Genomic DNA, 68,219 nt, shown 5'->3' with positions numbered 1-68,219 from the left:
CACCATTAACATTCAATTCATAGACATATCGTGGCTTATCATGATGTTACCATAGTTTAACATTCTTAATTATATACACATGTACATACATTAAGCCTGCGGGTGGCTGTATTTATATCGGGGTGACGTAAGGTCGTAAACCCCCGGTCATGTTATGGAATAGCATAAGAGTAATATCTCACCTTGGAGGAATTTACGATTTAAGGCGAGTACGTATGAGAGAAAATACCAATGGATCATGCTTCTCATCATTGATCTCATAAGAACATTATATAAAGGGTCGCTAGTAGTCTTTATTGCGTTCATAGCGTATTTCTTATCCAATATCGTACTCATGGACGTAAACATTTCATCTCAAGGAACATAAAAGATCCGGGAAGGAAAAGGGAAATCGTATATAAGATTCATGCCTTAGAAGGAAGGGTAATGCCTCACATACCTTTTGTCGTTAACTACTTTATATCTTGCTCGTCCCCCTTTGATGTCCTCGTCTTTACCTTCAAGAGAGTTCGTATCGTCGTTAGCTAGGCAATTATAAAACCATGCCTCTTAAGGCTAAAGAAAATTGGGCAGCGTTTCCTTTGTTTATACTACTTTCCGCCATATTCCATATCAACTCCCAACACTCTTAACAACCATCACAATATCACTAATAACAATCGTCACTCATTCCCGTGATTTGCATTTCATAATTTCACTTAAATTCTCCATATTCATGACTAAGGTTTATTATCACATTCATTCACTTGTAATACTTATTCCATGCTCCAAATATCATTTATAACATACTCACAATCTCCACATAATCATTTCCGTGATTCATCGCAACTACTATTCAACAATGACATTATTTCCATTTATGACCCATTTTCTTTGCTCTTTCATAATCTAAGTGTTTCATCTTAATAATACTTCAATCAACATCTAAAGTTCATGAAACTTACCTCAAATGGTAGAGGAATAAACCTTGAATGATGATACGCCTTCTAGCACAAAACCCTATTTCTTCTCTCTTGGAATTCCTTGCCTTTGGTAGCTTTAATGGAGTTTCTTAAGCTTGCTTCTCCTCAAATCTTGTTATTGATCCTTGATCTCCTTAGTTTTCTTGTGAATGAAATGTTTGGAAGTTTCTAGAGGTGTGGAGAGGTTGAAGTCGTGGTTGAGAATGAGTAAAATGAAGTGGACTTAACATTTAAAGGCTTGGGATGTTGGTAGGCGGGACTTCCACGGACAGCTTCACGGTCCGTGGAACCTTTGTCGGCCGTGGAACCGGTCGTGGTTCACGACCAGCCAGCCACACTTCGTCGGCTGTTCCACGGACACAGCCACGGGTCGTGGAACATTATGCTGTCCGTGGAACATGGTCGTGGAACTCACAGTTCCACCGGAATGGTTCCCGTCGTTTCGTTTGACCTCTAATCCTTATGGAACCTTCTTAGCACTTGTTTATCATTTCATTATGAATCTCGGGGGTGTCGTAACTCTTCTCCACAACATTCTTAAGGCATCATTAACTCAATACTCCTAGTTTGCGTCCAATATACTAACTTATAACTCGATTCCCTTAACTACTTTCTTGCTTCAACTCGGATGCCTTTGGAATCTTAATTAGGACTATCAATTTGTACTTCCTGCTTATCCAACTTCGTATACGTTCTGTCCTTCGCGAGCCTACTCGCTTATATACTAAGGGGAATTTTCCGAGGTGTAACAAAAAGATTGAGGCTGTGAAGACTTGGCCAAGGCCTACAACGCCTACAGAAGTCCGTAGTTTTCTGGGATTGGCAGGCTATTATAGAAGATTTGTGGAAAGGTTTTCCTCTATTTCAGCACCATTAATGAAGCTAACTCAGAAGTCAGCAAAATTCCAGTGGACTGATGATTGTGAATGCAGTTTCTAGGAATTGAAGGATAGATTAACTTCAGCCCCAGTCCTGACACTCCCCGAAGGGCTAGATGGTTATGTTGTGTATTGTGATGCCTCTGGTGTTGGGTTAGGCTGTGCGTTGATACAATAAGGTAAAGCCATTGCCAATGGTTCAAGGCAGTTGCAAAAACATGAGAAGAATTACCCGACCATGACATGGAATTGGCTGCAGTTATCCATGCGCTAAAAATGTGGAGACATTACTTGTACGGTGTACATGTTGATATCCATACAGATCACAAGCGTCTCCAATATATTTTCAAACAGAAGGAGCTGAATCTTCGGTAGAGGCGGTGGTTAGAATTATTAAAGGATTATGATGTGAGTATTTTATATCATCCTAGAAAGGCGAATGTGGTAGCGGATGCACTTAGCCGCAAATCAATGGGAAGTCTATGTGAGGTCCCTTCGGAGAAGAAAGAATTAATTCGTGAGCTCCACCAGCTAGCCAGCCTCGGAGTTCGTCTAATTGATTCAGGCGATGCAAGAATTGGCATTCACAACCCAGCTGTTTCATCCTTAGATATGGAGGTGAGGGAGCGCCAATATGAAGATCCCCAGTTGAGTCATTATAGAGATACATTTCCAGAGAAAGAAAAGTCACCATTTGAAGTTTCTGCGGATGGAGTTCTTAGGTACCGACACAGGCTATGTGTTCCAAATGTTGCAGGATTACGTCGTCAGATTCTAGAAGAAGCTTATTATTCTCAAAATGCCATTCACTCAGGAGCGATAAAAATGTATCACGATCTCAAGTTAATATATTAGTGGGATGGAATGAAGAAAGACATAGCAGAATTTGTAGCTCAATGTCCAAATTGCCAACAAGTGAAAATCGAGCATCAAAAACCAGGAGGATTATTACAAGCGATGGAAATTCCAGCCTGGAAATGGGAAGTGATTAACATGGATTTCATTGTAGGTTTGCCTCGTTCTCAGCAAAAATATGACTCCATATGGGTGATTGTTGATAGACTCACGAAATCAGCTCATTTTCTTCCAGTTAGAATCACATATTCAGCAGAAGATTATGCAAGGTTATATCTTAAGGAGACAGTGTGACTTCATAGTGTCCCGATATCTATTATCACAGATAGAGGAGCACAATTTACTGCTAAATTCTAGAAGTCCTTTCAAGAAGGTTTGGGTACTCAGGTAAGGCTTAGCACAACGTTTCATCCACAAATCACGATGGATAGGCTGAAAGAACTATTCAGACCTTGAAAGATATGTTACGGGCATGTGTGCTAGATTTCGGTGGTAGTTGGGATGACCACTTACCTCTTATTGAGTTTGCATACAACAATAGTTATCATTCCAGTATTCAGATAGCCCCTTATGAAGCTCTATATGGAAGAAAGTGTAGATCCCCAATTGGGTGGTTTGAAGTAGGAGAGGTACAACTAATAGGTCTGGAGTTGATTCAACAAGCAATGGAAAAGATCAAGGTTATTCGAGATCGATTATTGACAGCCTAAAGTCACCAGAAATCTTATGCGGACAACCGTCGGCGAGACTTAGAATTCTAACCTGATGATTGGGTATTCTTAAAGGTATCACCGATGAAAGGCGTGGTGAGACTTGGTAAGAAGGGAAAATTAAGTCCTCGATACATTGGACCTTATAAGATTGTCCGCAAGATAGGCCAAGTAGCTTATGAACTGGACTTACCTCCGCAACTTGAATCATCCACCGGTTTTTTTTTTTTTTTTTTTTTTTTTTTTCTCGTATCAATGCTTCGTAAATGTGTTGGAGATCTAACTAGAATCATTCTAGTAGATGACGTTCAAGTTACGAAAAAGTTGACTTATGAGGAGGTACCTATTGCCATACTAGATAGGCAAGTACGAAAACTAAGAAATAAAGAGGTAGCCTCAGTTAAGGTCTTGTGATGAAACAATAATCGAAAGGAAATGACTTGGGAAGCAGAAGAAAACATAAGGTCCAAATATTCGCAATATTTTCCACCCCCGGGAGAGATCCAAGATGAGACATCAATATTATAAGGTATGTATGCTTTCTTTTTATGCTTTTGGTCGTATGTGGCCATAATTTCTTGCTATTGTGTTGTAGCCCTGTGAGGTGTTGTTATTGTGGGCTGTTATGACAGGTCGGTAGCGCCATATTACAGGGGAAACCTTGGCAAAATTTCTGTAGAATTCCCGAGAACTTAACATTCGAGGACGAATGTTTTTAAAGGGGAAAAAGTGTTACACCTCGGAAAATTTCATGTCGTCATGTGGTGGATAGACTAACACAGGGTGAGATGAATACGATGTCCCTACAAGTATGAAAGGTTACATAATGGTTCTAATTAAGATTCCAAAGACGTTTGAAGCAAGAGAAAGAAAGTTCGTTGAAGAATACTAAGTATAAGTCATGTTTTGAAAGGGGTTGCAAGTACCGAGCTAATGTTGATCTAATGATGTCTTGAGGAAAATTTATAACGCTCCTTAAGTTGTTAATGAAGTACTAAACAACTGCTAAGAAGGTTCCATAAGGATTGGAGATCAAACGAAATGATGAAAATAATTTCAGAAAAGTGGAGTTATACGACCACTTATACGGTTCGTATAACTTTATACGGTCCGTATAAGGGTCCGTATAACCCAACAGAAAAGATGTTTTCTCTGATGGTGAAATACAGACACTTATACGGACCGTATAATGTTAATATGGACCGTACAAGGGTCCGTATAAGTCCCGACGGGCCAAATAATTTCCAAGTATAAATACATGTTCCCACTTTTAATTTTTCATTCTTCCCACTTCTCCACTTCGCTCAAGACCTCTAGAAGGTTATAAATATTTCACTATCATAAATCCAAGGCAACTCAAGGATCAACATCATTAATCCAAGGAAATCAAGTGCAAGGAAGCTCGTTGGGGTTGATAGACGTCAAGAATTTCTTTGGAAGAGGAACTAGGGTTTTTTTCAAGTGAAACATTTCTATGCAAAACCCATTCCTACGCAATCAAAGGTGAGTTTTATGATCATTTCATGTTATTTAGAATATTGGAGAGTTGAAAGACTTAGATTATGGTAGAAGGTAGAATATGGAGCTCAAATGCGAAATAATGGTATTCTTGAATAATAGTAGACATGAACCATAATTCTTGAGAGGTTATGAGTATAATCTTGCTATAAATGGTATTAAGAATATTGGAGAAGCATTATATAAGGATGAATGTGGTGTTGTATTATGGCCATGGTTATGGATGACCTTGAGAGGAATTGTTGGAATTGGATAATGCCGAACTTGACAAAGTTATTGATTATGATGTTATGAATGTTCTTAATGATGTTGGGAGTTGTTATATTATATGGAGAAAGTTGTAGAAACAAAGGAGATGCTGCCCAATTTTCATTAGCTTTAGCTTAAACTTAAGTATGTTTCCGATTATCTATTTCTAGTAAGAATTCTCTTAAATGTAGAATCGTGAACATCGGAGGAAAGCGTTTAATTGATAAAGTTAGAGAGACATCAAGGTATGTAAGGCTAGTTCCTTCTTTTTCTAAGGCATGATCCTTACAATATGACTTCCCTATATTTCCCTGATACTCTTATATTTCGGAAACTATGAGCCTATGTTTATAAGAGCTTCTCATGATTTAAAGGTAAGAGATATGTCACGGATATGATAATGATGATGATGAATCTAAGCCTAGAGATACCCAAGCTTATGTTATGATAGTTCTTGTGAAGCTAACGATTCCTTGATGCTATTCATTGTTGCTAAACTCACCTTATAATGTTAGTTCCTTCAAAGTGAGGCATGATGATTATGACTACTCCATAATGAAATCGGGGGTTCTCGACCTTACGTCGCCCTGATAGAGTTGTAGTATCTAATTGATTCCTAATGCATGCTTTATGATAAGTATATGATGATGAGATTACACCGTGCCTAGATGGCCGGACATGACACCGCTAAGGCGGGCGGCTTATGATTATACCGTGCCTAGTTGGCCCGACATGACACCGCTAAGGCGGGCTGCTTATGCTTACACCGTGCCTATAGGGCCGGATATGACACCACTAGTGGGCGGCGTGCGATAGTTACCCGGATGCGGGTTAACGATGATGGTATATTTGATATGCATAACATGAGTTTTCCTTTAAAAGCTAAACTGGTTGTATCTTCACCTCATGTTTCATTATTTCTATATTATGCTAGTATTATTCATACCTTACATACTCAGTAAAATTTTTCGTACTGACGTTCTTTTCTTTTTGGGCGCTGTGTTCATGCCCGCAGTAGTGACGAGAGACGGTGCGGCACCCGCAGTGAGCTTATCTTATCGGGCCGGATTTCACAGAGCATCGCCTTACCCGCAGGTGCTACTTATGGTCATGCTATTTTGTGTATATATTTTGGATATGACGGGGTCCTGTCCCGTCCTTATGTCATAGTACTCTTGTAGAGGCTCGTAAATACGGATACGTGGGTAGTTGATGTCTTATGGATATCTCGGTGTGTATGTTGTATATCATTTTTGTATCCATGAGGGCTATATATATATATATATATATATATATATATATATATATATATATATATATATTATGTGTGCATATGTTGCCTTCAAGATTGTGTATGTTCAGGTTGGGTATGATGACTATCATAATGAGTGGTGCTCGGTAGTCAGCTCTGGGTACCGTCATGGCCCCCTAGTCGGGTCGTGCTGCAAGTGAAGGGGCGCTCCTGAGAATTTGCTGATAAAACACCTACGGATCTGATTCGTTTCCTTGCCCACCTGTAGGCATGAGCGCAGCATCCACAAACAAAAGGACGTCCTTACAAATAATGTACTAAGTATATAAGGCATGAATAGTAACATGATAGAAGCATGAAGAATAGCGTAAAATAAAAGAATCGTTTATACCTCATAATACCTTTTAAGACATTTGTCATGCTTACTTAAACTTTTCTAGAAAACATTTCATATATCCACATACATACCTATACAATATCGGTACCCGGCCATAGTAAGGCTCGGTAATATCGGTACCCGGCCATAATAGGACTCGGTAATATCGGTACCTGGCCGTAATAGGACTCGGTAACGTCCGTACCCAACTGCAGTGGTGCGCATGCATTACATCTCGTACCCGGCCACATAGGCTCGGTGTCACACATGACTATATATATACATATATAAGAGTACATAAATAAAAGCACATCATCATCATAATTATCATTATCACTATATCTTTCCTTAGAGGATCAACTATCTTAGGATGAGATAAATAGTGTCATGAGAGAATTAAGAACTATGAAGTTGGATAGCATTAGAAATGGAATTATCATCATCCCTATATCTCACCTCGAAGGAACAAGTATTATGAGGTGATATCAACAATAATGGATAAAATCAAGAAACTCATGAAACAAACTCCATAATCTCATAATAACATCAAATCCATAAGCTTTGGAATCTCTAGAAATAGGATCATCTTCATCCTTATTATCATCTTAGAAAAAATCTATCTTTAGCATCATAAGAACTTTGAGAATCATGAACTTCTAGCTTTTTGGAAATAAGGATATTACGGAAGTCATGTACGGGTTTATAAGAAAAGAACCATGCCTTTAGAAAGAAAGAGATTAGCCTTAACATACCCTTTCAGTCGCCTTAACATTAACTACTTAAAGCTTATCCTCCCAAGCTCGTAAATCTACATTCAAGAGAATTCATACTAATTTTAGGCTTATCGTCACATGCTTGTCTTAAGCCTTCAAACTAAATCCTTTTAGAATCTGCCGAAATTCAGGCAACATCTCCCCTGTTTATATCCCTAGCCCGAAATCACAATACCAACAAAACAAAAACAATAGAAACACCAATATCAACAACATCATCATCAACATCAATATGCTCAATAAAATATCCCACACGATGTTTCCCCAATTTCTCAACCAATCACTAGACTTTACGAAGCTTTAACAACTAAATTTCCATGATATAATTCATAATATCCATAGTAAATAATATCCTTACCTCAATCAAGGTTGGAAAAACTTGGAATCTTATTTATCTTTGGTGGCCTCCTTTGATTCGTCAAGATTCGTTGTTTAGAACAAGAACTACAAGACCTTATATGCTTCCCGAGCCTAAATCCCGGGGTTTCACTTGATTTGGGCTAAAAATTTTATGGAGGAAGTTGGGAGAATGTTCTAGGGGATTAGTTAAGGTTTGGGGAGGTGGTTGAATGAAAATAAGGGGTAAATCCCCTTTTTATATTGCTCTAGGGTCGGTTTGCACCGACCTAAAACTTTTCGCGCGCTGTAGCGCGCGTGTCGCGCACTGTAGCTGCGCATTTCTGCTCTGCTAGCCTGACTTGTAACGTCCATAATTCTCTATTCCTACGTCGTATCGATAAGCGATTTGTTGCGTTGGAAACTAGACTTCATGAAATTCAATTTAGGCTTTTTCTTTACTTCAAAATTCCTCATATACTAAAAGATATTCTTTCCCCAATTTGGCTCATACTTTGTTGTTCAAAGTAACGCTCATTTTTTTTCCAAAGTCATACTAACGCAACTCCTTCCACTTAATTCCTTATAGGACCTTCCGGAATTCCTCATATGCATACTTTACTCATAAAATATACTTAATAATGCTTCATCCCTTATACTCCAAAGTTGTTTTACTTAGCCATAGTTCAACATACTTACGCTCAAATTTGATAAGTGCTTCTCACAAGTACGAGGTGTAATAGATAAATACGGTTATGAGGGCCACTCGAACTAGATTCTCCCCCTCTGCCTCTACCGTGACCTGCGAACCTTGCCCCACAGGGCGTACAAATGATAAAAAACCAGCTGCAAATCCTGTGGGCTAGACCCTACCTCTGCCAGCCATCGATGGACAATCACGCATCATATGCCCGCTTCTGACCATAGGCATAGCAAACATTTAAAACTAGGCGGCACTGTCCCGAATGCGGCCTACCACATTGATTGTACCGTGGTAAGGGTGGTCTCCTCTGATTGGAATCACCTCTGTACTGGGAATAAATAGGGTGATCAAATCTCTTGCCTGCAAATCGAGGAGGTGCACTAGCTGTCGATTGGCCTGAATGCCTGGAATACTGCTACCTCGAACCCCCTATGTACTCACTAATAGCGCCAGAAGATCCGGCCCTCTTACTATAACCTGTATCATAATCACGCTCGCCCCTTTGCGGCAGCTGCTGTTCTTCCAGATTCTGGGCATGGGCCTGAATACGAGAAATATCCATTCCTTCCTGAAGTGAGGCAGTCAAGCACTCCTTAATCAAATGTGGCCCCAAACCACTCACAAATCGGTGTACGCGGTCCCCCATATTGGCTACCATGGCCGGAGCATACCTAGCCAAAGAATTAAATCGAAGGCTATACTCTTAAGCACTCATACTCCCCTGTCTGAGATTCAAGAGCTTGTCAGCTCTGGCCCATCGAACCTCTGGCGGTAAATAATGTCGGAGGAAGGCATCTACGAACTCTTGCTATACCGGGGGAGGTGTATTTACCCCTCTAGAAGATATCCAGGTGTTGTACCAATGAACAAACCACATCTCGCAATCTATAGGAGGCTAACTCTACCGACTCAACATCAGAAGCATGTATCCGCAATGTCCTCAGCATCCTATGGGAGAATAGTGATAACTGGTAACCTGTGACATATGAAACCATACAATATGCCATGCATGAGAAAATCATCTTTCATATGCAAGTAAATATACATAATATATATATATATATATATAAATATAACATACCCAACCCTAGTGGGACTCGGTGTGAAGTGTACCTGACCCTTTCGACACTTGGTGTGAAACTTACCCGGCCTTTTCAGGACTCGGTGTGTATATCATCATCCTCCTCACGTTCGGGAAAACATCATTATATCATAACGTACCCGGCCCTAAAGGGACTCGGTGTAAATACCCAGCTGATCAGTGGTTGCACATTTACGTGCCGTACCCGGTCGACTATAGAGCGACTTGGTGGAGTAAAATAGTGCATATATATATAAATGCATCAGGGGTCAAAGAAGTGACATTGGGCCTTTTGGAGTGATGTAAGGTCGTTATACCTCCGAATATATTATGGGACACATATCGAGGACAAAGAATGGCTCGAATGATAATACTCACATTAACATCATGAGGATCTTTCATAAAGTATACGGATGGTTTAATAGGAGTCAATGAATGACTTAGCTGGGGACGTTTGCTTAATTTCATAAAATATTAGAAATTCCGTAAAAATAGAGATTTTCGAAAAAAAATAATATGCATCTTTTCATAAAATATATGTACTTCTCATAAAATACGTATTTTTCATTATATATATCGTAAAATGTAGGAAATTCGAAATAGACTCGAATGGATTAAAAATGCATGCTAGGGGTTCTATTGATTAGTGCCAAGGATAACAATAGCGAAAACCTTACATACCTTTATCTTCGAAAACGTGACCCGGAGGAATTCCCTATTCCCATGCTGGTCCTTCTCTCGCACCTAAATGGAAATATACGACTTGGGTTAGTCTTCTGTCAGCTTGCATGCAAAGTATTCTAGGTGTTATATCTAATTCTTTCGGAGTTATGGAAATTCGGGCAGCATTTCCTCTGTTTATACTTCAATCCCAGGATTATAACAACAACCCAACACCAACAATCATAATCCAAACTCATTCCCATACTAATTTGTCAAAAAATATCCATTATAATCCATCATCAATACCCATTATAGATTTATTTCGTATTTCCACTAATTCGACTAAACACGAGCTAAATCTAGCAATACCGATTTATGAATTTATGTAAACTTTTGATAATGGAGAAAGAATCTTACCTTAAATGGGTTGCATGCGTAAGACACCACCCAGGTTCAAGGTTCTCGCTCTTATCCAAGATGATATGACAATGAAAATTGAAAACTACAAAGCAATACGTACTTTTTGAGCCTAAGTTGAAGTTGGAACCCACCAAATTGGGCTAAGGTTGGTGTGGAGGCTTGAAGGAGTGTTGGAGAGGTATCTAGAGACTTGAAGGTGGTGAGAATGGGTGAAAAATGAGTAAAAAAAAACAAGTTTGGGGCTATTTATAGGGCTGTGGGTCGGGGTCACTTAATGGGCTTTTAAGTGGGCTTCTAGGATTTTCGCGCAAGTTCGTAGGCTCCTAGCAGTCCATTTTAAAATGCCCATAACTCCCTACTCCGATGTCATATTGACGAACGGTTTGTTGCGTTGGAAACTAGACTTGATGAACTTCAATATGAGTAGCTTATTCACTCCATAACTCCTTATATGCCAGGAGATATACCTCGCTCAATTTGGATAAAAAAATCCTGTTCGAAATTTGTCTAGTTTTTCCCAAAGCTTTGACAACTTACTTTCTCCTACCCGCTTGACCCTAGAACCTTTAGCTATTCTCTTATTACTTGTTAGAAGTCTTTCTTAGCCTTATAAGAGTTCCATGGCCTCTCCAGGCTCGTGTTTGTTTAGTAACGGTACTAACGATATGAAACTCTTTCAAGGTGTAACACCAGTTTGTCATGACTTATATCCCGCGTATGCTCACGACGTCAACCCTCCATAAGCTCCTTCTCCGAAAATACGCCATAAGTACGGAACGTCCTTAGCTCCTGGGAGGGCTAGGTTTAACACTACCGTCCATGTCTGCAACAACAAGTCATTGTTTAAAACCTATGAGAATGCAGAGAATGGCCAAGAATTTCTGATGGGAAACTACAATCCTGGCAAATTGATGGGAAAAAGAAGCGTTGAAATAGACTTTACTTTTGGAATGAAGTTGCTGTTGCTTAATGTTTTACATGTACCAGAAATAAGAAAAGATCTTGTTTCTGCTAGTCTGGTTTGTAAGAAAGGGTTTAAGGTTGTGTTAGAGCCTGATAAGATAATTCTGTCCAAAAGTGGACTATTTGTGGGAAAGGGATATGCTTGTGATGGCATGTTTAAACTTAGTATCTATGAGAATAAAGTGAATGCTTCTGTTTATACTGTTGAGTTGTCCTTATCATGATGGCATGATAGATTTGCATATGTTAGCTTTAGATCTTTGAAATATATCCGAACATGGTTTAATTTCATACAAACACAATGATGAAAAACATTTGAAATCTTTATATCTACTCAACTCGGCTTGCACGTATATCTACTCAACTTACATCGCATACACAATGTCGGGTCTCGTACTAGTCATAGTGTACATCAAGGTTAGCATACTCATGTTGAGCAATTAGCCTTCCGCCATTTCTTTCCAATTTAAATTATGGATCATGAAACAGAATAAAAATCAAAATGATTGAATTTCTTTAACACTTTCTCAATATAATGAGATTGTGTTAAGGCTAAACCCCCACCATATTTGATAATTCTTATACCAAGAATGACATTCGATTGTTCTTTGTTGGATAACTGAGCAGATAGAAATCTTTTGGTGGTCCCGACCTGTTCTATGTCGGTCCCAAAGATGAATATGTCATCTACAGACAAGCAAATGAAAATCCCTTTTCCTTTTTAAAATTTTGAGTAAACGCACTTGCCTAATTCATTGATTATTAAACCATTAGATAAAATTACTTCATCAATTTTTTATGCCATTGCAGGGGCTTTCCTTAGCCCATATAATAATTTTACAAATTTGCAAACTTTTGTCTCGTCTTTTAACTACAACCCCCTCAGGTTGTCTCATATAGACTTCCTCGTCCAATTTACCATTCAAAAACGCAATTTAGACATCCATTTGGTGAATTACTAGATTGTAAATTGAGGCTATTCTAGCCACGGGGGCATAAGTATCAAGTAGTCAACACTGTGCTTTTGGGTGAAACCCCTAACTACAAAGCAAGCCTTGTATTTTCCACGGTACCATCTACTTTTAAATTCTTCTTGAAGAACCATTTACCATCTATGGGTTTGCAACCAGGTCGAAGGTCTGTTAGGATCCAAGTATTATTTTTCATAATGGAATCTATCTCATTTTGGATAGTCTCCTTCCATAACGGTCCATTCAGAGATTGCATGGCCTCACTAAATGTAGTGGGATTATTTTCCATATTATAACAATAAGGAATTTAATTTTCAATTTTAACAGTTGAACCTTCTACTAAATAAATGTAGAAGTTATCTATATATGTCTTTTCTTTTCTAACTCTCTTACTCCCATTTAAAAAAAAAAAAAAAAAAAAAAAAAAAAAAAACTCTCTTACTTCTTTTTACTTAAACAATGTCATTTTGATTTCCATTATCTTTAGAGATTGATGATTGTGAAGTAGAAGAATTTGAATCACTTGGAACAATATCATTTGGTCTAGGAATTGATACAATTCGAGTTTCATAAAAAAATATATCTCTTGATTCAAGGACGATATTATTCGAGTACGAATCATTTGGTTCAATGACCAAAAACCTTAGGCTTTGCTATTTTCAGCATATCCTATAAAGATGCATTTAATTCCTCTTTCACTCAACTTTTTTCTTTTAGGCTCCGGGACTTTAATTATAGTCCAACATCCCCAAACTTTGAGATGACCCAAATTTTGTTGTCATTTGTTTCAAAGTTCATATGGGGTTGTTGAATTTCTTTTACTAGGAACACTACTAAGAATATAACATGCCGTTAACATGACTTCACCCCAATAACTGGTGACTAGGCCTGAGTTAGATAATAAACAATTAACCATTTCCGTTAAGACCGGAAATACTTCCGTTCGGCTACACCATTTTATCATGGTGTATATGGTTCCATTACTTGGTGCACAATACCGGTGCTTTGGAAAAATCTGAGATTATAATATTCCCCTCCCCTATCGGTCTTTAGACAATTAACGGAACATTGACATTGCAATTCAAGTCTTGTAAATTTTAAACTTTTCCAGTGCTTCATCTTTAGAATATACAAGATAAATTTTGCAAAATTTAGAGAAGTTATCAATGAATGTAATAACATATTTATTTCCTCCAATTATTAGAGTATAAGTCACTATGTATTAATTCCAGCAACTTAGTACTTCTCTCAATACTTGAAAAGGATTTCCTTGTGATCCTTGTTAACATGCAAGTTTTACATTTTTCACTATCCAAATTCATTATCAAGCCACATTTAGACATATCCCTCATTCTATGAAAATGAACATGTCCTAAACGTGACTGTTATAATTAAAAATTAGAGTCAAGCATGTAAACAGAACTTCATTAGTTAATGAATGCAGAATGTTCTAGTAACAAAATTATCATTTATCTGAATTTCAAAATATACTAGCACCTTTCAAGCATAAATATCCATCAAAATAAAAGAATTCCTGTATATATATCATCACACAACTTCAAAGTAAAACTCACATGATATTTATCCAACATAGTTCTAAGGTGATAATTTTTTTTGGTGCGGAATAACAGTTTTTCATAAGCATATCAAATATGTTATTCCTATACTTATTCGTAATGCATTTCATGATCATCACAAGTGAGTCATCTACCCCTAATATTTATGAAATTAAATTTCACAAAAATCATAAAGTAGTCTCTTCTTTTTGCAAAAAGAAAAGTACTTTTTCTTCTTTTTGCAGAAAGAAAGGTAGAAATTCATAAATAAATAATGAGTGAAGTTAAGAAAGTAGAACCCGATTTTTGCTGTTTTCATCTTGATTCACTAGTTGCTTTTGATTTGATCCCTTTTATCGTAGGAAAGTCAATTTGTTGTTGCCTTAAGTATAGAAGTTCAAAGGACAACGCCTTTTATCATGCCTTTTACTGCTACGCTCTTACAAATCTTGGGTTGACAAAGATAATTTTCTTGATGTGACAAATATTGGTGGTGAAGTTCATCAATGAAAAAGACATGATTTTTTTTATTTTGTCATCCCAGTAGAAAGATGACAAATGAAAAAGAGAGCAAAACCATCAAGTATACAATCAAATTTTCTTTTCATGTTATAGCTTTAGCAGAACAAAAAAACCATTCTAATTGGAGTCGTTCAATTTGATACATGTATGCATGTCTAATGAAGTAACGAGCACCTTTGACGCAGCAAATTATGGCATCACTTTGCTTAGCAATCATTGCAAATACACACATATTTGTTCTTCACCTCTTGCGTGATCTATGCTCTTTAAAAGAGTGCGAACGAGCAAAACTTCAAGGGATCATATATGAAGTAAATGCCTTAAATAATTCTCTTTGATTGTTGGAAATTTTGTGTTTATGGTGAAAAATCTGGATATGCTCCAAGCCGTATACCTTACTTGGATTACTTTCCAATGAGAATTATTTGTCTCTTACAATACTCTCTCGGAGATGGAATGAAGAAAAGCCAAGAAATAATGAAACAAGTCTCTGAACATAGAAGAATTAATGTTGCAGTCACTAAACTTAAGCAGTTTTTCTTACGGAAGAATGTTGGTAGTTGGAATATTTCTTACAATTCAAATATTCTTAGGTGTTCCTCTATTTATAGAGGATGTCTTTAACCCTTGAATGAAACGACATAACCTTTAGGGAAGAGATGCATTGTTTCAGGAAGAGATATACTCTTTCAGAAAGAAAAATATTTTTTACTTTTTGTAGAAAAAAAATACTTTTTCTTTTTGCCTATTCCTTTTATTTTCTCTTGAAAGTTCCAACAATACTGAGAATAATATAGGATTGACCTCACTAACTAACTTCACTAACTCTACTCATGTCTTAAACATTGTAGGCGTGGAGATCACAGACTCTTAATGGGATTGGGTGTAATCCCTCGAATCTCGGGGCGAGGGTCACTGTTATGCATACTCTTTTTTTTAGACGTTTCTGTATTGATTTTCTTTGGTTGATTATTGACTTGAGTTGTCGTGTGCCTGATTAATACATACTTAGAGATTCATGGATTTGAGGATTAAAGACTTTCTCTTAGGCTGTGACTCGAGGTTATAGAGATCTATTATTGGTTGTACTGGTGTTTGTGGTTATTCTAAGGTATCGTGGAAAAATTGGCAGACTTGTGTTTAGGTGCTTCACCATTGGCTATAATTTGGCTATCTGATCCTTCTGTAGTTGAGTTATTATTCTTGGACTGTGTTGAGCCTATACTTCATTGTGAGCATGTATATTCTTCAGTATATTCCTTTATATATGTGAACTAATTGTTGTCGGCCTACGATTCCTACTCAGTACGTGTTGTTTGTACTAATGCTACCTTGCTACACTTCTTTTCGGGGTGTAGAGTGTGTGACGGGTTCTATTTTTGACCCTCAAGAGAGTTTCCTGGATACGACATTGTTGGAGACCTAGGGTGATCTAATCCAAGATTTGCAGCCCGAGTTTCCATTCTTTGTATAATTTCATCTACTTCCGGACAGTATTCCTTTTGATGTTATGAGCCTTGTATGGCAACATTCAGATAGTTCTTATTATACATTTAGACTTATGTGTTTATTAGTAGCTCTTGTACCGACTTAGACCAGATGCCTTGGGTATAATATGTATTCCGCATTTATTCTCTTTTAATTGATATTGAGATTTATCATTAATTACATTGTTCTTTCATATTTATAGTTTGTATATTGGGTAAGGGAAGGGTTCGCCGACCTAGGTGGGAAATGGTATATGCCCACATGACTAAGTGATTTTGGGTCATGAAAAGGTGGTATCAGAGCCCAAGGTTACAGACATGATTGATTATTGGTGAGGTAAAGATTAGAATTGGCCACCACAGATGTGTGGTAGGACTGTGATTGGTTTCGAAAAGTTGGAGTCAGTTCAAGTGACCATTAGTTTTATTCAGGGGCTGTGCATTCATTCCGAGTCAGAATTGTTCGATTAGAGCTTGATGGACTATGTTTATATTTACAGGAGGACTTATGGGTTCCTAGTAAATCACCTTAATGGATTCGATGAGTTCAGTTCAGATTTGAGGTATGACAGGTGTACCGAGCTTTATCAGGGTTCGCGAGTGGACTTGATGATATTTTACCGAGAGCAGCTATTCAGACAAGTATAATGGTCTACATCGGTACTTGGTAATGATTTAAGGAGCTACCATAGTTGCGAGTGGTCTTTAGAGTGATTTGATGGTTTCTTACGGACTTGGCTCGATGAGGTATTCAGTGGTATGCTTCCTGTATTGTGAATTGAATGTTTAAGGAAACTTGGAATTAGAGAAGTCAGCTATGAGTAAGATCAGTATGATGGGATTGCTAGAGTGCTCCGATAAAGTAAGAATTCTTTTCTAGAAAGAGTAAGTCATGGTTTTGGGCTTGTATTTGTGTGTTTCTGAAAAATCGTGGTGCGAAGAACGACTTTAGAAAGGTTAGCAGAATTAGAATATCTTCCCGGTTCAGAGTGGGCTATGGTTGTGTCTATATCAAAAGGTTTGTGTTGTTTTGGGAAATGGTTGTGGGACCTATTGATCGAGTTTAGAGGTATGGTTATAACTAATTAGAGAATTCCAGAAAAAACAATTATTTTATTCGGAAATCAATTGTATTTTCTATTCGAATCGTACTGTAGCTATATGGCTAGCGTAGTCTAGGATTCTAATGTAGATTATATTGTTGATTAGACTTCAACCGTTCGGAAGCTATTCATAACAGGAAGGCTCGTGTTGGATATTTAATGGCACCTGCTGGGCACTAAGGTAGGTTACGGATTACCTTATGGTTAGACTTCAGTTAGTGAAGCATATGTAGAGTTTAGTTATTGACGGGGAAAGCATGATAGGCCTTCGGGCAGGTTTGAAGGTGAGATCCTAATAGGTTGGTTGCGTCAGCTTTTATGTGGGCTTGTCGCCATGTTTGATATACTAGTTATTTGTGTTTACATTCATCTCTCACTTGATATCTGACTTATCATTGGAAAAGGAAAGATAATGAAAATGGCTGGAAATTGTGTTGTGTTCTTCATGATAAGTAACTGATGAGATTTGATATGATTTACCGTTGATGTTGACATCATGCATGGCATCCATTCTTAGTACAAATTGATGATTCATGTTGTTGATTGAGACTTATCCAATCATTTATATATCATCAATTCTTATGCATCAATGGTTACTACGGAAACAAAGATACTTTGTGTGGCCCCAGTTGGCAAAGGTAACAAAGGAATTATGTGTGAACCCTAGCAGCGGAGTTCTGTGTGAGCCCTAGTGGATATTTTCTAAGTAAACCTAGTGGCGGCGTTCTATGTGAGCCCTAGTGGATATTTCTGTGTGAGTACATGGTCTTCGCAAGTCTCTCATGGGTTATGGCTATGAGGCATTGCCCTAAGCATTTGTTTACAGTTCAAGATTGGCCAGTGCATTGCATTACTTGCATCTCATAGACATTCAGTCATTCATATTGACAGTGTTCATGGAATTTTATACATTTGGTTTATCTCATGAATGGACTGACACGATATACTCGAGACTGTTCTTGATTTCTTATCTACCTACCTGTTAGTTTATTTCCTTTATATATGTAAACTAATCGTTGACGGCCTATGATGCTTACCAGTACTTTTGTTGTACTGATTCTACTCTTGCTGTGCTCTTTTTCTGAGTGTAGAGTTTGTCATCGAATCCACATCCTAGCCTCTCGAGTGATCTCGAGGCCTACCTACCGGAGATTCTAGGGTGAGCGTTGCCAGATCCGCAGTTCGGAGTCTCCTTCTCATTATATCTGTCACTTTGTATTCCTGAGACAGTTTGCTAAGTTTGAGACTTTAGTATTTCATCAGACTTGTATTATGTTAGTGGCTCTTGTACTATGGTTCAGACCAGATCATTGGGGTTTTTATCTTGTATTTCTGCACATTACTTAGTATTTATATATTGAGACTACTTATGCATTTATATAAATTTTCCCCATGTTTTATTAAAATAAGGTAAAGTGAGGGAAGGGTTCGCCCACTTAGGGGGGGGGGTAGCGTTGGTGCCCACTCGACTAACGCGTTGGGTCACGATGAAGTTAGTATCAGAGCCCTAGGTTACCCGTCTCACAATTATAAGAGCATATCTACTAGAGTCTTGCAGATCGGTACGATGAGCTCCATACTTATCTGCGAGAGACTATAGGACATTTAGGCAATTTCCAATTCTTTAATTCCTTTCGTGCCACTTTATTCAAATTGATATCTAGAATGTTCAAATTGGTATCCGACTTCACCTCTATTCTCTCATAGATGGTGAGGACGCGTACGAATAATACGAGGGATGAGGTGCTCGAGCCCGCTGCTATGGCCGGAGCAGGAGGTCGAGCCCGAGCGAGACGCCATGGTACAACACCGGCCAGCCCAGGCTTAGCCCATGAGCCCATGGATAAGGATGAGCTTGGACCAGCCCAGGCTTAGCCGGAGGTGATTGCTACTCCTGTTCTCCGGGACGTCATGGTTCATATACTGAGTCTTCTTTAGGGTATGCATCAAACAGGCAGTCATCCAGCTACTTTCGGAGGATCTTAGACTGGAGAGGGAGGAAAGACTCCTCAGTAGTATCAAAACCACAGGGCGCAGTCTGTTACTACGGTGGCTCCCCGTATTAATGAGACCCCAGCACCTGCATTCGCTCCTAGGCCTGATGTCGGTCCGACAATGATCATGGAAGAGCATGATTTTTTTGGTAGGTTCATCAAGATGAAGCCACAAGAGTTCTTTGGCACACCCGAAGAGGATGGGTATGTGTTTATTATGGACAGTCATGAGAGGCTTCACAAACTAGGTATAGTTAAGTCTCATGGGGTTGATTACGTTTCTTTCCAGCTGCGTGGGGACGCAAAGATGTGGTAGAGGTCATATGTTGAGTGTAGACCAGTTGGGTCACCTCTTTTGTCCTGGACCCAGTTTTATTAGGCGTTCTTGGAGAAATACGTCCCCTGTACTTTGAGAGATAGGAGGAGAGACGAGTTCAATGACTTGGTGCAGAAGGGTATGTCTGTCGCAGATTATGAGGCTAAATTGCATTCCCTGGCACGTTATTCTGCTCAGCTGATTCCCATAGAGACAAAGAGGGTGAGGAGATTTGTCAGAGAATTAGTTTTTTTGTTGAAGTTATCCTGTCTTCAGCTTGTGGGTAATAGATCTTCATTTAAGTCTGTCGTGGATCGTGCTACGTACGTGGAGTCTGCTAGGATTCGAGCTCATGGTAGGGCCAGTGACAAGAGGATCCGCAAGTTTGGCAGTTTCAGTGGTTCTACTTGGAGAGGCGGGGAGCCGGTCGGCCGGATTCATCGGCACTATCTCCCGGCCTCCCTGTCGGTCGACCTTTAGATATCGGTAGGTGGCCACTTAACTGGCAAAGTGGATTAGTGCGGGCGACTTCTGGAGGTTCCAACTCTCGACCTTCAGACCGTGGTGGACATTCTGGATCTTCAGTTTCAGTGGCTTAGCCCCAGACGCCCATAGTTTTTTGTTCGTGTGGTGACCCGAGGCACTTCGCTATAGAGTGTCCCAGACCCAGACAGGGTGGGACCCAGCAGGGTTCCAGATTTCAAACCCCCAGGACTCTAGCACCTTCAGTTAGCTGAGGTAGATCTTCAGGCAGATGTGGGTCACAGCCTAGTAGAAGGGACTATCAATCTGGGCAAGGTGGTCATCAGCCTGGTAGGGGCGGTTCACAGTCTGTGAGAGCGGGAGTTCAGTTTGGCCGGGGAGGTGTACAATCCGGTAGTGAACGAGTTCATTCTTATGCCTTCCTGTGAGCCCAGAAGTGGAGGCTTCCGGTGGTGTCATTGCAGTTACTATTTCTGTTTGTCATTGAAACGACCTCGATATTATTTGATTCGGGTTCTACCTTGTCATATGTGTCTATATATTTCTCTAATGGTTTGGATATGACTTGTGATATTCTTGATGTGCCCATATGTTTTTCTACTACGGTCGGAGATTACGTGGTAGTAGATCGAGTCTATTGGTCGTGCGTGGTTACTTTTATGGGTTATGATATCTGGGTAGGCTTGGTGATCCTTAGTATAGTACATATTGATATTATTTTGGGCATGAACTGGTTATCTCCTTACCAAACGGTTCTAGACTGTCATGCCAAGATAGTCACGTTAGCTATGCTAGGCATTCCGAGATTAGAATGGAAGGGTACTCCTTGCCTTGCTCCTAAGAAGATTACATCATTCCTCCAGGCGAAGAAGCTAGTAGATAAGGGGTGCATGGTGTACTTAGCTCATATCCGGGACACGAGTGCGGATACTCCTTCCCTAGTATTTGTTCCTATAGTTAGCGAGGTTATGGAGGCCTTTCCCACTGACCTGCTTGGTATGCCGCCTGATCATGACATTGACTTTTGCATCGACTTGGAGCCAGGTACTCGGCCTATTTCTATACCACCTTACCGTATGGCTCTGACAGATTTTAGGGAGTTGTAGGAGCAATTACAAGACTTATTGAGTAAGGGGTTCATCAGACCTAGTGTTTCCCTTTGAGGTGCTCCTGTGTTGTTTGTGAAGAAAAAACAATGGTTCTATGCGGATGCGTATTGATTATCGGCAATTGAAAAAGGTTACCATTTGGAACAAGTATTTAATACCCCGCATTGATGTTTTGTTTGACAAGCTTCAGGGTGAGTCGATCTGTTCTATGATCGACTTCAGATCGAGCTGCCACGAATTGAAGATAAGAGCCAAGGTTATTCAAAAGACAGCCTTCAGGACCCGTTATGGTCATTATGAGTTCTTGGTTATGTCTTTCAGGCTTACTAATGCCCCCGCGGTGTTCATGGATATGATGAATGGGATCTTCAAGCCTTACTTAGATTCGTTCGTGATTGTGTTTATTGATGACATCTTTGTGTACTCTCAAAGTAAGGAAGATCATGAGAAACATTTGAGGATAATTTTTGGGTTGCTGAAAGAGAAGAAGTTATATGCCTAGTTTTCCAAGTGCGAGTTCTGGCTCAGTTCTGTGGCATTTTTGGGACATGTTGTTTCACAACCACAAGCTGAAGGGGTATGACTCGCACACGACCGTAAGGCAAAGCGCCTACCTATAATATCTGTCAAATATTGCTCACAACACCTGGGCTGACAAGGCCTACATATGCGGGATTGACTAGCAGAAATTATGTCAACCATTATCAACTTATGAATTATGGACTATAGCCATACATATATGTACATGGGACGACGAGGCCACCACGAGGATGCATAAGTCATAACAAGGCCTCAAGGCCATACCGAAAGCTGTACATACTAGTTATGAGCCGACATAAGAAACCTGTACACGGGACACATGTCTACGAGCCTCTAAGAGTGCATCTTACTGACATAACGGTTGAGACAGGGCCCCGCCATTCCCAAAATATACATATATTCATTGTATACCAAAATTATAGGAAAGAAAGTCCGGAAGTAGTAGAACTCGCCGGTCGACAGCTGAACTAGAGCAACCTACTGATAGGGTACGTCAATCTGAGGAGTCGGACCTGCAGGCATGAATGTAGAATCCCCGTAAGTGACGGCAATACGGAAAGTGTACCTAGTATGTAAGGCAGGATAAACATGATATAATGATAACATAAGCATAGATAACATGAGTAAGGAAGACTGGAAGGAAACAACCTGGAACATGGATGTGTCTGTGAGCATACATTATGCATGCAAATTCTTTTACATAGACATATACATATATAGGCCTCAATGGGCTAGTATCATATCATATACGCCACTCTTTGGGGATTATCTCATCATATAACATGCCCAACTGCAGTGGTGTAATTGCACACTAGTGCCATGCCCGCCGGTTATAGCCTGGGTGTTATAATAGACATATATAGAGCACATTAGTGCCATGCCCACTGGTTATAGCCCGAGCTGTATATACATATGCATATACATATATATATATATATATATATATATACACACACACACACACACACACACACACACACACACACACACACACATGATGCATGAAACACAAGGATTAGCATTACCAAGCCATTCGGGGTGACAAAAGGTCGGTATCCCCCGAAAACATTATGGAGATAACAGGAACATCATCAAGCCTTGGCAAGATACAAGAATATACATACATATGATTTCATAGCCTATCATGTTTTTGGGAGTTCTCATAAACATCAACATGGGAGCATCTAGCTTACTTAACATAAAATGGAAGGAAGGAACATCGACATTACCGGATTTGCAGTAGAATCATTTCTTTTGGGATGTTCATTTGCATATACATGTAGTTGGACTCATGCCATAGAAGAAAGGAGATGAAGAAGCCTTAACATACCCTTATGACGCATGGCTTACTTGCCACAAAAATCCACTCGTTATGCTTCAATCTCGACCTATAATCATAGAATAATGCTTTTATCACAATTTGCCAATCCTAATTTTACGTATCTAAGTGACGGGTAATTTCTACGATAATTCGGGCAGCATTTCCCCTGTATTTCTTACATTTTCCAGATCCATGAGGACCACAATAACAACCCATTATTCAAGTTCATATAACTCAATTTATGGTCAATAGGATACCTTGAGCGACAAGCTCGGTTTACACTCCATAAGGCTATTCCTTTTTTCTTACGAGCTATAATTGATTATAATTATAAGGTAATCAATTTTACAACTGCAATTTCCAGCTATATCCATCATTACATCTTTCCCAACAAGCCCAACAAGCTATCATAATCAATTTCAAATTCTAGTGTTAAATTCACGGATTTCTCATTTGCATGTTCAAATCCCAAGCTAGATACACCTAATTCCAAGTAAAGGAGATGGAATATTATCTCAATTGGCTTCCACAACATCCAATCCTAGCTTGATTTAGTCCAAAACCACATCCACTCCAAGAACAAGAAAAAGAACGACAATCGTGCAATGTTTACGAACTTCTGAGATCCAACTTGCGTAGATTACTCTTGGATTATGATCTATATGTTGTATATATATATATATAGAGAGAGATAAAGTTGATATGTATAGATAAGGAGGATCCAATTTGGGGGTGAGTTGGAATGAAAATTTTCGGCCTTAGCACCTTTATATACTAAACCCACCGCCTCAATGCGGGCTGTATTTTTGTATTGGCCGTACGGGCACAGTACTTCTTTTATTTGCGACCTATCCGTTGCATTGAAAAGAAGACTCTCTGAACTTAAACATAGACAGGTTATGAATCCCATAATTCCTTATATATAATAGGAGATATACCTCTTGAAAGTTGGGCCAAAATCCTGTCTAGAATTTTGCCTAATTTTCCTCGAATTTCGACGAACTTAAATTTCTTTGATTTGCTTGATCTCAAAACCTTCCCATACTTACCAATAATTCTTATAAACCTCCTTAACCTTGGGACTAACATAGTTGTGCCTCTTGAACTCTTACGACACTTCCGCTCTCACGCTTTCATGGCTTTAACTCGCGGCGTGAATTAGCATTGAAGGACGGGATGTAACATGTTGTGCCTAAGGATGGGATCATGGTTGATCCCAAGAATAACAAGGCATTTCTCATCTATTGCTTCCCATTTGACTTGTTTGACTCAGAAGGATGTGACCTTTAGTGGTCCGATGAGTGTGAGGAGGGGTTTCAAAAAACTCAAGGCTTTATTGACTTCAACTCTGATTTTGGCTTTACCTGTGGAGGGTAAAGACTTTATTGTTTATTATGATGCTTCTCGAATTGGTTTGGGTTGTGTGTTGATGCAAGAGGGTAAGGTTATCGGGTATGCTTCGAGGCAGCTGAAGGTCCATGAGAAGAACTACCCCACTCATTGTTGACACCTAATTTTTAACCTTCCGTAATTTATTTTCAATCACTCAGAGTCCCCGGATAATAAATCAAATGAGCTGGGCATCTTGAAAGATTTAAGTGATTTTTACAAATTGTCCAAGTGAATATTTCACTCCCTTAAATTGATAAAAGGGATTTTCATGCATCATAAATTTATTTAGAAATTAATGAGTACTTTCATGATATTTTATGAGATTTTGTTATTTAATTAAAAAAAAAGAGAGAAAGAGAGAAAAAGGGTTTTTATTTATTTAATTATTTTAAATTATCAAGAAATAAAAATTTTGCAAATACTTCATTTCTTTTTAATCCATGAAGTTTGAGTAATTTAAATAATTTAAGTAATTAACTATTTAACCCTTTAAAATTCTGATTTTTATATAATTTGCATAAAATAGGCATAATTGCCCGTAAATGTTTTAATTAGGATAATTAATTAATTAAGTGATAATTATTGCAAAATTGATCCTTTTTATATGAATATATTTTTCCTTGGCCACAATTAAATTAGCCAATTCATGATTTAAAGAAATTAGAGTTTTTTGCAAAATCAGCCTGTTAATGTTTTATTTGAAATAACCAATTTAATTTAATTTCAAAATTGCTAATTAGGCCAAACAAGGCCATAATTGAAATGATCATGCCAGGTTAATTAATTAAGCCCATTTAGGCCCATTAACCATTTGACCGATTTTATAATTATTTTAATAAAATAATTATGTCTGAATTCTTCCTATAATTAAAATTTCGTCAATTTTAATACTTTTCTAATTATTTGTTTTTTTATATATATATATATATATATATATATATATATATATATATATATATATATATATATACACACAAGGTATAAAGAAGTGTATACATAAATACTTGGGCCTCTTTTAATATTCAGAATTTGGACCAGGTCCAGCCCAAGGCTAGGCTGAGACCTGACCCAACTCATTTAAAACGCATAAGAGGGGTATACCCCCCTTTTCAATTTCATTTCCTTTTTAACACACAAAATAAACACACACACACACACACACTCGTCCCTCTCTCTTCCCTTCTAGTGAAACCCTAAGCGCCGCCTTTGACTTCCCTCGCCTCTCTCTGCCAAAAATGGCATGTTTACAGAGCATGGCTGACATACACAGCTCTTTGCGTTCTTATTGTGGTGAAAGTGTTCAAAATTTTACTTGTTTTCATGTTCTTTCTACCCGAATATGGCAACAAACCCTTGCTTTACTTATTTTTCAGATTTCTTAGTCAAAATCATGATTTTTCTTTTGCTTTTAAGTTGTATTGTTTGTTATTTTTGCATTTTCCTATTGGTTCGTGGTTGTTGGGTCAGATCGACCCAAGAAGGGTCAAATCTGACCGCATGTTTGGCTACACTCTTAGATCTAGGACGTTGATTGTTGTTTACTGAGTTTTTGGGTTTTGAAGAGGGTTTATCTCACATCGTTGTTTTTTAGTTTTAGTTGAACTTTTGGGGTTCTATAAATAGAACCCCACTCTCACAAAAAATAGAGGTCAGAAAAAAGAGGAAAAAATAGTGAGATAAAAATAGGGAAAATTTGAAAGTTGAAGAAGTTGGAAAAATTTAGATTTTTCAAAAACCTTCTTGGTAAAAGAATTTTTAAAAACCTAGACTGAAATAGTTGGGGTTTTCAGTTGAAATATTTTTCTTATTTCATTTTATTTTCATGCGGCTGAGTTGTTGAGGTTTGGAAGCACAAAAGCTCCCAAATTCATACTTTTCTTGGCTGCGCACACAAAAGGTAACTCCTTATTCATTTTATTTTGTTATTTAGAGTTTTGCCTAGTCTAAGTGTGGTTATGTTAGTTAAGTTGGCTTATGGTTTGTTATTTGTTAATGGTGGTTCTCATTTGCTAAGAGTTGCCTTATTTAGTTCTGTGCTTAACTCATGGTTTACTTAAGGTAAAAACTGTAGAACTAATGTGAATGTTGTGTAAATTCAATTAAGAAGTTGGCTGCTTGATCTTCCTATTGGTTTGTTTGTTCATGTGGTGCTAATGTCCCATGTTTACTGTGAAGAGGTGTGTTTGAAGTACTTTGAAAAATCCTTTTTCCTTTTCCTTCCTTCTTGAATGTCATGTTAGTTTATTAATCAGAATCCTAAGTAGAATCAACATAGGGAAGTTCAACTTATGTTCCTCTACTCAACTCGTAAGTGTTGTTTTAAAGGAGATAAGGCAGTTTATAGGTTGGATTAGATGAACATGTATAGACTACTTGTAATGTGTGCTTGTGCTTCTAAATTGAAATCACATCCTTTTTACTAATCATTCATGAACCACCCTCCCTTGTGAAGCAAAGTCTCTTATCAGGATCTTCTTAACTACAAATGTTTTAGCTTAACAAGTTGGTTTAGATGCAATTTCTGGTGTGTTTCTCTTCTTTAAAACAATTAAATACTTAAGTATAAGTTGAATCTATTTATTGGTTCTATGAAGATATAACAGTACATTATTTTTATTTGTCCTTCCCTTCCCTCTTAAATGATCTTGCTCACATAGAATAGAGTTAAGACAAGATAACTCAATGGTCTGTTTGTCTTTCAATTAATATTAAGATTAAAAGGGAATCAGGTCCAGTTTGAGTTTGTGGGTTGGTTGACTGTTAAGGGTAATGTCTATGATTTGTAGTAAATGTGTGCCAATTATCCATGATTTATAGCAAATCCTGGAACTATTATGATCAAAGTGTTTGAGTGTGAAATCGGTTTTCCCTTTGGTTTGATCAAGGCTTAGCTTCTTGTCTGAACTTGTTGCTTAAACATAGAGTCCATAACTTGTCTTGTGTAGTTCATGTCAAGTCTTACATCTGATATTGGTTTACTCCTAAAAGGTTCAGAGTCTAGTAAAAAGGGAAAATGAAAGAAAATGATTAACTTTAGGAAATGTAGGACTAAGTGCCTATTTGAAGATTAATTAGAGTTAATCTGACTAGTAACTAGCTGACAACATAGCTGTCTATCTGTAATTTGGTTAATGATCATGTCAGAATTGAAAAGTATAAAAATGGAAAGAAATAGTGTCTAGGAGGGAAGTCTGTTCTTCTATTTGTGATTTCCTGTTGTTGGTCCTATCCCAATTAGTTATTTTATCTAAAGGTTGAAGTAAACTTGTTATGAAAATGGACTAATATGCCATACTCTTACACCTTTGTTGCATTTCATTCATGTATAGGTCTTAATTTGGTAGATGATCCTCAGTGTTAAAAGTTAACAAGTTTTAAGTATTAAAAGAAGGGTGAAATGAAGCAATGTGGTTTTGATTTGTCTAGTCTTGTATAGTTTGGAGACTGAGGTTTTTGTTTTGAGACATGAATTCTGTTTTGCTTTTCTGTGTGCATAAGTGAAGGATATAGTGATAATAACTCATGGTCTTTAATTTGTCTAGGCTTAAAAGATGGATACAGGTAGGAAAGATCCTATAAATCTAGTCTGAATAAAAGAAAAGGATAGAAAAGAAAAAAAAAACAGTAGTTGAAACCTTAAGAGGATGTTTGGCTTTGATCTGTGAACTGTCCAATCTTCTTTTGGTATATGCTAAAGGGAAATAAAAGGGACCATAAGTGTAGAGGTGGAGGTTGAAAACCACTTGGCTAAATGGGGAAGTCTTTTAAAGACATCTTAGGAGAAGGTTGAGAAAGGGTCAAGCATTACTTGACCCATAGTATCTTTCTTCCCAAATAAGAGATTATCATGGCATTTTTCAAAAGCCTATGGGGTGTAACCTCCCACCTTTGCACATTTGGTGTTTCCTTGCCATTTTGTTAAGTTAAGTGAGTCCTAAAAAATGAGTCTCTTGTGCATTTATTAATTGTTCACTAGGTTAGGTAATGTATGATAATATGAAAATTGTAGTAAAACCGGAAAGAGGAAAAGACTTTTCAAAAACGGGAATACTGTTTGTTCTAAAGTACGGTAAGAAGATTTTTTTTTATTTTTTTTTATGAGGATTACATGATAATATGTAACAGATTCTTTAACATTTGTTTAAGTTAGGATCATGATTTAGATCTTCATGAAAATCTGTATGCCTTTGATATGGTTTCAACTTATATCTGAAAGATGGCTTGTTTTCTCTTTGTTTTCCTAAGATAAGACCCTAAAAATAAAGAAATCAGTAGCTTACATCAATTCAAGGTAATAATGCAGTACAGTCTGAGGGGTATATTTGACCCCTTCTTTGTGATACTTTGGACACTATGTCATGTTTCTTATTTTGGGATTTGTTTTGAGTTCATTAGTCTAAAGTCTAAGCAGAAGATAAAACTGAACTTAGTCATGATGGGTAGATCTATTTTCTCCTTTATGCAGCATTAAAATCAGCTAAGGATATGTTATACTTGTCCAGTTTTAAAGAAAGGAAAACTAGGAATAGGCCATTGTTTGTGAACATGTCTAAATTATGTGCATCCTCTGTAAAAACCAACTTGTTTCTTTTCTGCAATAGGACAAGGTAAGAAGAAAAGATCTAAAAGAATCTCAAACTCTGAACTTAAAAATTGTGAATCTTATGTGCACCCATGGGACTTTTGGCTTTTCTACTTGCTTGACTTGTGTATGAAAATATAGCTGTTGTACCTAAGGTTGTGTCCTCTACATAGAACCATCAAGACTTGCAAATTCTTTGGCATTTTACTACAATTGATTCTGGCTTGAATTTCATTTTGTTTGAGTCTTAAACTGGATTCTGCTGAGAAGTAATATAACACCATACTAGTAGATGGCTGTTTCATTAAAAAGAAATTTAATTTTTATCTATTTGGATTTGTCATATCATAATCCGTCAGAACTACAGTTTGGTTTTTCCTGTTTATTTCATGTATTTTCTATGAAAATCACCTAACTTTAGAACATAATTCCTAAAAGGTGGAAATAACCTTTACTTGGACTGTGCATGGGACATCTAGGACTTTGAAGATTTTTGTCTAAATGATCCTACAGGTACTTTATGAGTGCCAAATATGTTGTGTTGTACTATGTCTAGAAGCTGGTTTTTGCCTGTCCTTATGTGCCTTTACACTTTGCCATACCTGCCTGATTCAATACTGATAAGAACTGTGCCATCTCTATGTGATTGTTTGTGTTGTGATTACTTGGTTTAGGTTCAGTCTTGACCATATTATGTTCATACAGATTACTTTCTTTCTCCCATGTTTAGATCATACTTGATGTCTTGGCTTTGGTTCATGAGATTAATTTTCCTGCTGAATCTATTCATCTCTTTTCTCCTTGTCTTCATTTGTTCTAGTTGACTCATAATTGTTCTATGTACATGTATATTGGACATATCCTATCTATTCTAAGCCATGTGTGTGTATATGTGGATCTGTGTCTTCCATGGTTATTGTTGGTTGAGATGGCAGTTTAGATGGAGGGGGGGAGTGGTGTCTAGCTTGAGCCTTTCCCTGGTGACCAGACATCTTTTGGAGGTTCATGAGACCTCTTGGAACTTGTGTAGCATCAGGAATAAAAGGGGGTGATGACTTGGCCTTCCCACCACCTAGGTTTGGGGTTTGAGTTTAAGGACACGGAAAATACATATACACAATATATGGACTTATGAATGAATGGGATATACTGCCTGTACATGTGTATATTTATGTATAGAATAGGACTTGTAATGAATAGTACACTATATATGTGTGTATAGTATATGTATGATAGGAACAGTAAAATATAAACTAACCGGGGTCTTTCGTTTCTTTCCTCTCTCTTTGCATGGCCAATAGGGAAAATTCTTTCAAGTGTCATTGAGTCCAAAAGAGAAGAAAGGGAAGCTAATATATTGAAGGCCCAGTCATGGGTAAAAATGACATGAAGGCCCAACCATGGGTAAAAATAGTTGGGGTTTGGTACACCCCAGTTCATTTCCTTACTATATTTATACTTTTCTCTATTTGCTTTAGGTGCTTTCTTGTATTGTATTCGTGTTTGTAAAAACCCACAAACATTATTGGAACCATTTATATTGTGAATTAGGCATCTTAGGCAAAACGGTGCATATGCCATTTAGATTGACTCTAGCACCTAAACATTCTTTTGAAAATCTGGAAAAAAAACGCGGACTGATTTTGAAGACTTAAAATGGAAAACAACTACTTTGGTCTTAATAAGTAACAAATTAAAGAAGTTTTTTTGGAAAAGCAAAAATGGTATAACGTATTGTATGAAATTAAGAGGATGAGAAACTAGGCAAAAAACTCCTTTTCAAATAATTGAAGCATGTCTCTTTTTCTGGGTTTTGAGTCAATAAAAATGTGATGTTTTGGGCCAGAGCCCACCTGAGTCCTTTCCTTAAAAACTAAGTGTTTCAAAAGATATTTTTTGATCCAGAGCCCATTCAGTTTAGTATTTTGAAAACAAATGATGCAGGTCTCTATTTGAGCTAAAAATTCCACTTGGTTTTATTTAAATCTATGGTTAAGAAAAATATGATTAAGGCCTATAGTTTAAATGGTTAAAATGAGGTACATTTGGGCCAAAGCCCACGTGGTTTTGTTCCTTTAAAACACAAAACCATTTCTTTGGGTCAAGACCCATTTGATTTTCTCCATCTAATGAACCTATGATTCAAAGTTTTTGGGCCGACGTCCACGTTTTAAATAAATCGAGTAAAGTATTTTTGGCCTAAAAAACAAAAGTGGATTTTAAAAGTCAAAACCTACCTTTTGAAATAAAATCTGGGATTTTATATATATATATATATATATATATATATATATATATATATATATAGCAAGTACATTTTTAAAGGGAACATATGGACAAGTTATTAGACTATAAATATAATTCATTTTTTCAAAAATACTAAATGCGCAAAATATAAAGATCCTCTTTCTTAAAAAAAATCAAAACAGTCTAATTTTATGCCTAATAAATAAAAACATTTAGGTAAGGATGTTCTGGAAATATATTAAACGTATTGACCCGGTCCATGTGTGAGTAAAAGCATGAATAAAACCTAGTCACCCAAATCATAAAAAATAAACAAACTTTCTATCTTTTTTTTTTCTACAGAAAAACTACTATCCTTATATATAAAAGGAACTAATTATACCCGGATATCATAAATTCGAACTTAAATACCCTATATATAAAGGGAATATATTCAATTCTTTTCAAAAATGATATGCAACATGACAAGCTTTTTTGCGGGAAATAAACACTAAATAAACAGTTCATGCAAATACTCACACATTGGAATTCGAAGATCAACCGTATAGTACGGATCCTTAATACTAGGGTGCCTAATACCTTCCCTAGGGGATCACCAGAACCCTTACCTAGAACTTTGGATTAAGAAGGATTTTTTCACGGCGTATGAATAAACCCTTCAAAACTGGGTTTCCTAATTTCCTAAAAATTAGGTGGCAACTATTTTAAAATAAAGTCCAAAAGAGTACCAACGATTTGGAAGTAGCTTTTCTGAGCGCTAACCCCGCCCGTGAATATGTGAATCATTACACTCATGACTTAGAGTTAGCAGTGGTAGTCTTTGCTTTGAAGAGTTTGAGACATTACCTATATGGAGTTCATTGTGAGGTATACACGGACCATTATAGTCTTCAACATGTGTTTCGTCAAGGGGATCTGAATTTGAAGCTGTGTAGATGGATAGAGTTGCTCAAGGATTATGACATGATTAGTCTTTATCATCCGAGAAAGGCTAATGTGGTAGCTAATGCGTTGAGCCGAAAGGCAGTGAGTATGGGTAGCTTGGCGAGGTTGATTGTGGGAGAACATCCTTTAGCCAGGGAGGTTCATTGTTTGGCTAATGGTATGGTAAGACTCGATATTTCAGAACCTGAAAGGTTCTAGCTTGTATTGAGGCAAGGTCATCTCTTTTGGAGTAGTTTAAGGCCCAGCAGTTTGAGGATGTGAAATTGTGTGAGATTCGGGATAACGTGCTATGTGCGGATGCCAAGGGGGCTATTCTTGATGATGAGGGTGTTTTTCAGATTAAGGGGCGCATTTGCGTTCCTAGAGTTGGTGATTTGTTTCAGTTGATCTTGAAGGAGGGTCAAAGTTCCAAATATTCCATTCATCCTGGTGTTACAAAGATGTCTCGTGACTTGAAACAACAGTATTAGTGTTGTAGGTTCAAGAGGGCCATAGTGGACTTCGTATCTCAGTGTTTGAATTGCCAGCAGGTAAAGTATGAGCACCAACGACTGGGTGGTGTGACTCAGAGGATACCTATTCCAGAGTTGAAGTGGGTGAGAATAGCTATGGATTTCGTGGTTGGTCTACCGAAGACTTTGGGCAAGTTTGATGCCATTTGGGTTATTGTTGATAGGTTGACTAAGTCTGCACACTTCATTCCAGTTTAGACTACCTACAACTCAGGGAAGTTGGCCAAGATCTACATTAGAGAGATCGTCAAATTGCATCGTGTTCCCATTTCCATCATTTCAGACAGAGGCACTCAGTTCACTTCCCATTTCTGGAGGACTTTGTAGAAGGAATTAGGGACTCAGTTGGGTCTTAGTGTAGCTTTCCAGCTGCAGAGCGACAGTCAGTCCTAGAGGACAAATTTTAAATGATATGCGGCGGGCCTGTGTAATGGATTTTGGTGGTCATTGGGACCAATTCTTACCTTTGGCTAAGTTTGCGTACAACAATAGTTGTCACTCGAGAATTGGTATGGCCCCATTTGAGGTGTTATATGGTAGGAGATGTCATTCTTCGATTGGATGGTTTGATGCTTTTGAGGTGAGACCTTGGGGTATTGATTTATTAAGAGAGTCCTTAGATAAGATGAAGCCGATTCAGGAAAAGGTTCTTGCTGCTCAGAGTAGACAAAAGAAGCATGCGGATCAGAAGGTTCAGGATTTATAGTTCATGGTTGGTGATCAGGTTCTGTTGAAGGTTTCACCCATGAAGTGTGTGGTGCGATTTGGAAAAAAAGGGCAAGTAAAGCCCGAGGTTTATTAGCCCCTTTGAGCTTCTTCATCGTGTTGGTGAGGTGGCGTATGAGTTAGCTGTGCCACCAAGTTTATCAGGTGTTCATCCAGTATTTCATGTGTCTATGTTGAAGAAATACCATTCTGACGGCTCTTATATCATCCATTGAGACTTGCTATTGTTTGTTCAGAATTTTTCCATCGAAGAAGCGTCGGTAGCAATCTTGGATAGGCAAATGTGGAAGTTGAGATAAAAAAGATAGCTTCAGTTAAGGTGAATGGAAGCACTGTCCAGTTAAGGAGGCAACATGGGAGATCAAGGCCGATATGTGTGGGAGATATCCCCAGCTCTTTACCGACCTAGGTACTTTTCCTTCATTTAATTTCTTCTCCGTTCGAGGATGAATAGTTATTTATTAGTATCTGGTGTAACTACCCGTTTGGTCAATTAGCCATTTTGACCTTTTTAACCCTGTTAACCCTTCCCTTAGTTTTGTTAGAGCGTGTTTGACTTGTGAGGAAAGGTGGAATGGTTCCCCAGGTAGGAAAGGTGGAACGGTTCCCCAGGTAGTTGGGCGAGTCTTAGTTAAAATTGATGAAACTAGAGGCTTAAAGTGAAAAAACTTTGACAAATAGTTGAATTTTGGGTAAAGAACCTTTTTGGGTATTATGTCGATTCCATAAGATCCGGAGAGTTGTTTATAACTTGGTGGGGTGGTTAGTTCGGTTCTCCAGGCACTCAAGAGCATTTTAGTCACTTGGATGGAAACTTGCTTTAAGGATTTTGGGGGTTGACTGGGTTATGGTGACCTCTATTAGTAATTTCTGAGGGAACAGGTGAGCTCGTAGCGTGTTTTTAGAGTGGTATGCAAATTTGGTTTGCAACCGAGGGGTCTTGGATGAGTTTTGGGTTTGGGTTGGACTTGGTGAAAAGCTAGGTTTTGCTGATTTCTTGTGTTCCGTGTTATATCCCGTATTTTGTACGTCGGGATATTCTGAGCCAAGTGTGGAAAGTTAAGAGTAAGACTATTTTCCGACTTTGTTTTAATGCATAAGTGCTTATGAATTTGGTTGGATGGAAAGTTAGACATTTCATGAAAATTTGGGGCCAAAAGTGAAGTGTTGGAATTTAAATTCATGAAAAAAATAACCATGTGGCCATGCACATGACTTGTGGGCCATAGGCCACATGTATGAAGAATATGTGTAGTATTAGATGACTTATTAAGTCATCTTCATTATTTTCATCTCTTGGAAATTTCTAGAAAATTGGAGAAAAATTGGAAAAAAAAAAGAAGAAAAAAGGATGGCACATGACCGGCCATGTGCCATAGATTTATATATATATATATATGTATAAGTGATGACCATGCAAGATATATTTTTCATTCTTCATCCTAGAAATTTCAAGAAACTTGAAGGAAAAGAGAGAGGGAGCAAACGGCCATGGAGGGCTGGCCGAAACATGGTTCCATGGAAAGTCTTGATCAAAAATATTTTCTTCAAGCTTCTCTACTAATTAAAGGTCCTCGTCGACGTGGAGTAGTTGTTGGAACAAGGAAACCATTTATTTTAGCTAAGGAAGGTCCTAGCCGAATGGAAGAAGTGGAAGGAAGAGGTAAGGTTCAATCCTCCTTTACATGTTTTATGGATGTTTTGGACGTGTTGTAGCGTATGGAAATGGATGAAAATCTTGAAATGTTGTGTGTGGGTGTGTGGCCGTGAGTGGGCTGCCTAGGTGTAGGAAAAATGAATCAAATTTATATAGCATTTTGGTTGTTGTGGTGATGGATTCTATGATGCAAAACGAAAGTTTAATGATCCAAGTTGAAGTTATAGTTGTGTGGGCTGATTTGGAAGTAATGTGATTTTAATATGCCTTCTTGAATTTATGGAAATAATGTTGTAAACGTATGGAATTGTTGATATAGTTTATGAATTTGGAAGAAGAAAATGTATTATTGATGTTCCTAATGTAGTTGAAGGATTTCGGGTGGAGTGGCCTATTGGTTGGGTTGTTTTGAATATTGTATGGATTGCCTGGAATGTTCTTAAATCATGTGTGAATGGTTACGGATTAGTAATCGAATATGTGAGCATTGATATTGAATTGATCGTGTGTAGTTTATTTGAATATAAATGAAATGCTGTCGAATTGTGTAGAAAGGAATTATTAATGTTAGAATACGTTTTGAATCACTTATGGATATTGTTATGGTTGTTGGTTTGGGTTGTTGATTTGGCCGAGTTGAATTCTCGGGATGTTGAATTATAGGGGAAATCTTTGCGAAATTTTTGTAGACAAAGTGTTAATTCGGAATTGGATTCTTAAGTGTTATGACTAATGGTTGATACCTAACGACATTATTGTAGATCTTGAGAAGTTGACACGCAAAATAGGATTTAGCTTAGGAAGCGGCTAAGGTATGTAAAGCTCAACCTTTCCTTCTTTGGCATGTCTTAGTTGAAAGTAAGTTATGACACGAATTCGAGGTAATTCTATTTGTGGCCCGAGCATGTTCATGATTCTTATTGGCTTTTTGATATTCGTATTCTTAATATGGTCAGATCATGGCCCTTATGTCATTTGTATAATTAAATTTCAAAAGTTGGATAAAGGTTTTGTTTCCAAAAGAGTTTTGTCTTAAATGATTCCGAAACTACGAACGTCCGTAACTTTCACAGAAAGGCTCGGATCGCTTCGATTTGTTCGTAGAAAGTTCTAAAATGAATAACGTTCGTAATCTTCCGAGACGGACTCGGATTGGTTGGGCATATGACTATGATCCCTATGGTTTTGTTAATACGTTTATGATTTATGCTATGTTTCCGAATAACGTCCGAAAGATATTTGATATAACTATGGTCCGATTTTCAAATGACATTCCGTTTAGACTACTTCATTGAGTCTGTGAGTATGATTTTATATGCATATGGTTTCTCACTACTCTGCTCGTGCAAGCTCAATATGTCTTTCGAGTCCGGGTAGGGTACGTATTCGTGCACATTCCTTTGCATTGTTCACCGAGTCCCTCACTAGAGGGCCGGGTACGGTATATGATGATATATATATATCCGAAAGGGCCGGGTACGGTATATGATGATGTGATGATATGGGGATGGCGGCCGGGATGGCATACAGGAGTCCCCTTGCTAGCGGGGCCGGGACACGCTCTTCACCGAGTCCCTCACTAGAGGGCCGGGTACGGTATATGTATATATATTTATGCATGCATACATGATGATGACATGATTTTATTTACCGCGTCCCTCAATTGAGGGCCGGGGCACGTTATATGTATACTTTATATATGCATCTTATGATTTTATTTACCGAGTCCCTCATTAGAGGGCCGGGTACGCTATATGTACGATGATATAATGACATGATTATGATATAAATTTTGCTTCCGACATAAGTATTTGCATGATAGATGTTTTCAAAGGCAAGTCTTCTGATTTCTCTGTACTCTTTACTTCAGTATAATCCCGCTTACTGTATTTCATGCTTTACATACTCAGTACATATTCCGTACTGACCCCCTTTCTTCGGGGGCTGCGTTTCATGCCGCGCAGGTACACCCATGAGTTGAAGATATTAGCAGAAGATGTTCTGGCGGGATTGGCGAGCTCCATTTTCTCCGGAGTGCTACCGAGTCTGAGCATTATGATATGGATTCATGTCCCATGTTAGAGACTTTGCAGACAGTGTCGTGGGTATAAAATGTCGGTTATGTAAACGGCTATGTAAGCCGATGTGTCATTATGCATTGTATTATAAGTTCTATATGTTTCTATATGTTACAGATTTTATTTGATCTGAAAAGGATAAAAAACATGTTTATTTCCGAAGAACTTTCATTGTATATCTATGTTATGATTTAAAGGTCCAGTCTGATTATGAGTATTACGAGAGTCAGTGGGTTCGCTCGGCCCTAAATAGGGGTCGGGTGCCCATCACACCCTATCGGATCAAGGGTGTGACAAATTGGTATCATATTAGTTCGTCCTAGGGGTTGTCGCAAAGTCGTGTCCGGTGAGAGTCTTGTTTATGGTGTGAAGCGCGCCACGTTTATAAACGGGAGGCTACGGGGCATCTAGGATGGTTACTCTTCTTTGACATCTTAGATCGTGCCATAGAGCCAAGTCATAGGAAATGAGATTTCCGACACTGACCTTTGACTTCAGCAGAGAAATGGCATCGACGGAAGAAAGTGACTAGCGACATCGGAAGCTACGAAGTGCGCAGGTAAGCAAAGGTATGAAAGATATATGTCGAGTAAGATATTGAAGTACGGTTGGAATACAAGTCGAAGGTTAAAAGGGAAAGTAAATAAGAAAGTGTGACAGGTGCCGATTGAGTTGGGCGTACAAGGTATGTTTATTATTTTTGTCTTGTCGATGATGTTGGGAGCCTGTGTATTTGTGATATATGAATATATGTATATTATTTGTGAGGCATTGTTGGTATTTCCTGTGTACAGGTTTTGAGATAGTAACAGTTACAGAGGAAACTCTGCCGAAACTTTCCCAGAAATAAAGTGAAAATGAGATATAGATTTGTAATATGTCTTGGAAGGTCGTGCCAATAGTAATGAAAAAAAAATTGATTGACTAAGCTACGAGTACGGTCGACAGAAAGAAGCTAATTATTGAATCGGGGATAATAATAATTATAAGGTCGATGTTGATATGGTACGAAAGAGAAATTGAAAAGGGCTTATGACACTAAGAGATGATTTAGAGAAAGGCAAACCTTGATAGGGAGTTGTTTGTCGATTGAATTGGTAAGTAAGGACGAATTATAACGAGCTTATAGTAAAAAAAGGTAATGGTATGATTAAGGCGAGAGTACGGAGGGGAAGAATTGCAATGAATATGAATGTATAGATAAGACAGCCTGTGGAACGATGAGGATAAAGTTGACCAGAAAGGGTAAAGGATTAAGAAGCGTTATATTATCGGATTGATTACGAACAGAATGTAATATGAATATAAGGAGAACTGTTATGGGAATAAGTAAAGCCTAGCGAGAAAGCGGCTAAAGCTATGACGTGGTCTATGTAGCTAGAATACAAAGGCAAGTGTGAAAGAGAAAGACAAGCTATAGAACGAATAAGAAGGGCTTCTCGGTCCTGTAGGGAAAGTTTGGAATACGGGTTACATAATAGTGGAAATGATAGTGAGTGTAAGAAAAGAAAGGGAAATTGGAAGAAGAAAATAGGAAGAGAGCGAGATAACAGTATAGTAATAGATCATGACATGTGTAGCTAAGGACACGAGTACTATAAGTGACGGGAATGTGAAGGACCCGGTTATAGAGAAGATGAGGAACGGGGTAAAATGGGAGCAGAAATTCAAGGGCCGGTAACCAAGCATCTATAAGTAATGACGATCAAAGTGAGCTCATCGCCATTAGGGACCGGGAAGTTCAGGACGAAAAGTAATCATATCCACAGGTGAAAAGCGAATGCGAGAACCAAAGGAGGGTTAAAATAGTAATTGTGTTATGAGGGCGTGTTGAAATCAAAGGCTTCGCATTTACCCGGATTACATGACGGAGGTCATGCGATAAAATGGACGCGATTATATCAGCATTAAAGCAACGTATTTCATCGGAGTTTCGAGGTTAAGCGTGCTGGAGTAAGAGCAATTTCAGGATGGGTGACCCCTGGGAAGTTTTCTGGAGAATCTATAAATTCAGACGCAAGAAGTAAATGAGAAGCTAGACCGTAATCTAAGGACAAATTAAGAGTCGAGGAGTGGCGAGAAACTTTAAGAGGTCACGCGAACGGGCGAAGGTGGGCGATAAAGAGGAAAAAGGTACATCGCAGCTCTAGAATTAGGGTGAATTGGAATAGTGGTTGGGGATACCTTATAAGCAAGGTAGCAGAGATCATATGTGTACATAGGTATGTATAAGATATCTCGCACATGGCCATATTGGCGGATATATGTATTCGGAAGAATCAACGTGGCGGTATATGGAAGACACTAATCGGACACGAGAACGAGGTTAAGGGGGAAAAGCATATATAAAGAGTACAAATGTCACGAGGCAAGGCGATGTTGTTTTCACTACAAGTTAAGCTTGGAAAGTGCTAATACAACGACGTTTCGAAAAGAAGGAAAGCGAGTAGGCGGAAGGCGAGGGATTAAAATGTCGGGATAAAAGTACCGCTTAATTGAGATTGGAAATACGGATTTGGGGCAATGTAGGGTGGGCGATAGTGTAAGTACACCCTAAAGGGGGAAGCGAGGGAAAGAGATACAAGTGTAAGGCGAAGACAATTGGCGCTATAATGTCCTGGATACGAACGCTTGGGCCGCAGGTAAAGTTCCTTGCTGAGACAAGCTGGGGAGATCGAAAAGCCAGCAGTAAAGGGATGGAAGTCAGGGTAATAATCGAGATGGCACTGAGAATTAATTGTAAGTATCCGGAATAACATGATATTAGGAAATGGAGACTTAAAGAGAGAATACGACAAAGGAAAGTAACGAGTAGCTTACGGAGACATTGTGAAAGGTAGTACGGCTATACGGGATCAGAGGTTAAGATGTAGGCAATAGAGTGGTTGCTAGCAGTAGAAAATTTCCTATGGTAGAAAGTAAGAAAGGCAGGGGAAAGGAGTATGACAAGGTAGACTACTAGCAAATGCGAGCACGGGGGTAAGATGTGGAATAGTACGAACCAGGAAAAGGAACAATCGTGACTAAGATTAATTATGCAGGTCGTGCAAGGGCAGTCATGTTACCTATGAATATTTATACACTAGAGGTGAGACCAAGTAAGTGCTTAACGAGAAATGTTTAGGGTCGGTAACAACAATACGGTGATAATACTTTAGGTGCATTAAGGAAAGATGTTAGGATGGTTCGAGATAAATTACCGAGGTGGAACTAGTACTGAGAACGAGCAGGACATGCTTATGGTTGAACCAAAAATGTATTCCGACGTTGGTGGTAGGAGAAGAGAGGCAAAGATAAAGTGAAACATAAGGATTAGTGAAGCTACGCCGAGGCGAGTCTTAGAATAATTTGACCCCTTCGTACATTCGGGTAAAGATTGCAACATCACATGTGACGACCGGAAAGTTGAGAGCAAGATCTGAGCAAAGGGACGATAGAAGAGTTCGGATTAAAGATAAGGTAATGACATGAGACAATGTGCTGAAAATGTAACAAGATGAGTAAAGAAAGATTGTAAGACGATTTAAGCAAGATGATCATAACTAACTGGCTGTTGGAAGAGAGTAAATTTATGTGTCAGATTCTTTCGGGTTGATATCAATTGATGATAGTTAAAGCCGGGAGCGGCTAGGGAAGGTTATTATATGAGGGGACTTCATTACTACTTGACAACCGACTCCAAAGACAGAGACTGAGAGCAAAAGTGAAGTGACAATTAAAGTCTTTCAAAGGAGTCAAAACAAAAAAAAAAAAAAGTTGAACCCGAGATATATTAGGCTTTGCTACATAATACATAAGGCAAGGAGGTTGCGTGCTAAAGACGTAGCTTCCGTTAAGGCACTGTGGCGGAATGGGAACAAAAAGGAAATGACTTGCGAACCTGAGGAGGAGATGAAAGAGAAATATGATTGGTAGATAAAATTTCATGCTACGGTAGTAAAGGAAACCCGAGATCCTTAAGATTTCGACTAGTTGAACATTCGAGGACGAATGTTCTAAAGGGGGGAAGGATGTTATATCCCGTATTTTGTACGTCGGGATATACCGAGCCAAGTGTGGAAAGTTAAGAGTAAGACTATTTTCCGACTTTGTTTTAACGCATAACTGCTTATGAATTTGGTTGGATGGAAAGTTAGACATTTCATGAAAATTTGGGGCCAAAAGTGAAGTGTTGGAATTTAAATTCATGAAAAAAATAACCATGTGGCCATGCATATGACTTGTGGGCCATAGGCCACATGTATGAAGAATATGTGTAGTATTAGATGACTTATTAAGTCATCTTCATTATTTTCATCTCTTGGAAATTTCTAGAAAATTGGAGAAAAATTGAAAAAAAAAAAAAAGAAGAAAAAGAGATGGAACATGACCGGCCATGTGCCATAGATTTATATATATATGTATAAGTGATGACCATGCAAGATATATTTTTCATTCTTCATCCTAGAAATTTCAAGAAACTTGAAGGAAAAGAGAGAGAGCAAACGGCCATGGAGGGTGGCCGAAACATGGCCATGGAAAGTCTTGATCAAAAATATTTTCTTCAAGCTTCTCTACTAATTGGAAGGTCCTCGTCGACGTGGAGTAGTTGTTGGAACAAGGAAACCATTTGTTTTAGCTAAGGAAGGTCCTAGCCGAATGGAAGAAGTGGAAGGAAGAGGTAAGGTTCAATCCTCCTTTACATGTTTTATGGATGTTTTGGACGTGTTGTAGCGTATGGAAATGGATGAAAATCTTGAAATGTTGTGTGTGGGTGTGTGGCCGTGAGTGGCTGCCTAGGTGTAGGAAAAATGAATCAAATTTACCTAGCATTTTGGTTGTTGTGGTGATGGATTCTATGATGCAAAACGAAAGTTTAATGATCAAGTTGAAGTTATAGTTGTGTGGGCTGATTTGGAAGTAATGTGATTTTAATATGCCTTCTTGAATTTATGGAAATAATGTTGTAAACGTATGGAATTGTTGATATAGTTTATGAATTTGGAAGAAGAAAATGTATTATTGATGTTCCTAATGTAGTTGAAGGATTTCGGGTGGAGTGGTGTGGTTGGGTTGTTTTGAATATTGTATGGATTGCTTGGAATGTTCTTAAATCATGTGTGAATGGTTGCGGATTAGTAATCGAATATGTGAGCATTGGTATTGAATTGATCGTGTGTAGTTTATTTGAATATAAATGAAATGTTGTCGAATTGTGTAGAAAGGAATTATTAATGTTAGAATGCATTTTGAATCACTTATGGATATTGTTAGTATGGTTGTTGATTTGGTTGTTGTTGATTTGGCCGAGTTGAATTCTCGGGGATATTGAAGTTATAGGGGAAATGCTGCCGAAATTTTTGTAGACAAAGTGTTAATTCGGAATTGGATTCTTAAGTGTTATGACTAATGGTTGATACCTAACGACATTATTGTAGATCGTGAGAAGTGGAGATGCAAATTCGGATTTAGCTTAGGAAGCGGCTAAGGTATGTAAAGCTCAACCTTTCTTTCTTTGGCATGTCTTAGTTGAAAATAAGTTATGACACGAATTCCGAGGTAATTCTATTCTGGTGATCTGAGCATGTTCATGATTCTTATTGGCTTCTTGATATTCGTATTCTTAATATGGTCAGATCATGGCCCTTATGTCATTTGTATAATTAAATTTCAAAAGTTGGATAAAGGTTTTGTTTCCAAAAGAGTTTTGTCCTAAATGATTCCGAAACTACAAACGTCCGTAACTTTCACAGAAAGGCTCGGATCGCTTCGATTTGTTCGTAGAAAGTTCTAAAATGAATAACGTTCGTAATCTTCCGAGGCGGACTCGGATTGGTTGGGCATATGACTATGATCCCTATGGTTTTGTTAATACGTTTATGATTTATGCTATGTTTCCGAATAACGTCCGAAAGATATTTGATCTAACTATGGTCCGATTTTCAAATGACATTCCGTTTAGACTACTTCATTAAGTCTGTGAGTATGATTTTATGTGCATATGGTTTCTCACTACTCTGCTCGTGCAAGCTCAATATGTCTTTCACCGAGTCCCGGGCCGGGTACGTATTCGTGCCCATTCTTTTGCATTGTTCACCGAGTCCCTCACTGAGGGCCGGGTACGGTATATGCTAATATGATTATTCACCGAGTCCCGAAAGGGCGGGCACGACCGAGTCCCGAAAGGGCGGGCACGGTATATGATGATGTGATGATATGGGGATGGCGGCCGGGATGGCATACCGAGTCCCTTGCTAGCGGCCGGGACACGCTCTTCACCGAGTCCTCACCAGAGGGCCGGGTACGGTATATGTATATATATGTTTATGCATGCATACATGATGATGACATGATTTTATTTACCGCGTCCCTCGACCGAGGGCCGGGCACGTTATATGTATACTTTATATATGCATATTATGATTTTACTTACCGAGTCCCTCATTAGAGGGCCGGGTACGGTACATATGTACGATGATATAATGACATGATTATGATATGAATTTTGCTTCCGACTTAAGTATTTGCATGATAGATGTTTTCAAAGGCAAGTCTTCCGATTTCTCTGTACTCTTTACTTCAGTATAATCCCGCTTAGTGTATTTCATGCTTTACATACTCAGTACATATTCCGTCGATCCCCTTTCTTCGGGGCTGCGTTTCATGCCGCGCAGTACACCGGATGAGTTGAAGATATTAGCGAGAAGATGTTACGGCGGGATTGGCGAGCTCCATTTTCTCGAGTGCCGCCGAGTCCGAGCATTATGATATAGATTCATGTTCCATGTTAGAGACTTTGCAGACAGTGTCGTGGGTATAAGATGTCGGTTATGTAAGCGGCTATGTAAGCCGATGTGTCATTATGCATTGTATTATAAGTTCTATATGTTTCTATATGTTACAGATTTTATTTGATCTGAAAAGGATAAAAAGCATGTTTATTTCCGAAGAACTTTCATTGTGTATCTATGTTATGATTTAAAGGTCCAGTCCGATTATGGGTATTATGAGAGTCGTCCTGGGTTCGCTCGGCCTAAATAGGGGTCGGGTGCCCATCACTCCCTATTGGATCAGGGTGTGACATTCGCTTTGCCCGCAGATGTGGGTTCACGTACGCGAACTCACGCCCATGCAGACTTGGCCCGCAGACGTGAGGAAATGAGGTGGAAAGTGGCTTCACTTATGCGAGCAGTTCTTCGTAGAGGTGAGTCTGCGTCTACGGTCAACATCTCTGGGGATCCAAGAATCGCTGATCAGAAACCTTATATTCCTAATTTCGAACCATGTCTTCTCATTCACTAAATTGGTGACCTAGAGAGTATTTGGGGGTGATTTTGAGGAGCTTTGAGAGGATTCTTCCTTTGGGTAAGCTTTTTATTTATTTATCTTATTATGTTGTCATTAATGGTGTGGAAAATCACACGACCCAACCCGCCATGGCTGGCACCTACATTAACTCCTAGTGGGCGAACCAACGCGCAAGCCATCTATTCATTCAAGTCCATTTTTATACTAACCAATTCAATCAGTTATTAACCATTCAAGCACAAGATAAATTGAAATTTAGTCATGCCATAAAATAATGAAGTAAATACAGAAGTCCTAACTATTACAACCCCAAAATCCGAAGTCACCGTACAAGGACTCTAATCCAAAACATGTCTAAGGAATGTAAGCTGTCTAAATAAATAACCAACAATGTCTGGAATAGAAATAAACAACAGAAAAGAAGATCTTCGGGCAACCTGACATGGATAGAAGCTCACCCTAAATCTGTCAGCAAACGGCCTCAACACTAGATATGAGGTCGGGTAGCAGTCTCTGGATCATAATCTGCCCTCAAAAGAATGCAGCAAGGTAGTATCAGTACAAACACTATGTACCGGTAGATATCATAGGCCGACAAAGATTAGTATCATGCATACATCATAAAATCAATAAAATAGATAAGCCAGCCAAAAACACATAATCAATTAACCCAATCAACAGGACAACTAAGGATATTAACAATCAAGTCACCCAATGATATCAAGAGTCAAATCAACGGAAGCAAGCAACGAAAATAAGTCTACCAACAATAACCATATACACGTTGTACACACATGCTAACTGATGTCATTGCTCAGTAGTCATGACCTGCAGGGGACCCATGGTATCCATGTACCACTCATTCCGGACTCACTCCTAGGACCCGAGCTCACAACTAGGCCATATCCTCACCCCCGGTCAAATGTGCCTGTTCATAACTAGGCCTCATCCTCACCCCCGGTCAAATGAGCCTCATATATATATATATATATATATATATATATATATATATATATATATATATATATATATGTATCCGTATCTAGTGTCACATTATTTTCAATAATCAAATTATCATTTGTATCTCAATTCCACTAAGACGATCATATTAACTTCTCATCACAACTCCATCAACTTGTAAGTTCCAATATAAGGAATAGTGGCACGAAGCCCACATAATCACTCAATCAATGGCATATAGGAAGTTCAACTACACACAATCATGTTTGAAGACTAGACATGCTTTCTCCTATCAATTTCACAATACATACAATCAACTAATCAAAGTCTAACTCAAGTAGACCGTAACTTACCTCGAATGTAGAGCTGGAACAATGCAGATTACTCTACTACAACCTTTCCCTTTCGTAAAACCTCAAAACACTCAAAGTCTAGCAATTAGAATGCTCAATAAGTCATAATTACTCTAGTCACAAAATCAATTCAAGAACACCCTTCCCTTTAGCCCCATTCCAATGGGTGAATGATTTCTAGGTGTAAATCAACCTAACATTTGCCTTAGCAACCACCAATTATCAATTTATAAGGCTATTTAATCAAAACATCTATTACAAGCAGTTTCCATGGTCCAGCTACCATTTTTATGAAACCCTGAGTCTCAGTTCACTTAGTTCATGACTCTAATGGTTCAATTCTTGACTAAAAGGTGATTACCCAGGCCATTAGATGATAAACACATGATAACAATCATAACCCATCAACTATAGAAAGTCTATTAGGTTCCAGGGTTACTATTTCTAATTCACCATTGTAGACCTATAAAAGGGATGATAATCATGAAGATGATAACGTAATGATGGAAGGAATGGTTGAGACTTACCTCTCAAGGATATTCTTGGCCTAGCTTGGAATTTCGCCCTAGGTGCTTATAGGGAACTGTTTTGGAGTTTTGTGAATAAAGAATTCGGAACTAAGTGCTTAAAAGCTGACATTCTGCTCCCGTCTACCACTGCTGCTGTCAAATCGCTGCTGCAGCGGTCTCGCTATAGCGGCCAAGTGCCCACTATCGCGGACCACACTAACCCTGTCCTTCGCCATGGTTGGCCTGATCCCTCTATAGCGACATCACTATAGCGGTCCAGTGCTCGCCATAGCGGACCCATAAAAATTCGACTGACCGCTGTGGCGAGAAGCTGGCATCTACAAAGGCCCTGCCGCAACGGCACTTCCTCCGCTACAGCGGTGCTACTGAACCAGTATGCTCGCTAATTTCACAGTTTTTCAGCTCTATCACCTAACATTACATCTGAGGCCTCACAAACACAAATAAAATATGCATATAGACATAAAAACACCATACGAACTCACCCGTGGCCTCGAAATTCCCAACGAAATTCTAATTTCGTACGTCACCCCCGATGGACTCAACATAATCAAACAACAATCACAAACAAGTCAAGTTTCAATTCTTAGACTTAGATAATCGAGTTCCTATTAGCTCGTTCTAACCTTGGGAAGGTTCTATTTGGTGGTGATCCTATGCTTTCCATAACGACCAGGACGGTCCTTACACTAGATACCAATTAAAACACCATTTGTCCCCGAACGGATAAGGATGAGGAATCTAGGAAAAGTTACCTGACTCGGCGAAAACTGAGGATACTTGCTATGCATATCCGATTCTGTTTCCCAAGCAGCTTCCTCCACTGGGCGATTCTTCCACTGAACTTTCACGGAAGCTATTTCCTTGGACCTCAATTTGCGAACATCCCTATCTAAGATAGCAACAAGCTCTTCCTCATATGTTAAGTTCTCATCTAGCAAGACTGAATCCCAACGGATTATGTACGAACCATCGCCGTGGTACGTCTTCAACATCAAAATGTGAAATACCGAACGAACTCCTGATAGACCCAGAGGTAAAGCCAACTCATAAGCTATCTCCCCCATACGCTTGAGAATCTCAAATGGCCTAATGTACCTTGGGCTAAGCTTGCCCTTCTTCCCAAACCTCATCACACCCATCATGGGTGAGATTTTCAACAACACTTGCTCTCCCTCCCCAAACTCAAGATCTCGGACCTTACGGTCCGCATACTCCTTTTCCCTACTCTGGGCTGCCAGAAGCTTAGCTTGAATCAACTTCACCTTCTCTAGGGACTCTATCAGAAGATCCGTACTCCAAGGTCTCACCTCAAACGCATCAAACCAACCAATAGGAGACCTATATCTTCTCCCATATAACGCCTCAAATGGAGCCATGTCGATGCTCTAGTGGTAGCTATTATTATATGCAAAATCGGCCAATGATAAGAACTGATCCCAATAACCACTAAAGTCTATCACACAGGCCCGAAGCATATTCTCAAGAACCTGAATGGTCCGCTCGGACTGCTCGTTAGTCTGAGGGTGGAAAGCTGTACTAAGGTCCAACCTAGTACCCAATTCCTTATGCAAATGCTCCCAAAATCGAGACGTAAACGTCATGCCCCTGTCGGACACGATGGAGATAGGAACCCCATGTAGCCTAATCACCTCACGAATGTAGATCCTGGCTAATTTATTCGCGTCATAAGTTATCCGCACCAAAATGAAGTGGGTAGACTTAGTCAACCTGTCAACAATAACCCCGATAGAATCAAACTTCTCTAACGTTTTCGGAAGACCAACCACGAAATCCATTGCTATTCTTTCCCACTTCCACTCAGGAATAGGGATCCTCCAAAGTGTACCCCCAGGTTTTTGATGCTTATACTTCACTTGTTGGCAGTTCAAACACTGAGCAACAAACTCCACTATATCACGCTTCATCCTAGTCCACTAGTAATGTTGCGTCAAATTGCGGTACATCTTAGCAGAGCTATGATGAACGGAATACCTCAAACTGTGAGCCTCTGTCTGAATAGTCTTAATCAAATCACCCACACGTGGCATGCAAACTCACCCTTTAATCAGCAGCACTCCCTCTTTGTGAATCACGGCCTCCTTGGCCTCACCACCCAACACCCTGTCACGAATTTTACACAACTTGGCATCCTCAAACATCTTAGCCTTAATCTCCTCCAGAAATGATGACCGAGCCTCAACACAAGCCAATACTCTGCCCGTGTCAGAAATACCCAGCCTCATAAAACTGTTAGCCAGAGTCTGAACCTCTCTAGCTAACGGACGCTCTGAAGAAATCAAACGAGCCAGACTTCCTGCTCAATGTGTCGGCCACCACATTTGCCTTACCGGGATGATACAGAATGGTGATGTCATAATCTTTTAGTAGTTCCATCCATCTCCGCTCCCTAAAGTTAAGATCCCTCTAAGTGAACACATGCTGTAACCTGCAATGGTCAGTGTACACCTCACAATGGACAGCATACAGGTACTGCTTCTAGATTTTCAACGTGAACACCACTGCTGCCAGTTCTAAGTCATAATGGGATAGTTCTTCTCATGCACTTTCAACTATCGAGAAGCGTAAGCAATCACCTTCGTTTTCTGCATCAAAACAGCACCCAAACCAGAACGTGAAGCATCACAATAAACAACAAAATCCTTGCCCTCCACGGGCAATGCTAGAATAGGCGCTGTAGTCAAAAACATCTTGAGCTTTTGGAAGCTCTCCTCACACTCGTCGGACCACTGAAACAGTATCTCTTTCTGAGTCAAACGGGTTAAGTGAGAAGCAATAGAGGCAACCCCTTCACGAACCGACGATAATAGCTAGCCAGACCCACGAAACTATGAATTGCGGTAACTTATGTGGGCCTAGCCCAGTCCCTGACTGCCTGAATTTTCTGCGGATCCACCATAATACCCTCTCTGGAAATTACATGCCTCAAGAAGGACACAGAAGACAACGAAAATTGACACTTGGAGAATTTAGCATACAACCTCTTTTCCCATAATACCCCAAGATCAATCCTCAAATATTTCTTATGCTTCTCCTTACTTTTAGAATACACTAGCATATCATCAATGGACACTATTACGAAAGAGTCTAAAAAGGGCTTAAAAACACAATTCATGTCACGACCCAGTCGGAGGGCCGACCGAGCACCTCTAGTCTAACATTCCATAAACATTTCTAAGTGGGCCGTATAGATAGCTCATGAATATCATACTTAGTACAACTATCAACAATAGTGTTCACAGGCATAAGCTAATGAGACTACCAAAATATTATACAGTAATAAGAATTTAAGAAGCTAGTGGGTAGCTAACAACATGCATATGTCTACGAGCCTCTAAGTAGAATACAGAAATCCATAAGATGGTGCAGGATTTCGCCATGCCCAAGTATGTATGTACAAAAGAGTAGTACCAAAAGACTGCAGCTTCGGAACAACTGGAGCACTTCTAAGATGCCACTGATGGAGCTCCTAGGGATCAAGTCCGTCTACCTGTGGGCATGAACGCAGTGTCCATAAGAAAAGACGTCAGTACAAGCAGTCTACTGAGTATGTAAGGCATGAACAATAACATAATAAGAAATATGGAGCATGACATGAGATAAAGGAATAACCTGTACATCTAATTGCCTCTTAAGGCGGATACCATGCATGCTTAGCTTTTTCTTAGGAAAAACATTTCTCATACATGTATACACAAAATAGAAATGTTGCTGAACATGCAGCCCGATCCAACAGTATATCATATTGTCGCGGAACGAATGGCCCGATCCATAAATATATTATATTATCACGGAACGAACGGCCCGATCCATTTATCCCATATATCCCGCGTCCGGGCTTCCAGCGTCCGGGACGATGTCATAATATGCCAACTGATCAGGTGGTTATGCATATATAACGCCTCGCCCTTTCCCCATATCCCATATGTATACATATATAATACACATATATAGTATAAGTATCATGCATGAGAGCCCAAATAAAGGTTGTTACTTTATCGGAGTGACGTAAGGTCGGTAACCTCCAATTTATATTATGGGACAATCATCATCGTTATACCTCACCTCGAAGGAACAATTCATAAGGTGAGATCAACAATAATAATGAAATCAATGAAATCATGAAATAAGCTCCATAGTCTCATAATGACATCAATTCATAAGCTTTATAATTCCTAGAAATAGGATCATCATCATCATCACTAAACATACTTCATCTTTAGCATTATAAAAACCTTGAGAATCATGAACTTCTAGCTTTTGGGGACATAGGGACATTATGGAACACATATACGGGATCATAAGAAAAGAGTCATGCCTTTGGAAAGAAAGGGATAAGCCGTAACATACCTGATTGATCTCCTACTACTTAACGCTTATTCTCCCGAACTTGTAAATCTACATTCAAGAGAAATTATACTACCGTTAGACTTATCGTCATATGCCTATCTCAAGTCTTTAAATTAAACTCCTTTAGAATCTGCCAATATTCGGGTATCCCTAGCCCGAAATAATAATTTCAACAACCAACACAACAACAACAACAACAACACCAATAACATCATCCTCAATACCAAAATACTCCATAAAACATCCCACACGATGTTTATCCAATTTCTCCACCAACAAATTCGTTATACGACTATTTAATAGCTCTACCTTCATAAATAAACCTAAATCAATATCAATAAGGGAAGATTCATACCTTACTCCCGCTAGAACTGCAATATCTTCAATATTCGCCTTGAATTCTAGCCAAGATTCACCGCAACCCGATATTATAATCACAACTATCTTTGCTGTTGGAACCTAAATCCAAAAATTATACTTAATTCGTGCTAATATTTGATGTTTGGCAATTGGGGGAAAGTCCCAAAAATTTGGAGAGGTTTAGGGGTGTTTGGAATGAAAAATGAGGGGGTAAGCCCCCTTTTATAACGTTCCAGATTCTGCCAAAAAGACCTAAAAATTACTCAGCGCGAACCCTGGCTCCTCTGTGCGTTCGCGTCACCTGTGCGCGTTCGTGCAGAGTTTATCCCTGCTCTGGTAGCCTGTCTTAAAATGATCATAACGTTTGATCCCGATGTCCGATCGATGCACGGTTTGTTGTATTGGAAACTAGACTGTATTGGAAACTAGACTTTCTGAAATTCATTTTAGGCTTTTGCTTTGCTCCAAAACTCCTCATATACTAAAAGATATCCTTTCTCGAATTTGGACTAAAATTGCCACTCATAATCATAAGTTAAGCACATATAATCTCATATATCTTTGGAGGTAACTCCAATGTCCACAATTGAACGACTAGTACCTAGCAAATCTCAATGTACAAAACTTACGAGGTGTAACATTCCTCCCCCCTTAGGAACATTCGTCCTCGAATGTTAAGCTCTTAGGGGTTTCTATAAAATTTTGCTAAAGTTTTCCCTGTAATTGTATCACTACCATCCTGTCATAACAATCCAAAACATATAATGCCTCGCAGGGCTACAACCTCAATACCCATATTGGCCACACACGACCAAGAAATTATTCAAAGAAGCATTACATACCTGACGGTGTTGGTATCTTCGTCTAGGGCTCTTCTGGGAATGGAAATAGGTGCGGATATCTAGACCTCATATCTTCCTCTGCTTCCCAAGTAATTTCCTCTCTGTTATTATTTCTCCATAGAACTTTTATTGAGGCTACGTCTTTGGTTCTAAGTCTTCGAACTTGCCTATCTAGAATGACAATGGGTACTTCTTCATAGGACAGTTTCTTAGTAACTTGGACATCATCGACAGGCACAATTCTAGAAGGATCTCCCACACACTTCTGAAGCATTAATACATGAAACACTGGGTGCACTGCCTCCAAGTCCGAAGGTAGATCTAACTCATAAGCCACTTGGCCTACCTTTCACACAATCTTATAATGCCCGATATATCGAGGACTAAGCTTACCCTTCTTGCAAAATCTCATTACCCCTTTCATCGGCGACACTTTCAAGAATACTCAATCATTAACTTTAAACTCCAAGTTTCATCGATGATTGTCTGTGTAGGATTTTTGATAGCTTTGGGCTGTTAGCAGTCGATCTCGAATCAGCTTGATCTTCTCTACCGCGTGCTGGATCAGATCTGGGCCTACTAACTTTGTCTCTCCTACTTCGAACCATCCAAAAGGCGATCTACATTTCCTTCCATGTAGAGCTTCATATGGGGCCATCTGAATCTTTGGAATGGTAGCTATTGTTATACGCAAATTCAATGAGTGGAAAATGATCATCCTAGCTACCTCCAAAATCCAGCACACATGCCCTCAGCATATTCTCAAGGGTCTGGATAGTGCGCTCGGCCTGCCCGTCAGGCTGTAGATGAAATGCTATACAAAGCTTCACTTGTGTTCCCAAACCTTCTTAGAAGGATCTCCAAAAATTAGTTGTAAATTGTGCTCCTCTATCAGTAATAATAGATACTGGAACACCGTGGAGTCACACTATCTCTTTGATATACAACTTTGCATAATCTTCTGCTGAATACGTAGTTCTGACTGGCAGGAAATGAGCTGATTTTGTGAGTCTATCCACAACCACCCATATAGAATCATACTTACGCCGGAAACGAGGCAAGCCTGTAATGAAATCCATATTAATCACTTCCCATTTTGAAGTCGGAATCTCTATAGCTTGCAATAATCCCCCAGTCTTCTGATGCTCGATTTTCACCTGTTGACAATTAGGGCATTGGGCTACAAACTCCGCTATATATTTCCTCATTCCATCCCACTAATATACAGATTTAAGATCATGGTACATCTTCGTCGCCCTTGGGTGGATAGAATAACGAGAATGATGGGCATCCTCCAGGATCTAACGATGTAGCCCAGCAACATCAGGGACACATAATCTGCCTCGATACTTGAGAACTCCATCTGCAGGAACCTCAAATGGTGACCTCTCCTTCTGAGGAAGCACATCTCTATAGTGAACTAACACGGGGTCTTCGTATTGACGCTTCATTACTTCCTCTACTAAGGATGAAACAACTGAGTTTTGAACAGTAACTCCCGCACTGCCCAAGTCCATTAAGCGAACTCCTAGGTTGGCTAGCTGTTGAAGTTCCCGAGCTAGCTCCCTCTTATCCGATTGAACATCACACAAACTGCCCATGGATTTGCGGCTAAGAGCATCGGCTACCACTTTCGCCTTTCCTGGGTGATGTAAAATACTCACATCATAGTCTTTTAATAGCTCCAACCACCACTTTTTCCGCAAATTCAATTCCTTCTGGTTGAAAATATATTGGAGACTCTTATGATCGGTATGAATATCCACATGAACGCCATACAAATAGTGTCTCCACATCTTTAATGCGTGAATAACCGCAACCAACTCTAGGTCATGAGTCGAGTAGTTTTTCTCGTGTTTCCGTAGTTCCTTGAAGCATAAGCAATAAATTTACCATGTTGCACCAACACACAACCCAGTCCAATACCTGAAGCATCACAGTAAATTACATAGCCCTCTAATCCCTCTGGAAGCGTCAGGACTAGGGCCGAAGTCAATCTATCTTTCAGCTCCTGAAAGTTGCGCTCACACGCGTCCGTCCATTGAAACTTAGCCGATTTCTGAGTCATCTTCGTCAGTGGTACTGAAATGGAAGAAAATCCTTCTACAAATCTCCTATAGTAACCGGCCAACCCCAGAAAACTACAAACCTCCGTTGGCGTTGTAGGTCTCGGCCATTCTTCACAGCTTCAATCTTCTGGGTATCTACTCGAATGCCGTCGGCTGAAATAATATGCCCCAGAAAAGTTACGAAATTCAGCCAAAATTCACATTTTTAAAATTTGGCATATAACTCCCGAGCCCAAAGAATTCCAAGGATAATACGTAGATGTTCTGCATGCTCCGCCTCCGATCGGGAATATACCAAAATATCATCAATGAACAAAATCACGAACAAATCTAGGAAAGGCCTGGATACATCATTCATGAATACCACTGGAGCGTTAGTCAATCCAAATGACATCACCCGAAACTCGTAATGACCATATCTAGTTCTGAAGGCTGTCTTTGGGATGTCCTCCTCTTTTACCCTCACTTGATGATATCCCGATCTTAGATCTATTTTTTAGAACCATTTAGCACCTTGCAGTTGATCGAATAAATCATCTATCCTTGGAAGTGGGTATTTATTCTTTATCGTCACCTTGTTCAATTGCCTGTAATCGATACACATCCGCAAGGAACCATCTTTCTTTCTTACGAACAACACCGGTGCTCCCCATGGAGATGAACTAGGCCTAATAAAGCCTTTCTCAAGTAAATACTTCAGTTGCGCCTTTAATTACTTCAACTCTGCAGGGGCCATCCGGTAAGGAGGGATAGATACGGGCTTAGTATCTGGCAACACAGCGATGGTGAACTCGATCTCCCGTTCTGGAGGAAGACTTGGAAGCTCGTCCGGAAGAACGTCTGGGAACTCATTTACTACTGGGATAGATTGGAGTGTTGGTGGTTTTGCTTCTGTGTCATGGACCCGGACTAAATGATAAATATAGCCCTTAACAATCATCTTCCTCGCGTTGAGATAGGAAATAAACCTACCTCTCGGGGATGCTGTGTTACCTTTTCATTCTAACACTGGTTCTCCCCGAAACTGAAATCGGACCATCTTTGTTCTACAATCAACTTTGGCGTAACAAGAAGCTAGCCAGTCCATACCCATAATAACGTCAAAATCTAACATTTTCAACTCATGTAAATCAGCGATACTACTCCTTTTACAAACTACGACTACACAATTTCTATATACCCATTTAGCTACCACTGGTTCCCCTACCGGCGTAGACACCTCAAAGGGTTTGATCGGCTCAGGTTTCACCCCGATACGATTAGCAATATAAGGAGTAATATATGACAGAGTAGAACCCCGATCAATCAATGCATACACATCACGAGAGGATACCGACAATATACCCGTGACTACGTCAGAGGATACTGCCTGAATTTTTTGCGGATCCATCATAATACCTTCTCTCAAAATTACATGCCTCAAGAAGGACACAGAAGACAACCAAAATTCACACTTGGAGAATTTAGCATACAACCTCTTCGCCCATAATACCCCAAGAGCAATCCTCAAATATTTCTCATGCTTCTCCTTACTTCTAGACTACACCAGCATATCATCAATGGACAGTATTACTAAAGGGTCTAAAAAGGGCTTAAAAACACTACTTTTGTCACGACCCAGCCGGAGGGCCATGACGGGTACCCAGTATTGGCCTACCGAGCACCTCTAGTCTAACATTCCATAACTATTTCTTAGTGGGCCGTATAGACAGCTCATAAATATCATACTTAGTACAACCATCAACAACAGTGTTCACAGGCATAAGCCAACGAGACTACCAAAATATTATACAGTAATAAGAACTTAAGAAGCTAGTAGATATCTAACAGCATACATATGTCTACGAGCCTCTAAGTAGAATACAGAAATCCATAAGACGGGGAAGGATTTCGCCATGCCCAAGTATATATGTACAAAGGAATAGTACCAAAAGACTACAGCTCCGGAACAACTGGAGTGCTTCTGAGATGCCACTGAAGGAGCTCCTAGGGATCAGGTCCATCTACCTGTTTACCTGCGGGCATGAACGCAGCATCCACAAGAAAGGACGTCCAGTGTATTGAGTATTTAAGGCATGAACAATAACATAATAAGAAATATGGAGCATGACATAAGATAAAGGAATAACCTGTACATTTGACTGCCTCTTAAGGCGGGATACCATGCATGCTTAGCTTTTTCTTAGGAAAAACATTTCTTATATATGTATACACAAAATAGAAATGTTGCGGAACGTGCAGTCCGATCCAAAAGTATATCATATTGCCGCGGAACGAGCGGCCCTATCCATAAATATATTACATTGTCGCGGAACGAACGGCCCGATCCGTTTATCCCATATATCCCACGTCTGGGCATCCTGCGTCCGGGACGATGTCATAATATGCCAACTAATCAGGTGGTTATACGTCTACAACGCCTCGCTCTTTCCCCATATCCCATATATATACATATATAATACACATATATAGTATAAATAGCATGCATGAGAGCCCAAATAAAGGTTGTTACTTTATCGGAGTGACGTAAGGTCTGTAACCTCTGATTTATATTATGAAACAATCATCATTGTTATACCTTACCTCGAAGGAACAATTCAGAAGGTGAGATCAACAATAATAATGAAATCAAAGAAATCATTAAATAATCTCCATAGTCTCATAATGGCGTCAATTCATAAGCTTTAGAATTCCTAGAAATAGGATCATCATCATCATCACTAAACATACTTCATCTTTTTCATTATAAAAACCTTGAGAATCATGAACTTCTATCTTTTGGGGACATAGGGACATTATGGAACATATATACGGGATCATAAGAAAAGAGTCATGCCTTTGGAAAGAAAGGGACAAGCCTTAACATACCTGATTGATCTCCTACTACTTACCACTTATTCTCCCGAACATGTAAATCTACATTCAAGAGAAATTATACTACTGTTAGACTTATCGTCATATGCCTATCTCAAGTCTTTAAATTAAACTCCTTTAGAATCTGCCAAAATTCGGGTAACATCTCCCCTGTTTATATCCCTAGCCCAAAATCATAATTTCAACAACCAACGCAACAACAACAACAACAACACCAATAACATCATTCTCAATACCAAAATACTCTATAAAACATCCCACGCGATGTTTATCCAATTTCTCCACTAACAAATTCGTGATACGACTATTCAATAGCTCTACCTTTGTAAATAAACCTAAATCAATATCAAAAAGGGAAGATTCATACCTTACTCCCGCTAGAACCGCAATATATTCAATAATCGCCTTGAATTCTAGCCAAGATTCGCCTACCGATATTATAATCGCAACTATACGCTGTCGGAACCTGAATCCGGAGATTATACTTAATTCGTGCTAAAATTTGATGTTTGGAAATTGAGGGAATGTTCCAGAAATTTGGAGAGGTTTAGGGGTGTTTCGAATGAAAAATGAGGGGGTAAGCCCCTTTTTATAACGTTCCAGATTCTGCCCCCCAGGTGCGTTCGCGCAGAGTTAATCCCTGCTCTGGAAGCCTGTCTTAAAATGATCATAACGCTTGATGCCGATGTCCGATCGATGCACGATTTCTTGTCGTGGAAACTAGGCTTTCTGAACTTCATTTTAGGCTTTTGCTTTGCTCCAAAACTCCTCATTTACTAAAAGATATCCTTTCTCCAATTTGGACCAAAATTGCCCCTCATAATCATAAGTTAAGCACATATAATCTCATATATCTTTGGAGGTAACTCCAATGTCCACAATTGAATGACTAGCACCTAGCGAATCTCAATGTACAAAACTTACGAGGTGTAACAATTCATCAAGTCCATGAGCGCAGCTGGGGCATTTGTAAGCTCAAAAGATATAACCAAGAACTCATAGTGCCCATACCTAGTCTTGAAGGCCGTCTTAGGAACATCCTCTACCCGAATCTTCAATTGGTGATACCCTGATCTTAAGTCAATTTTAGAGAACACAAAAGCTCCCTGTAACTGATCAAACAAGTCATCAATACGGGGAATGGGATACTTGTTTCGGATAGTTACCTTGTTCAGCTGACGGCAATCAATACACATACGCATAGAGCCATCCTTCTTTTTAACAAACAACACAGGAGCACCCCAAGGAGAGGCACTCGGGAGAATAAACCCCTTACTCAAAAGATCCTTAGTCAAAAGATCTTGCAATTATTCTTTCAATTCCCTGAGTTCTGCTGGCGCCATCCTATATGACGGAATAGAGATAGGACGAGTCCCTGGGTCTAAATTAATCCGAAAGTCAATATCATGGTCAGGTGGTATACCTAGCAAGTTCGCAGGGAACAGATCCACAAACTCGCATACCATTGGAACTGAATCAATAGATGGAGTATCTGCGCTGGTATCACGGATATGTGCCAAATAAGCTAGACAACCCTTCTCCACTAGCTTCTTAGCATAAACGAAGGATATGACTTTCTTAGGGAGGGGACTAAGGTCACCCTTCCACTCAAGTCTAGGTGCCCCGGGCATAGCTAAGGTAATGGTTTTAGAGTGACAATCAAGAATTGCAGAATACGGGGACAACCAACTCATGCCAAAAATGACATCAAAATCTACTATGTCTAGGATCATCAAATCCGCCTACGTACTATGTCCTATAAATGTAATCGCACAAGAAGGGTAGACTCCCTCTACCACCACTAAATCCCCAATAATAATAGATACATAAATAAGGGCATCAAGAGTATCACAGATCATATCCAAACCCACATCAAAATACGAAGACGCATGAAAAAGTAGAACTCGGATCAAATAAAATAGAAGCCATTCGGTTATAAATTGAGATAGTACCTGTAATGACAGCATCAGAGGCTTCAGCCTCGGGTCTACCTGGGAAAGCGTACAAGTGACCGCACCCTCCCGCGCTTTGTGAACCACCGCAATTACTGTCCGGTCGAGCCCCGCCCGCAATGCCGGGCTACTATCCGCCTGCGCACCGCGAGGACCGCCTCGGTAGGGCGAGCACCGCCTTACGCGCGGTGTGGCTGCCCCGCTCGGCCTTTACAAGGTCCTTACTCCTCTATCTGGTGCAAATGGAGCACGGGAGCCTGATACTGAGTCCCCTGTCCACCCTGTCTGAGTCTGGGGTAAAACCTCTTAATATGCCCTACCTCACCACACTCGTAACATGCACGGTCCAGTGTAGGTTGCTAAACAGAAGCTGATGAAGCAGTATAACCCCCATACTGACCTAAAGACTAATAATTGGCCCCTGATGGGCCCCCAGTAGACACATGTATAGCGGACTGAACCGAACATCTTGAATACACCTGTGAACTCTGACCCCTCGAGAAGGAGTTGCTAAAATTCCCACCCCTTCGAGCTTTCTTCTATCTGCTTTGCATGACTCTCCTGTCTAATCCCCTCAACAACACGGACATGCTCCACTACCTCCTGGAATGAAGCCCTAGTGGCTATAAACTGAAGAGCTGATAGCTGAAGTCCAATGTTCAATCCCTTAACGAATTGCCTGATCCTCTCCTCCTCAATAGGTAGCAACTGAAGAGCATATTGGGACAAGGAATGGAAATGGAACTTGTAAACAGCAACATACGAGTTTCCCTGATCAATATTAGCAAACTCATCCTTCCTTTTGTCCCTCAAAATACGCGGGACATGCTTATCTAGGAACACTGAATAGAATTGAACCCAAGTCAACGGAGGTGACTCAGCAAGCCTGCACTCCATATATTCCCTCCACCATAACTTGGCATCACCCAAGAACTGGAAGGTCACAACCTCAACCCCATACTTGTTTACAGCCCCAATCTTATGGAGCCTTTTATGACAATCTATGATGCACTCGTAGGTATCCTCTGACTTAGTACCATAGAAAATCGGAGGCTTCATTTTAGTGAACCCCCAAAATAAATCATGCTCCTCAAGGGTTATCACCGGTCTTGCAACTGGCCTCGAAAATGTTTCGAAACTCGAAACTTCATCCAATCGGCGCCCCTTTGGCCAGCATCTTCGAACTCACGGAGGCAAAATGCCGGGACCGGAGCATCGCGCCAACCCATGCAACCAGTTTAGCACCTACGCCATTGCATCTAATATATACTTACAATAGTACACCCCCACGGGCGATTAGGCGGCGCCGCCGGGCCGAGGTGCGGCTACATCTCCCGCGGCCTAATTAGGAGCCACTGGAGGCACGGGATCAACTGCTGGGACTCCGCCCCCAGCTGGTGCCGCCCTTCTACCTGCTCCTTTACCTCTACCTCTTTCTCGGGCTGTTGCTGCACGCGTTCTCGCTATCTGCGAGAGAATGAAGGATAGTCAGATACCAATTTGAATCATCCGGATACCAATTGGAATCAAGTAGTACGAAAGAAAGAAAAAAAAGGGAATTTTCCTAGTGTCCGGTAGCCTCTCGAAGATAAGTACAGACGTCTTCGTACCTGTCACGACCCAACCAGAGGGCCATGACGGGCACCTAGAGCTAACCTACCGAGTACCTCTAACCATACATCTCATAATCATTTTTGGGTGGACCCCAAAAGTAGCTCATTATTGTCATAACCTATAAGGACATATACCACAACATAACGGTGCATCACTATATAATCATCAACAACTATGTCCATCATCACCAGCCGATGAGGCTACCAATATATAATACAATGATATGAACCAGTGGAGCTATAAAACACCTAACTGTACACACATGTCTACGAGCCTCTACATAGAATTCAAATGATCATAAGGACCAATACCAAATAGCCTGCAGCTTTGAAGTAAGTGGAGTGCTCCTGAGAATCCACTGATAAAATACCTACGGGTCTGATCCGTCTCCCTACTTACCTACCGGCATGAGCGCAGTGTCCACAAGAAGGGACGTTAGTACGAATAATGTACTGAGTATGTAAGGCATGAATAACAACACAATATAGCTATGAAAAGTAACATGGAATAAGAAAGAGTAAACTGTACATCTGGATGCCTCTTAAGGCAGATACCATGCATGCTTAATTTTTTCACAAAAATATTTTTCATACATATATAAATGATAGTGCTGCGGAACGTGCATCCTGATCCATAAATATTTTATATTCTTTGCGGAACGTGCAGCCCTATCCATATATCATATCATCATTTGAATATATATTGTCGCGGAACGAACAACCCGATCCATTTATCGCATATATCCCGCATCTGGGTATCCCATGTCCGGGACGATATCTAGCTGATCAGGTGGTTATGCGTATATAACACCTGCCCTTTTCCCCATATCCCCATGCATACATATATAATATATAATATATAAATAGCATGTGTGAGAGCCCAAGTAAAAGTTATCATCATCATGAAGACATAATCATCTTTAGTGTCATAAGAAACTTTAAGAATCATGAATTTCTAACTTTTGGAAGTAAGAAGGTTATGGAAACATATATGGAATCATAACATAGGAATCATGCCTTTTGAAAGAAAGGGACTAGCCTTAACATACATGGAAGATAATTTCTCGACTTCCAACTTACTTCCTGTCTTGCAATTCACTTAAGATCATTCATAGTCTCGTAATCTACATATACAATTATTTATACTATTGTTAGGCTCATCATCGTACGCTCGTCTTAAGCCCTTAATTTAAATCCATTTAGAATCTGTCGAAATTCGGGCAGCATCTCCCCTATGTATATGCCTAGCCCGAAATCATAATATCAACAACCAATCAACAAAAATAATACCAACATCATCAACACCATTATCTATACCAATTTATTCCCTAAAACACCCCACACGATGTTTTTCAAATTTCTCAACTAACCAACTTGTTATACGACTATTTAATACTTTTATCTTCATAAGTAAACCGAAATCAATATCAACAAGAAGAGATTCATACCTTCTTCTTAATAGAGCAGCAATAGCTTCAATAGTTGCCTTGATTTCAAGCCAAGATTCACCGCAATATGCTACTATAATCACAACTATACGCTATCCGAATCTGAATTTCGGGATTTCACTTGCTTTGCGCTAAATTTTAGTGGACGAAAGTTCGGAGAATGATCTAGAGGGTTGGGGTTGTGTTTAAGGGGTTATTGGCTGAAAATAAGGGGGTAAATCCCCTTTCATAATGTTCTAGAGTCGGTTTCCACTGACTCAGAATTTGCCCTTCGCGTTCACGGCCTTAGGTTGCATTCGCGAAGGGTTATTTAGTCCTCCTCTTCGTGTTCACGGCCCTTTGGTCACGTTCACGAAGGGTTAATTTTCTGCTCTGGCGGCCTAACCTGTAACATCCATAACTCTCTACTCCGATGTCCTATCAACGAGCGGTTTGTTGCGTTGGTAACCAGACTTTATGAACTTCAATTTAGGATTTTACTTTGCTCCAAAACTCCTCATATACTAAAATATATTATTTCTCCAAGTTGGACCAAAATTGCCCATCATATTTTCTCCAAAATCCAACAAACTTAATTTCCTTGATTCACTTGCCCTCCAATCCTTCCGTAGCTTATTATATGAACTTAAACCCTCATAATCATAAGATAAGCGCATATAATCTCGTATATCCTTGGAGGTAACTCCAATGTCCATACTTAAAACAACCAGCACCTAACGAATCGCAACATTCAAAACTACGAGGTATAACATTCTCCCCCCTTAAAAAACATTCGTCCTCGAATATTGAAGTAGAGTTCGCTCTGAGGTGGATGTCAATATTCTTACATGCATTTTTTGATATTTACTTTACTTACTTGCAGTCTTACTTTCTCATTTAAAACTGAACTTATCCGAATTACGCAGTTTATCCTTCTTCTTTTGTGGCCAAAATTTATGCCCGTACTCATAGTCGTCCCTTTTCTTATTATCTATCTGTCTACTTACTCTTCATGCTTTATCGTTCTTGTTGTGTCTTCAACCTCCGTCGTTTACCTTCTTATATGCTCTTTTATCCAGTACTTACCACATACGTTTATCCAATTTTGATCCCATCTTTCTTTTTTACTCTGAAATTCTTGTTCTCTTTGATCTACACATATCTTTCTTACGTTTTACAGATATCCCAGAGCTTTGTCTTCTTGGAGTTTACTTATTCTTATTCTTTCTCAACCTCAAGACTTGTCATATTTTAGCATCCTTTGATTTCTATAGCAGTCGAATTAATCTTTGCGGTACTTTATCTTTCAACTAGTTTAACACCGAAATGTCTCGCTTAATATCGCTTTCCTTTAATTGGACTTCTTGCACTTGGGCTAGCTAACAGGAATTCTTGTACTTACATCAAAACACCTCAAATATCTTCTTTAATGATTCCTTTCCTTCAATCTACTCTTAAAGTTTCTGATCCTTAGTTCGGCTAATAATTTAGGGGTGAATTCAGAAGTTTGTCGAAGAATAACTAAGATTCTTTGTCATGCAGCGAATTCGAATCTTTTCATTCTTTCCTTTGTCTGTAACCTTCATTCATCCCTTTTCCAATAAGAGTCATCATGTTGCTTGTTCCACGAGGTTTCATTGTCACCCGCTTGTTCCAATCAAACGCGATATCCTTTGATCACTTCCTTTGGGGTTCTCTTTCTACTTTTAACCTGTGCCCGACTCTCACGTAATAAGTCTTTTCCATAGTCTGACGTACTTATCTGTGATTTTGGTTTATCAATCCAGCGGATCTCTTAATTCCTTAAATGTCCATCTCCTTTATTTATATCCTTGAATCCTTTTCTTGCGATCTTATCTTCGTCTACTTCCATGACTTCACCTTCCGTTGACTTAGTCCCTCCTATTTCGTAGCCCTCTATTTCTCTACTAGTGGACAACTTTCTTATTCGACTGTGGCACTTTTCCTTGCTTGCTTCTCTAGTGCTACTTTAGATTATCCCTCTTATTACTAATCGATTTTGCATACATACCGTCTCATCTCCTTTTTAATTCTTCGGTCGGACTCCTTAATTTGTTACAATGTCATCATAGTTCCACCTATGATAGCGCCCAGATGGTTTGCAATAGCATTTCCTTGCTACTTCAGATTACTCATCCAATGCATCAAAAATACCATAGCCAAGGGATTTATATTCAAATGGGACTCAATTAAACCCATACAATAACCTCAGCACCATCCCTTATATACTTGTATACAGCATTTTCTTATCATCGTTGTAATCCCTCATAACAAGATTATACTTACAACATACTAATGATCATAGCTCAAGCTAATCTACTATTCAAAATATCTTCAAATCCATGTTTGAATCTTTCCTCCAATTTCCTCTCCTCAAATCTTAACATAATTACAAAATAACTCATAAGCATGAGACTAAAATAAAATCTTACTTAATCACAACTTCCGTTCAATATGAATATGCTTCCCTCTTTAAGTCCTTGGCTCTCCTATATCAGTGGCTAATTGAGACTTAACTAGCTTCCATTCTTCTTCAAATATTTATTGTCGTCCCCACACCATTTTACTAGCCATTTCATCAGGACGATTATTTATATGGTCCTATGACATATACTCTCATAATTTAATGTAAACGGTGACTTGTGATTTCACGCTGCAGGAGGCATTTTCTAGTCTCAGGCAGTACTGCTGTCGTACTATCAATAGGCATACTGTCTTTCTTTCTTTTGACGATCATTGAAATTCCTATAAATATTCCTCTTTTAAAACCCTCATCTCTTCCAGCGCTACGATTTCTCTTTAGTAATCCTGACTGTCCCTGACACTTATCCTTGGTCACTTATAGGCCTTCTCACTTATTCTGCCACCTTTTAGGGGTACTTTTGCTTCATATTTAATTGTAACCAAAATTTCTCTGGTACGAGTGATTCGAGTCATAGCCTGGAACACAACGTATCACATTGACAAAACTTATTACCTTTTATTTCCTAAACCTTCATCATCTTATCATGCCTCTCTTTCTATGTTTGTCTCATAATATACTTACATTTAGTCCATTTTCACTTTTCTTTAGCACATCCTTGCTATATTAGTTCATCTCGAATTTTTAACTCCTTCAAGCCAGTACGTTTCCTTCTTCTGCACTTGGTAAAGTTATAATTCATCTAAGAATGTTCTTATGAATCAGGGACATCATATCCTATGATTTAGCTCTATGGCACGATCTATGATAGGAAAGAAAGGTCAATGGTTCCTAGATGCCCTGCAGCCTCTTGTTTATAAATGTGGCGCGCTTCACACCCATAAACAAGACTCTACCAGACACGGCTCGTAGACATTCCTTAGGACGAATTGCTCTGATACCACTTCGTCACGACCCAACCAGAGGGCCATAACGAGCACCCGGAGCTAACCTACCGAGTAACTCTAAGCATACATCTCATAATCATTTCTGGGTAGACCCCAAAAGTAGCTCATGGTTGTCATAACCTGTAAGGACATATACCACAACATAACGGTGCATCACTATATAATCATCAACAATTATGTCCACCATCACCAGCCGACGAGGCTACCAATATATAATACAATGATATGAACCAAGGGAGCTATAAAACGCCTAACTGTACACACATGTCTATGAGCCTCTACATAGAATACAAATGATCATAAGGACCAATACCAAATAGCCTGCAGCTCTGAAGTAAGTGGAGTGCTCTTGAGAATCCGCTGATAAAACACCTACGGGTCTGATCCGTCTCCCTGCCTACCTGCGGGTATGAGCGCAGCGTCCACAAGAAGGGACGTCAGTACGAATAATGTACTGAGTATGTAAGGCATGAATAACAACACAATATAGATATGAAAAGTAACATGGAATAAGAAAGAGATAACCTGTACATCTGGACGCCTCTTAAAGCGGATACCATGCATGATTAACTTTTTCATAAAAACATTTTTCATACATATGTAAATGATAGTGCCGTGGAACGTGCAGCCCGATCCATATATCATATCATCATTTTAGATATATATTGCCGCGGAACGAACGACCTGATCCATTTATCCCATATATCCCGCGTCCGGGCATCCCACGTCTGGGACGATATCCAGCTGATCAGGTGGTTATGTGTATATAACGCCTGCCCTTTTCCCCATATCCCTATACATACATATATAATATATAATATATAAATAGCATGCATGAGAGCCCAAGTAAAAGTTATCACATTATCGGAGTGACGTAAGGTCGGTAACCTCCGATTTATGTTATGGAACAATCATCATCGCGATATCTCACCTTGAAGGAACAATTATCATAAGGTGACGTCAACAATGATAATGAAATCAAAGAAATTCATGAAATTACTCAATAACCTCATAATAGCATTAAAATCATAAACTTTGAAACTTCTAGAAATAGGATCATCATCATCATCATCATGAAGACATAATCATCTTTAGTGTCATAAGAAACTTTAAGAATCATGAATTTTTAACTTTTGGAAGTAAGAAGGTTATGGAAACATATATAGAATCATCACATAGGAATCATGCCTTTTGAAAGAAAGGGACTAGCTTTAACATACCTGGAAGATAATTTCTCGACTTCCAACTTACTTCCTATCTTGCAATTCACTTACAATCATTCATAGTCTCTTAATATACATATACAATCATTTATACTATTGTTAGGCTCATCATCATACGCTCGTCTTAAGCCCTTAATTTAAATCCATTTAGAATCAGCCGAAATTCGGGCAGCATCTCTCCTGTTTATATGCCTAGCCCAAAATCATAATATCAACAACAAATCAACAACAACAATACCAACATCATCAACACCATTATCCATACCAATTTATTCCCTAAAACACCTCACACGATGTTTTCCAAATTTCTCAACTAACCAACTTGTTATACGACTATTTAATACTTTCATCTTCATAAGTAAACTGAAATCAATATCAACAAGAAGAGATTCATACCTTATTCTTACTAGAGCAGCAATAGCATCAATATTTGCCTTGATTTCAAGCTAAGATTCACCGCAATACGCTACTATAATCACAACTATACGCTATCCGAATCCGAATTTTGGGATTTCACTTATTTTGCACTAAATTTTAGTGGACGGAAGTTGGGAGAATGATCTAGAGGGTTGGGTTTGGGAGAATAATCCAGAGGGTTGGGGCTGTGTTTAAGGGGTTGTTGACTGAAAATAAGGGGGTAAATCCCCTTTTATAATGTTCTAGAGTCAGTTTCCACCGACTCAGAATTTGGCCTTCACGTTCGCAGCCTTGGGTTGCGTTTGCGAAGGGTTATTCAGTCCTCCTCTTCGCGTTCGAGGCCCTTTGGACGCGTTCACAAAGGGTTAATTTTCTGCTCTGGCAGCCTAACTTGTAACGTCCATAACTCTCTACTCTGATGTCCTATTGACGAGTGGTTTGTTGCGTTAGAAACTAGACTTTATGAACTTCAATTCAGGCTTTTACTTTGCTCCAAAACTCCTCATGTACTAAAATATATTATTTCTCCAATTTGGACCAAAATTGCCCCTCATATTTTCTCCAAAATCCAACAAACTTAATTTTCTTGATTGACTTGCCCTCCAATCCTTTCGTAGCTTATTATATGAACTTAAACCCTCATAACTATAAGATAAGCGCATATAATCTCGTATATCCTTGGAGGTAACTCCAATGTCCATACTTAAAACAACCAACACCTGATGAATCATAACATTTAAAACTACGGGGTGTAATAGTACTGATCCGCATGACTCTACAAGACATGTCCTTGTATGATGACATCGATGAGCCTAAGGCTCTGATACCAACTCTGTCATGACCCAACCTGCCATGACTGGCACCCACACTAACTCCTACTGGGCGAACCAATACGTAAGCCATCTATTCATTCAAGTCCATTTTTACGCTAACTAATTCAATCAGTTATCAACCATTCCAGCACAAGATAAATCAAAATTTAGTCATTCCATAAAATAATAAAGTAAATGCGGTAGTCCTAACTATTACAAACCCAAAATTCGAAAGTCATCGTACAAGGACTCTAATCCAAAACATGTCTAAGGAATGTAAGCTGTCTAAATAAATAACCAACAATGTCTGGAATACAAATAGACATCAGAAAAGAAGATCTTCGGGCGGCCTGATATGGATAGAAATTCACCCTTAATCTGTCAACAAACGGCCTCAATGCTAGATATGAGGTCAGGTAGCAGTCTCTGAATCACAATTTGCTCTCAAAAGAATGCAAC

At 39.1% G+C, this 68,219-nt stretch overlaps 1 protein-coding gene across 1 annotated transcript; it reads right to left on the bottom strand.

Moving 5' to 3' along the window:
- Positions 1-46,274: 46,274 nt before the first annotated feature.
- LOC132039045 (uncharacterized) lies at positions 46,275-47,789 on the bottom strand. The gene is made up of 3 exons (XM_059429596.1): positions 47,295-47,789; positions 47,166-47,249; positions 46,275-46,343 (listed from the first exon to the last, which is right to left on the bottom strand). Exons 1-3 carry the CDS (start codon positions 47,787-47,789, stop codon positions 46,275-46,277), a joined length of 648 nt encoding a protein of 215 aa, XP_059285579.1.
- Between the last annotated feature and the right edge of the window lie 20,430 nt (positions 47,790-68,219).

This window comes from Lycium ferocissimum, chromosome 12, assembly GCF_029784015.1.
Source record: "Lycium ferocissimum isolate CSIRO_LF1 chromosome 12, AGI_CSIRO_Lferr_CH_V1, whole genome shotgun sequence".
NCBI lineage: Eukaryota > Viridiplantae > Streptophyta > Magnoliopsida > Solanales > Solanaceae > Lycium > Lycium ferocissimum.
The sequence above is the reverse complement of the archived record's forward strand: the minus strand, read 5'-3'. Positions and strand labels throughout refer to the sequence as shown.

Bases quoted from the DNA above. Each gene is read 5' to 3' on its own strand.
- LOC132039045 (XM_059429596.1), bottom strand. From the start codon at position 47,789: ATGGCTCCATTTGAGGCGTTATATGGGAGAAGATATAGGTCTCCTATT. The intron at 47,250-47,294 runs GTTCGCAAATTG...GTGAAAGTTCAG, and splicing joins TTGCTATCTTAGATAGGGAT to TGGAAGAATCGCCCAGTGGA. The intron at 46,344-47,165 runs GTAACTTTTCCT...TCCCTTTTATAG, and splicing joins CTCAGTTTTCGCCGAGTCAG to GTCTACAATGGTGAATTAGA.